This window comes from Vigna angularis, chromosome 6, assembly GCF_016808095.1.
Source record: "Vigna angularis cultivar LongXiaoDou No.4 chromosome 6, ASM1680809v1, whole genome shotgun sequence".
In the NCBI taxonomy this organism is placed as follows: Eukaryota; Viridiplantae; Streptophyta; class Magnoliopsida; order Fabales; family Fabaceae; genus Vigna; species Vigna angularis.
In genome coordinates, this window is record NC_068975.1 from 8,370,183 (window position 1) to 8,442,271 (window position 72,089).

At 38.3% G+C, this 72,089-nt stretch overlaps 3 protein-coding genes, 1 long non-coding RNA gene and 1 pseudogene across 4 annotated transcripts; 2 read left to right on the plus strand and 3 right to left on the minus strand.

Annotated features, from left to right (window-relative positions):
- Positions 1–232: 232 nt before the first annotated feature.
- LOC108341406 (uncharacterized) lies at positions 233–706 on the minus strand. Its single transcript, XM_017579093.1, has one exon. The coding sequence runs from the start codon at positions 704–706 to the stop codon at positions 233–235; it is 474 nt and encodes a 157-aa protein (XP_017434582.1).
- A 27,358-nt stretch (positions 707–28,064) lies between these two features.
- Positions 28,065–29,442, plus strand: LOC128197485 (protein BFR2-like). The gene is given in 5 exon segments (XM_052879540.1): positions 28,065–28,178; positions 28,605–28,786; positions 29,070–29,127; positions 29,130–29,142; positions 29,414–29,442. Coding segments are annotated over 5 exon segments (396 nt in total).
- Positions 29,443–36,390: 6,948 nt separating this feature from the next.
- Positions 36,391–37,632, minus strand: LOC108341405 (uncharacterized). The gene has a single exon (XM_017579092.2). It carries the CDS (start codon positions 37,630–37,632, stop codon positions 36,391–36,393), a length of 1,242 nt encoding a protein of 413 aa, XP_017434581.1.
- A 2,242-nt stretch (positions 37,633–39,874) lies between these two features.
- Positions 39,875–51,230, minus strand: LOC128197342 (uncharacterized). Its single transcript, XR_008249763.1, has 3 exons — positions 50,693–51,230; positions 40,560–40,625; positions 39,875–40,451 (listed from the first exon to the last, which is right to left on the minus strand). It is a non-coding gene; the product is annotated as an uncharacterized LOC128197342 (long non-coding RNA).
- Positions 51,231–71,508: 20,278 nt separating this feature from the next.
- LOC108320384 (ARF guanine-nucleotide exchange factor GNOM-like) overlaps positions 71,509–72,089 on the plus strand; it is a 2,066-nt pseudogene continuing 1,485 nt past the window's right edge.

Below are 72,089 nucleotides of genomic sequence, written 5' to 3' on the forward strand. Positions count from 1 at the left end.
TTGCATCAGGATGTGTCCAAAAGAGGTCACTAACAACTTTAGAATCCTCTACACATCTACTCCAATGTATGTAATTATCCCGATCCAACATCATCATCAATTGTTGCAGCTCAGTTCTTGACCCTCTCATTGAGCATTTATATGTATACCTTGCTGTGTAAACTTGTTTTATTGTAGTTACATTATGCTCATGATTTTATTTCAGAGTTAACAAAATATTTGCTGGTGTTACTTAGGTTTTAGTCATATCAACAAGTACTGCTTGTTCAATAGGATTTAACCTACCGGCATAAGGATGTCCCACTAAAGTTTTTGCTAAATCGTGGTTATGGTATCCACATATCACTTGTAATACCCACCCATCGCCATTACGAGATGCTTTGCCCCTTAACTGGAAAGGACACTCACACTTTCGGGTGCCATATGCACTAGGTTGGTCGGGTTTGTATTTTCTATATTTTCCACCTCTTTCACATCCTAGCAACACAAATGTCTTCCTCCCAGGTTGACCGGTAGCTTTATCGGATCTTATAATCACCACAACAAATCCTAGATCATTTACAATCACTTTTACCCATTCAATTAAGTTTTCATGAGAAGAAAAAATTTCATTTGTTATGAAATTATTCGTCAAATCTTCCTCAGCAACCTCATTTATAAATGATGAAAATTCTGATTGCATAGTACAATTTATTTCAGAATCCATCGCATAATGATATTCGTCCATTTAAATTATAATCAACTATAAAAAAAAAATAATACAATAAATTTAAAATTTATAATTATATTATAAAATCAAAAACTAATACAATAATTATACAATTATAAATTTATGAACAATATAATCTAACTTAAATCAAACACCAAGTTAAATAAACATAAAACTATAGAAAAAATTATTAAAAATTAAATATTTAAAATGCATTTTTTATATTAACAACAAATAATAATTATAAAAATAAAGTTAACTAGTTTTATTCAATTTTTATATAAAACAAACCTACTTAAATAATATTCATCAAACAACATGCAAAATTATGAAAAAATCGTAACAATTATTTTTTAAAAATTACATATTATCTAATTATATTATAAATTCATAAAAATTATACATATACTTAAATATAATTATAGAATAATAAAATATTATATAAAATAACTACAAATTATATAAATAAATGAATGACTGTCAAATATCTTAGGAATTTTTTAAATAAATGCTAATCCTTGCTTGTAACAATTGAGTATTCAAATAGGTAACTCAGTTTTTCCCCATGAAAAATGTATCTTCAGCCGAATACCAAGCATTGTTACTAAATAAGAATGACGAAAAATTTTCATTGTCGGATATGGAAATCCGATATATATATATACATATAATCAAATTTCCATATGCGATAGGTAATTCTAAATTACTTTTATTAATTTTAATAAATTCAGAAAACAAAATCATAAATAATTTTAAAATTAATAAAATAAATAAAACAATAATATAATTAAAATTTTATGTATAACATTAAATATCGGATATTCATATCCGAATTCTCACTATCGGTCTGATTCCTATGCATTTAATTTGTTTCAAAATCATATGTAAAGATAAAAATTAATTTAAATATTAAAAATAAATAAACTAAATAAGGTAAACAACATACATAATATTTAATATAATCTAAGTTAAATATTATAATCTAAGTTCAGTATAAATATTATAATCTAAGTTGTATATCCGAAATTTTATATAATCGGATGTCCACATCTGATGCGTATCAATCGGATCTCCACATCCGACCAACATCATCGGTTACCCGCAGTCCATCAACATCATCGGCTACCCGTAGTGCATGAGTTTATATCGTTTCATTTTCGGTAGCATGCAAACATATTAACGAAACTAAATTACATCTCCATCAATAACAATCCAACCATGAAATCTATCTATGCACACAGATTAAAAATAAATACTAACCTCTTTCTACAGCAAAAATACAGAGAAGAATGAGATAATCCGAAACTGCACCAACACAAAGAGTCAAACAGCCAATACACCACTCCAAACTGCATACTGGAAACAATACTTCTCTTTAGATAATACTCAATCACTCTCAAGAAAAAAAATATTATCAAAGTCCAGTGAAGAGTTGTGAAAGAGCCGTATGGTTTCTTTATAAAGAAAATGGGATGCAAAAAATGTAGGGGTGAGGGGGTGCAGGAATGAAGGGTTCAAGGAGTGCAGAGTGAAGGGGTACAGAAGAGCAGAATGATGTTTCTTAATTGGTGGAAAATAGAGGTGAGTCAATGGTGGCACGGAAATTTTCAATAATCAAAAGATTAAACTTTTAAATCATTTATTAATTAAGGGCATTTTAGGAAATTGGAGGTACAGGATGAAATCCTTGGAGGTGCAAGATGAAACACTCAAAAGAGAATCTGCTGGTGCTGAAATGGGCCAAAGTGAGATTGGGCCAGCGGTATTTTGGATGAGCTGAAGACAAATAAAGATGCGCAAATTGTATGAAGAAGCACTGCAAAGACTAAAGGGTGTTGCTCCCTCCACCACCACTCCCTCCACCTCCCCAAAACTCTATAATTTTTTTTAATTACAAAATTAATCTTTTTTAACTTTATTTTTTTACTTTTTAATTTTATTTATTCAAACTCTAATTTCTATTCATATTTACTGAGAAGTCATTTTCACTACGGAGCCCCACCTCAACTCTTACTCTCACTCCTCCAACTCCCTCATATCCGTTTCGTTTATTTCCTCCATCTCCTTTTGGGTTTCATGGTGCGGTGGTCATTCGGGCAGTGCGGTAGTGAGACAGTGCAGCGGTGCGACAATGAGACAGTGCGACAGCGAGACGGTGCGGCAGTGTGTGTGGTGGCCAGTGCTTCGTGACTTGGGTCTTCTTCGAGAGGTTAGTTCTTCATAAATGTATTCCCTGTGTGTGGTTCATGTTGTACAACATTTTACGACTGTCCAGAAGAAGATCGAGAGCATGGAACCCGCGAAGTCCAGACAAGATCAAGAGCATGGAAAAGCTCGTATTCGCAACGAGATTCTATAAGAGGTACAATTTGTTAGTACTATTCCTAGGTCAATCAGTTTTGCATGGTAGCTAATTTTGAACAGTTGTATTCATAACAGGTACTGGTCAAGGTCTCGATTCACAAGTAAAGCTATATGTGATTCCCTTGACAACAATATTTCTGAAGCTTTCAACAATGTTATTGTGCTTGCGAGAGGAAAACCAATAATCACAATGCTGGAGGAGATAAGACTTTATCTAATGAAACGTTGGGCCACTAATAGAAGCAAGGTCGCATCTATGGATTTATGTATCTGCCCAAAGATAAAGAACATGCTTATGAAAGAATCAAATTTGTCTAGATATTGGATCCCAAGGTAAAATTGTTATTTATAATCCTATCCTATCTGATTTATGGTGATGTCTTTTGTTCATTTATTGGAATGTTCTTTGCTTTTGTCAGTTGGTCTGGAGGAAAGTTGTTTGAGGTTAGGCACACTGCAGCAATGGCAAACAAGTTCGTAGTGGACCTTGACAGTCAACACTGTAGCTGCAGGAAGTGGATGATAAGTGGCATCCCATGTTGTCATGCAATTGCAACAATGAACTACACCAATGAAGATCCACAAAATTTTATACCTTTTTGATTGACAAAATCAACATATGAAGAGACATATGCCTCTATGATTTATCCTGTCAATGGCCAGTTGCTATGGGAAAGAACAAGCTATGATGATGTCCTGCCACCAATTCTTCGAAAGATGCCTGGGAGGCCAAAGAAAAAAAGAAAGTTGGAGGCGTGGGAGTTAACAAAGGATGTCACCCAAATGAGTGTTGGTGGCCATAAAAAGAAATGTAGCATCTGCCGTCAAGTGGAACACAACAAAAAGAATTGCCCTTTACGTCCAGACATCACACAACCAACATGTCCCTCAACCTCACAACAAACATGTCCCCAGTCACAAGAACCACCACAACCTACTCAGGAGTCCATTCCAAGTTCAACACCACCAATCTTGAGGAAGAAGTTACAATATAGAAGAAAAGTTTAGATGTCAATTACAAACACTTTGAATGTATTTTGATGTTATAAAAACCTCCTCAACTATGTAGTATGTTGAAGCAGTTGTCTTTTGATGAACTAATTTACTTATGTATATTCACAACTGATGTGATAAACTTGTATTACTTACTTTGATTGTCATGTGATAAACTTTTATTATGTACTTTCTAGGTCCACTTTAATTATGTAGTTAAGGAAAGTTCACTTATGTTAGTATATTATGGTAGAGATGTTACATGCGTTAATATCAATTTGGGACCAGAAGTTACAATTTTAAATTCAAAAGGGGACCAAATTGAACATTTTAAAATGAAAGCGGATACTAAATTGAACATTTCACATGAACACCTTCACATTACATTGACCTTCTCTGTCACATTACATGAACATTCACCTACACTTCAACATTCACATTGACCTTCTCTTTCACCTCCACATTCATATGAACATAAACATTAACCTAGACCTCAACATAAACATTGACCCACCTACAAAGATCAACCTAAACAGACAAACATTGCCACAGTGTTCACTACAATAACAACACACAGCTCCAAGTAACAATTTTATCATTTTCTGCAACTTTTGGACTAAAATTTCCAGCTCACATTACATGAACATTCACCTATACTTCAACATTCACACTGACCTTCTCTTTCACCTCCACATTGATAATGACCAATTTTACTTCAATATCCAACATCAAATTGATGGAAATTGTCAACTCTTCCTTTACTTTTAGTCTTGTTTAACTCAATTTCTTGTTGTTTGTAAGTGATTACATTATAAGTTGTAATTAGCCCATTTGATGGCTAATCCCCATTCAAAGAAGCTGGGAGAAGCTACTCACCAAAGAGCATTGCCAAAACCCAAGAAAAGAGAGAAGAGGAGCTGAAAAGATGAAGAACCAAGGCTGCTGCAGAGAGTCACGCCGGGTGCCTACTGACCTAGGCGGCGCCGGGCGTGACGAGGCTGACCGAGGTCGCGCCGGGCGCCTGTCTATCGGGCCGTCGGGCGCGACTTTTGCTGATGTGGCAGAAATGGCTTATTTAGTTCTGGAACGCGAAGGGGTTGGTATCTTTGGCAGCCCAGACGCAATTTCCTCCCCTTGGAGCAGCTGAAGGCGATCTTGGAGCTGTGGAAACACTTCTCCTTCCACCTTGGGTCTTCTCCCTTCTTCCATTCCATCAATTTGTAAGATTAAGCTCTCCATGACAATGGAGAGCTAGTTTCATTATTGTTGGGGATTGATGTAATCACGGATCTTTTGTGCTAATTACAGTTGAATTGATTGATTATATGTCTATTCCATTGATTGTTAGTGTTTAATTCCTTCTCTTAAAGCTTGTAATGATGTATTCTACCATTGCATGATTCTAGGGTTTGCTTGATATTGGGAAATATTGTGCAAATCTGGAATTGGATTAAATACCTAAAGGAAATTGTATCTGGGGATAGAACTTGGACCTTTGGTTGTCTTAAATCTCAACTCTTAAAGCGGATGAACTTGTTAAAGTTTCTAAGGAATTAGAGTTTAAGAAGTAAGTCTAGGCTCTTTCTACCAAGGGATTGGGTTGGAGTAATTTAGTTGATTGACATTGGCTAATTAATGGAAAGAAAGTGAATTATATGCACAAAAGTGAAGTAGATGAAATCATACCCCCAACAATACCATTTCATACCATTTCTAATCTTTCACATTTCTAGTGTTTGAGTTATCAAAGATCAACTTTTATCATTCTTGCATTATCTTTACTTTAATTGCACTAAAACCACAAAAACATGGAATCATTCTTTAGTCTAAATTAGTTAGATATTATACGATTGTCTAGGACACGAGTCTCTTGGGAAATGATACCTAGTCTTACCGGTTTTATTACTTGAACGATTCGGTACGCTTGCCGAACCATCAACACACATTCATATGAACATAAACACTGACCTAGACCTCAACATAAACATTGACCCACCTACGAAGATCAACCTAAACAGACAAACATTGCCATAGTGTTCACTACAATAACAACACACATAGCTCCAAGTAACAATTTTATCCTTTTCTGCAACTTTTGGACTAAAATTTCCAGCTCACATATCCTCCTCCTTTGCTTGACAATTTCACCATCTCTTTCGTCATTATTTTCTTCATTACACCATTTGAAAAAGTTATAGTGCGTCCCTCTTGAAGATCCACCCTATTATGCACCAAATAACCCAACAAAATTGGTTCTAACTCAATAATCTATGAACAAATTAATTCCAAAATAAAATGAAAAGGGTATTTAAAAAACCTTGTAATGACGACATCCCCAAAATTGTCTCCCAACATTTTGTGAAGTTCTCGCCACTTTGCTCACAACATAATCACCACATTTGCAACGAGGGATTATCCCACCTCCCCTCCAACCACCATCATTTGCGGATTGCGAATTTCTTTCCCACCTAGTTCTGGAACAAGAAGAACAACCTTGAGAAGAAGTCATTTCTATCTACCCACAACCACTGTGTTAAAAAAGGGAACAACTTGCACAAACCCTAATCACCCCTTTTATTAGACACAAAAACCTCAACTTCAAAGATTTTCAACAGCTCAGTTGACTTTATAGTGCCACGTAACCATGAAAGAATAACAGCTCACTCGCATTTCGCCACAGTGGCACCACCACCGTTAAGTTTCTAACGCCATTCACGAAAAGGACTGAATTGAACATTTTAAACCAAAATATGGGACCTTACTGAACTTTTTCAAAAGGTGGAACCATTTTGAACAAAACCCCCAAAAGTAGGGACCAAATGATGTATTAAACCTTTTTTTTAGTTTATTATAATACAGTTAACTATAGTTTAGTATAATTTAGTTAATTTTGTCCAACCTAATGGAATATCCCTGAAACATAGGATCCGGTTGTTTGGGAGCTATTATTATGGTTCCTAAAATACCTTTCTAGTATTGTATATATGAATTGTATTCTCACCATAATCAAATGTCAAAATATATTTTAGGAAACTATATTATTTCCATGAATTTAATTTGTTATATTCTCTACATCTTGTTATTATTACTAGAATAACAATCTTGTATATATATCCCATGACCCTAAATTATGAGATATTCAAATAATTCCTTTATTGAATTGCATATATTTTGATTTTTTATTTTTTTCAGGGCGACCGACTTAGAATCTCTTTATCAATTACAATGATTGGAAGTGCCAACAAAAACCTTTCCGATGTTCAAAGAAATAAAATAAAAGCAACACCATTCTATTTACTAGAAAGATTAAATGAAAATACAAAAATATCTATCCCTTTACTTGAACAATTATGCCAAATGTGGGATCAACAAGAGAAGGGTTTTAGAATTCAAAACAGAATTGTACATTTTACCCCAGCTGTTGTAAGTTTAATTTTAGGGCTTCTTGCCACGGGTGAACCTTGTACATTTTGATAAAAATTTTCAATCTGAAACCATCCTCTTGTTTCATGGAATTAACCGTATTACCTTTGAGAACCTTTTTTCTGAACTTCAAAATCATAATACTGAAGATGGTCTTGACAATTTTACAAGACTGTACATACACTACAAAAATAATATAATATAATAGGTGTTTATTTCCGATGGTTTTCAAAACCCCTTAAATTTTCTGTATTTTTAAGAAAAAACCCCTTAAATTTACTGCGGTCTAAAATAAACCGCCCCTAAGTTTTAAAAATATTAATTCCCGCAATTCCTAGCTTGAAACCGTCGCTTCTTTGTCTTTTTTTTTTCTTCACTTCTATCTTTGATCCGTGAAACCCCTCATCTTATTCTTCTTCACTTCCTGCTATTCTTCACTCCCTCTTCTCTTCTCGCAATTTTATATTCGACCTCCCACCACGCCGCACGCCGCAGAACAAGAGCTCGTGTAGAACGTTTTATTTTTGACCTGATAAAGCTTCTCTGAATAAGCGTTGCAAGAGTATCAAATATGAGAAGTTCATCAAAGGGGAGGTGGAAGCTTGGCTGAATGTTCATCTCCAAAGTTTGGCTTCATTTTTTTGTCTGTTGTCGTACATCACAGTAGAATGGCGAGGAACGAGAATAAATTTAGGTTTTCATTATTGAAAAAAGTGAGAAAGAATTTAGGGTTTTACTCTTAACTTTTTGGTAATTGATTTGGGGATTTTTAGGATTATCCCTACAAAACGCGATTTGGAATCAAACAAACACACTGAGATAGATGAGCGGTTTATTGTGATGGAAATTGTGAAGAAATGACTGTGGAGGACTGCTTTAGAAGAGAAGTAAACACCATCAACTTCAAAGACAATGCTATGGAGCGCTTCCTTCACGTTTTGGAGGTTCTCATCTCTCTCTATCTCTCTGTTACTCTTTTTTTAGGGTTTCTTTTTTTTCTTCTTCTTTCTCCACAGTCACATATCTCTTCTCTTCTTGTAAATTGGATTTCAAGAATTAGGTTGGAAGAAGATGAAAAGGCGACGGTGAATTGAAGAAGTATGAAGAAGGAGAAAGAGAAATAAGTTGTGTTTAATTTTCTTTTCTTGCTACGGGCTGGTTTTCTTTCCATTCAAATAATTGGACTTTAACCTTATTTTTTTTGTCAATATATGCTTTTGTGGTGCTATCTCTGTTAAGGCTTGCAATTGTGAAAGCTGGATGAAAGGGAAACCTTAATGTTGCCACTGAGGTATATGATTGTTATTTGGTGTTGTTGAACATTGTCACATTATTTTACAGAAACTTAAAAGTGACCTTCTCTTCACATGGTTGAGGTACGGAAGGCAAAAGGAGACACATTGGAGTTCCATAAGGTGTTCTTTCTGTCCCCTTCTTTGCTCAATTGCTTTACATAGTCTCTGCTTGCCACTTCATAAATAATTGTTCTTGGGTCAATTTTAATGATAATTTAAAAGGATTACTCTATAATTTTAAACTTCTCTCTACAAAGGAATAATTTAAAAGGAAAAATTTTAAAAAATTGTTGCATACACTCATCCCACTGAAAGTTACCAACTAATTAAAATCCAAAGTCATATGAAGCAGTAAATTCCCTATAAAATAGACTATGTTGTCAGTTGATGTTACACAATAGTCACTATTAGGAATGAAAAGCGTAAGGGTGCTTCTTTGTTTCAAAGGCCAGATGCATTTGAGACACAGCTGACAGTAGATTTACCAGGATCTACAAATGTGGTGTGAGTACTAAACAAAAAGGGTGACTTGGTGCTACAAAGTTCCAACCATGGTTGGGTTTAAGGAATGAGGTAATGTAATATTGACTAAAAGTTGAACATTCATTCTTGATTAATTATATTTCTATTGAATCTCTTTTCAGCTTGTAAGTAGTATACAACATTTTGATTACCATATTTGAAGTTGTCCTGATTTTTGTGTTACTTAAGATTGAAACTGCAAAATAATTCTAGAGGGCTTGATTGATCCCTCTCACAATCTTCTATTTATAAGAATAAATTGATACACAAGTACATGATAAATAGGGTAACCCTAGACACAATATAATCATGATAAATAGGGTAATCCTAGACATAATATAATCATACTTAAGATTGAAATTGTAAAATAATTCTAGAGGGCTTGATTGATCCCTCTCACAATCTTCTATTTATAAGAATAAATTGATACACAAATACATGATAAATAGGGTAACCCTAGACACAATATAATCATGATAAATAGGGTAATCCTAGACATAATATAATCATGATAAATAGGGTAACCCTTGACACACTATAATGATGATAAAATAGGATAAATATCCTAACACTCCCCCTCAAGCTGGAGCATACAAATTGTATGTACCAAGCTTGGAACAAATAAACTCAATCCGAGGACCCCTTAATGACTTGGTCAATACATCTGCGAGTTGATCGTTTGACCCAATAAACTCAGTACATATTTCTTTGGTCAACAACTTTTCACGAACAAAATGACAATCAATTTCTATATGTTTAGTCCTCTCGTGAAACACTGGATTTGATGCAATGTGGAGAGCAGCTTGATTGTCGCAATACATCTTCATAGTATGGATGTCACAAAATTTAACCTCTTGAAGGAATTGTTTCACCCATATAAGTTCACATGTTAGTGATGCCATTGCCCTATACTCGGCTTCCGCGGTTGATCGAGCTACTACATTCTGTTTCTTACTTTTCCATGAAATAATGTTTCCTCCCAGAAAAACACAATATCCTGTTGTAGACCGTCTATCAATAGGTGAACCTGCCCAATCTGCATCACAATACCCAGAGACATGAATGCTTCCTTTATCTTCATATAACAATCCTTGCCCGGGAGCCTTCTTTACATACCTTAGAATGCGAATGAGAGCATTCCAATGGTCAATACATGGAGCCTACATGAACTGACTAACCACTCCAACTGCAAAGGATAGATCTGGCCTTGTAATAGTGAGATAAATCAGTTTGCCAACCAGCCTCCTATACCTCTCTGGATCGGAGAATAATTCACCTTCTTCTGTCCTTAATTTCTGGTTTGGGTCCATAGGACTGTCTACCGGTCTACAATCAATCATGCCTGTTTCTTGTAATATATCAAGAGCATACTTCCTTTGGGAGATTACAACTCCATCTTTTGATTGTGCTACTTCAATGCCTAAGAAATATTTGAGACTTCCAAGATCCTTGGTTTGAAAATGTCTACACAAGTACTCTTTTAGTTGAGATATTCCAACAGCATCATTTCCTGTAATGACAATATCATCAACATATACTATTAAGTAAACACATTTCCCGAGAGAAGAATGACAATAAAAAACTGAATGGTCTGCTTCACTGCGTTTTAGCCCAAATTTTTGAACAATGGAGCTAAACTTTCCAAACCAAGCACGTGGGGATTGCTTGAGGCCATATAGAGATCGATGCAATTTGCATACCATACCAGACTCCCCCTGAGCAACAAACCCTGGAGGTTGCTCCATATAAACTTCTTCCTCAAGATCACCATGTAGGAAGGCATTCTTGATATCCAATTGATGAAGTGGCCAGTGACGAATGGCTGCCATGGCAAAGAAGAGACGAATAGTAGTCATCTTGGCTACAGGAGAGAAAGTGTCACAATAATCAAGACCATAAACCTGAGTGTAACCTTTTGCAACAAGCCGAGCTTTGAGACGATCAATTTCACCATCAGGGCCAACTTTAACTGCATACACCCATCGACAACCAACCGCCTTTTTTCCTGGGGGAAGGGGCACCAGCTCCCAAGTATTACTGTGGTCAAGAGCCTGCATTTCTGCAATCATAGCTTGTCGCCATCCAGGATGATCAAGTGCTTCTTTCACATTCTTGGGTATAACAACAGAGGACACTGAGGATAAAAGAGAAAAATAGGAGGGCGACAATCGATGATAGCTTAGAAAATTATAAATGGGATGAGGGTTCCGAGTGGAACGAGTACCTTTTCTGAGGGCAATAGGCCATGCTGAATCATTTGCACCAGGAGGCGTGGGAGGAGGTGACGAGGGAGAAGAATCTGAAGTAGGAGATTCACCATTGTCTTGGGGAGGTGGACTATCCATTGGGGCCCTGTGTGGGATGATCTCAGTATGTGGAGAAACAGGTGTAGAAGGATTGTGATCATGACTGGGAATGACAGAGACAGTGGAGCTATTTGACTCAACCATTGGAATAGGAAGGACCTGCTGGAGGATAGAAACATCCTGAACAGATGGAGAGAAGTAAGGAGTCTGTTCAAAGAATGTGACATTGGCAGACATGTAATACTTCTTAGTTTCAGGAGAGTAACACCGATATCCTTTTTGAAGTCGAGAATAGCCTAAGAAGACACATTTGAGAGCGCGAGCGGAGAGTTTGTCTAGACCTAGAGACATGTCATGAACAAAACATACACAGCCAAACACTCGGGGAGATGTATGAAAGAGAGGATCATTAGGAAACAAAATGGAGAAAGGGACTTTATTATCAAGAGAGGAGGAGGGCATCCTATTAATAAGATAACATGCAGTTAAGATGGCATCCCCCCAGTGATGGACAGGAATATGGGCACCAAGCAAAAGGGTACGAGCAGTTTCAACCAAGTGTCTATTTTTTCGTTCTGCTATACCATTTTGCTGTGGTGTATGAGGACAAGTAGACTGATGTAAGATACCATGGGAACTCAAGATGGCAGAAAAGGAGGATGAAAAATACTCTTTGGCATTATCACTTCTTAATATTTTGATTACTTGACCAAATTGATTCTTGATTTCATTCAAAAAGGATGTAAAGATAGCTAACAATTCAGAACGATTTTTCATAAGATAAACCCAAGTACATCTTGAATATTCATCAATAAAGGTAACAAAATATCTATAACCAAAGGAGGAGATACGACTAGGTCCCCATATATCAGAATGGATGATGGAAAAACTAGAATTACATATTGATTGAGACCTTTTAGGAAAGGAAGATCTAACATGTTTTCCTAATTGACATGACTCACATTCTAAGGTTTGGAGACCACTAAGTTCAGGACACATCTTTTTTAATTTGGACAAATGAGGATGGCCAAGTCGATCATGTAGCACTTTAGGATTAAGAGCAGCAACACAAGACACCCTTGGACGAGATCCAAAATGGTATAATCTGCCAACTTCATATCCTTCTCCAATCTGTCTCCCCGAACCACGCTCCTGTATAACAAAAGATTTATGATCAAAGGTTATTGAACAATTTAACATTTTAGTCAACTGGCTTAAGGAAATTAAATTAAAAGGACAATTAGGGACAAAAAGGACTGAGTTGAGATTGAGGGAGGGAGACATAGAAACATGACCGACTCCTTTGGAAGAAGTTTTAGATCCATTTGCAAGGGTTATGAAATGAGGTTTTTCTCGAAAGGAAATAGATGAGAACAAAGAGGTATTACCAGAAATGTGATCAGAAGCACCTGAGTCAATTACCCATGAATTTTGACATTCCATAGATTGAGAAACGCAGGCTGTTGATGTATTGGGAGATTGAGATGGTTGTGCCAAGCTGTTAGACTTTAACCTTAAATACTCTTGATATTCATCCTCAGAAAACATAGAAGTAGAGGTTTCAGTTTTCAAAGTGGAAGTTTCAGTCTTCGAAATATTGGCGGTTTTGGAAGGGAAACCATGTAAGGAGTAGCAATTCTCTTGAGTATGACCCATCCTTTTACAATATGTGCATTGAGTACGTCCCCGACCTCCTCGTCCTCCTCCTCTAGTGCCACGTCCTCCTCTTCCTCGTGTGGCAACCATGACAGATGGTTCCACTAGTTCATGCGCTTCTTGAGTTTGAGATACCGGGACACGCAGAAGGCGAGTGGTCAATGTTTCCATAGAGGGGACCTCATGACTAGTTAGAAGTTGATCTCTGAGATGATCAAAATCGGGATGTAGGGCACGAAGGATCAACACCATGTAGAATTTGTCTAGTTTCTTTTTTTATATCCTCTAATGGATCTACTTCCAAAAACATCCTAAGTTCTTCGACAGCAGATTGGGCTTCAGTCATGAAGGACACCATATCATGGTCTGCCATTTTAAGAGATGCAAGTTTATTCGTAGTGTCATAGAGACGTTGAATATCGTTGGCATAAATGCTTTGGGCTTTCTTCCAAAAGGAGTGACAAGTTTTGAAAGCCCTCAAAGATACAAAAAGTTTGGGTTCCACTGATTGCCATAACAGGGCACACAACTGGAAATCTGCTTGTTTCCACTGATCAGCTTTTTAAGTAGGCACATGGCTTCCATCTCGCTCAAGGTGGTCATAATGCCCTTGGCCAAGGAACCACATTTCAACGGCAGCAGACCATGATAGATAATTTTTTCCATTAAGCTTCTCGGAAGTAATTGATGGACTTCCAGAGAAGGAAAGAGTACTGCCAGACGCCATTTCTGAAGAAGACGAATAGTACTAACGAAGAACAAGAAAACCCTAAGGGTTTAGACGAAGGAAACTTTGACAGTGATGGACGACGGTGGCCGGCAATGGCGGGCGGTGGCCGGCGGTGACGGTGGCCGGACGGTGGCCGGACGGTGGCCGGCGACGGCCGACGGTGGCCGACGGTTGACGGTGGCCGGCGGCGGGCAGCGGCGGGCAGCGGCGGGCGACAAAGAACTGTGGCGCCAGACAAATATATATTACGAGACAGAAACCAGAGCGGGATCGACCCGCTCTGATACCAACTTAAGATTGAAACTGTAAAATAATTCTAGAGGGCTTGATTGATCCCTCTCACAATCTTCTATTTATAAGAATAAATTGATACACAAATACATGATAAATAGGGTAACCCTAGACACAATATAATCATGATAAATAGGGTAATCCTAGACATAATATAATCATGATAAATAGGGTAACCCTTGACACACTATAATGATGATAAAATAGGATAAATATCCTAACAATCATGATAAATAGGGTAACCCTTGACACACTATAATGATGATAAAATAGGATAAATATCCTAACATTTTTTGTGTAATGACTGTATAGTTTGGTTTAGTGCTAATTTAGGTGTCTTGATTAGGGTTGACATGGCCCCCTACCTGTTTATTCTTCATTGACACCTGTGATTGCAGTTAATTAATTAATATTGTTTAAGTAGATATGTAACGTGCTATTTTTGTAAAAATAAATTTAGGTGCGAAAATGGGTGCCAAAAAATCTCGAAAAAGAGAAAAAAGTGAGAGTGATTCAAATGATTACAATAGGAAAATGATACTCGAACAACCTAATTTGACAACATTTCGACACAGCGTACGTGTCAGCATGTGAGCGGTCCATGTTTTGATGGGAAAAAGCTGCTGAAATCTGAGAAAACCTACTTCAATTGTGACGTGGCGAGGATGGGCACGGGCAGAGTAGAAGTTGCGTTTCAAATTTGAATCTCATTTTCGAACTTCGTAGAGAGAGAAACGGCGCGAACATTGGGGACGGATGCTCTGACCTAGACAGAGAGACGAGAGAGTTGGAGAAAGGGTTCACAAGCGAGAGAGAGACGGAGTGCTTGCCGAAGTGCCGCCATTCACTGTTGAAGGTCGTGTCGGAGAGTCGAACGCCTCCAGCCCGTTCCGTTTCAGAGGGCGCCGTAGGTCCGACGTCGACCGGTCGAAGCGAACACGGCATCGTGTTCCGTCCGTTCCGGCCCAGCAACTTAGGGAGGCGTTGAAGGTGTCGCTTCGTCCCAGGTGGTTCTGTCCCTGTCCCGGAGTGCCGCCGGAGTGCCGTCGGACCTTTCTTCTAAAGATATTGCCGTCATGAAGAGGCGGATTGCAAATGTTCTTGAACCTGGGGAAACGGTATGTATGTATTATTTCATTCTTAATTTTCTGATTTTTTATTTCTTTGTTCTACTGAAGTATCATTGTAAAATACAATATTTATTTTCCAATTCACTCCAAAGTAGTTGTAGATCATCCATTTGTTTAGGCAATCATTGGTTTTTTATGTGGCCAAGGAGTTGTGGAATTTCTTGCTAAGGGTAGTTCATATCCTTAAAAAATATTATCCAGTTAAAAATATTTTACTCTCAAATCTGAACGTGTAAGGAATGTGTAATTTTGACATTGTGCTTTTCAAGTTGGAACAAATAAATACAGAAAATAAGAGAACCTGAATCTGCTGTTGACTCCATAGTTGCGTATGCAAATTTACTTTTAACTTGAGTTGAGTATGGCAACCCTAAACCGTTATCAGAGAAAGCCTGTTAATTGCCATTTTTTCAAAATAAAGGATTAATGGTGTTCATAAAGATAAAAATATAAGAAACAATATTTAAAGTTATATTTGGCTTGTATCTAACTGCAATTATTAATTTTATATCATGTTCATTTACATGTTCTCTTTATATCTTGTAAATCTTTATACTTGACTAGGCTGGAATTATATATCATATATCTACTTCGTTAAGAGGTTTTTGAGGTTCATTAGTTGGGCAGTATTAACCGATATTCTTCCAATAGGTTTTGCAAGCCTTGAGAAGGCTAAAAGGTAACAGTGACAGAAAGGCAAAAATGTCTGCTGAGATTAAGGCTGTATTTGACCAGCTAATTGAGGATGCTATGAAGCTGATGGAGAATGGTGAATACAGTTGAGTTAATCCCTCCGGGCTTTGTAGATATTATGCATTGTGTAGACATGTAATCATTTAGATAGGCTGATGAGACTCTATGTCATGCGACTTGTTTTGATTCACTGTTTCTTTAGTTGGTATGCCTACATTATGCTTAACTTTGGCTCCTTGACCTTTTTCGCAGATGTTTATCATGAAAAGCGAGAGGTTTTTGATCGTGAAGCGGGTTAGTGTTATACACTATGCTTTATTCTACTTATATTATGTTTTGTTGTTTCATTATGTTTACATTGTTAACAACATGATGTAATATGCTGTTTGATTCACTACAAGAAAAATGGCAATTATATATAGATTATTATATACGGATTTTCATCCGTATATAATAGGAATGTTATATATGGATGTTATATACGGATTTGTGGAATAGCCGTACATACGGAAAAATCCGTATATAATGGGGTAAAATGTTATATACGGATTATCCGTATATAATATCGGTGGGTAAAATTGGCGCGTGGAAGCGGGAACTTTTCCAGGGATAGATCCGTATGTAAGACCGTATGTAAGTTGACAAAATATTTACCCGCTGATTTTATATACGGATATGGAGATAATTAATAATTAAAAAATAAAACTAAATAATATAGAACGTGACTCTTGTATCACTTTTCTCCCTCCCTCCCTCGAGCCAAGTTTTATCCCTTCTCGAGCCCTAGCTATTCGTCCTTCTCCACTACTACCTATGCCTCCTTCTCGTCATTAATCTTCCTTACTCACTGCAACCTTCTCCCTCGTTGAGGCTTATTCTTCCTCATGGAGCGTTCTTCTCTATGCTACTGCAACCTTCTCCCTCGTTGAACCTCTCTCGAAGCCTAACTTGAAGTCTCCTCTGTCGAACGCAGTGAAAGGCTCTTCTATCGAACACACTAAAGGGCTTGGAAGCGTTTTCCCTAAATGTGGTTGTGCGTCGTTGCCTGCGGAAACAATCTCCTTCACCAAACACTGTAGGACGACCTCCGTGGTTAGTTGAAACCTTCATCTGGTAAGTAATCCAAATTTGCTTCATTTTCATAGTATCTATAATGTTACATTGACCCATTATTGTTCTTGTTTGTTTGGAGGTTGGAAATCCCAAATTTTGAAACCCTAGGTTGGTTTGTTCCCGTTGGAAGAGATAAGGTGGAGCTCCAATTGCCTTCTGCACCTGGTAGGTATTAATTCATTAGACTTGGGTTTGTGTTTAATTGATATAATTGAAAATGGGTATTGTCTTCTCATGATGACCGTCTATTTCCAACTCTAGATTATTTAGCACTCCTTATAACTTACCCTTTGATTTCTTCTCCTGCATAATATATTTTTATATGCTGTCGAATATGTATTTGTGAACTGTGACACCCCACCAACAGTGAGGAGCATTAATTCCTAAGAAAAATTTTGTATTTTCTTTTCTCTTTTGCTAACCTGTGAATTTAAAGCTTCCATTCTCCTAGCTAGCTAGTGCCTACCTCTAAGACAACACTATTGTTTCCTTTCACAATTTCATGAACACCGCAAGACATGGTGCCTTTCGTAAGTTTTGGTCTTGTCAGCAAATTATTACTGAATTGAAAATGATATAAGTATGAGGGTAGCACGATATGTTAGAGATATTTTTATCACAGTAAGCTTTGTGATTAATAAATAAACTGTTTTTAAAGGCATTAATGATACTCAACTCAATTTGGTTAATACATATAAATGGAGTAATGAATATGTTATGCTGGAATCTGAGTGATCACCAATTAGTCTAGCATGTGATGTGAATCATTCCCCGAAACTGCGCATAAGATGCCTCATGTGGAAGAACATTTCCGAAATATTTTCCCTTCTTACTAAGATTAAGTGAAAGTGTTTCATTTACTCTCGGAAACTGTTGCCAAAACTTCCTTTTACTTCATACACAATATTCTGTTTAGAAAGTGTGTTGTTGTGGAGGGAGAGGAAGGTCCTGTAGAAGGGCACTTTGATAGTTAATATTTGGTTTAGAAAGTGTAATGTGAATAGTACGTAGAAATGCATATGCAAGTGGCTGAAACTCTGTTTATAAAGGAAAGTGGTAGCATAAGAAGTAATCCATTTGAGATGTTATGATCGTTATTAGATCTGAAATTACGTTGCACCCACTTCTTCTTTCACGGAAATGGTTTTCATGGCTCCCATTCCAAGCTGCTGCAGCGTTCTCTTCTTCTTCACTTATCCAGCCAACAACTATGCTTCTTTCCTTGTGCTTCTTTTCAATATCAGCTGGACGTGATGCTCTTGGATGTAGCTACAATTGTTCATTGCCGAGACATCATTCTTCCTCTCGGTTTGCTTCTCTTGTTTGCCGAGACATCATTCTTCCTCTCGGTTTTCTTCTTCTTCTTTGCTTGGACCGTGAGATTTGCCAAGCCATCACCGTTCACTGCTTCCACATACCAGCTCTTCTTCATTTTGTTGCTTCACGCACATCCTTCTCCAAGACCAAGACCGTGGAACACCTTTCTCAACTGGACTAGCTGCTGCACCATGCCTCAAAACCGTGAGCTTTGAGTGGAAAATCATGTTAAAAATTCTGCATCAAGCCAAAGTGAAAACCATGAGCTCCTCTCTTCTTTCAATTACATTGCAGCTACTGTTTTGCTGTTTTCCTTTCCAAAGCCAAGCACACTTCTTACATCTTGTGTGCTATGTGATACGGCTGTCGCGGCCGATCAAATTTGATACACGAAATTAATGTAGTACAGGACTAGGAAGTGACTCCTAGGTCGTCTCTCAAGGACCAATTTGTGTCGGTTCAGTTTCAGATTTTTTTACGAAAGGGGGGTTTAAAGGTTGTTGTGCAGAAAAATTAAATACTGAAAGTAGTAAAATTAATTGACTGTAAAAACAAGATTAAGCAGTAAAATTCTGAAAACGGTAAAAACGAAATTGTAACAGAATTAAAATTGCAAATCTGAAATTCATGAACTGAAAATAATTGCATTTAAAATCTTAAACGTGAAAACGGATGTAGTGCGTAAATGAAAATCAAATCCAACAACATCACCAAAATTCAATACATGCAAGTGAAAATTAAACCAAATACAAAACCTCCCCCAAAGGGGAGGAGAAAACCCAGCCAGCCAGAACGTAACTCCTAATTCCTACTCCTAAAATCTAATCACTAAAATCTCTCCTCATTTCTCTGCTTTGTTGCTGCCAATTTATAGCAAAACTCAGGAATCTAGCCTCCCGTGACTTCTCCATTTGTTCTCTGTCTGTTTGTGTAGCTGGAAGACTTTCTTCACCTTCTCCTAGCCATGCCATGCCATGGGGCCCTCCATTTGTTGTCTTCTTCTTCAATCCTTGGAGCCGTGGGCTCCTTTCTCAATTCTTCTACTTCCATCAGGCCGTGATTGTGGCTGCTGTATGTGCAGCCTTCGTGACTTCCTCCATGCTCCCAAGCTGCTGGACCATTCTCACCAAAGCTCTGCTCACCGTGAGCTCCACTCTCTTAGCCATAAGCTGGACAAGGCCGTGAAGTGTGTACTGGACGTGGATCAGCTGCCTTCTGCCGTGAAGCTTCTTCTTCAAACTCAGCTGGATGTGCTGGACTGTGAAGGTCTTCTCTACTGGACCAGCTGCTTCCAAGCTGCTTCTTCACGTCCCATTCCATCCCCCTTTGCTCATGGCTGCTGGATGCTTCTTCATAATGATGAACTCAACCTCAGCTGTTGTGTTCTTGTGTGGGGCTGCACTTCTCCTTTCTCTTTGCTGCACCGTGATCTTTCTCCTTGACCAAACCTTCACTCGCTGCCTCTCCTCTTTGCAAGACCTGAAGCTGCTGGATTTGTAAGCTCCATCAACGTGAAAGGGTGGCCATTCTTTTCTTCCTTCCAAAATTAAATCAACACAGTCGTGACCTCCTCTTCTTTGGTAGACCAGCTGATGCACTCCTTCTTGCTTCCAGCAGGCCATGTGATCTTCTACTCCATAGAAGCCTTTCCCTTGGACATGAGCTGCTGCTGGGTTTGGACGCTCCAAGCTGGATGCGTGAATGCTTCATGCTTGTTGGACCAGCTGGACCGTGAAGTTCTCCTTAAATAACACTACTTCAAATAAAATCCTGCACTTCTTTAGAACTTCCCATATGTGGCCGTGAACTTTCATGGGGTGGTAGCTCCCTTTATTTAATCAAGTTTTAACACTTCAAAATGAATTTTCCAATGCTAACAAGTGGTGGCCCCTTGCAAGTTTCTGAATGTATGCTCTCAACAGAATTTTGCTAAAATAAAATCTCTATGGGCCGTGTGTTTTCTTCATGTATGGTCACTTACAAATGTTTATTTAATTTGTCAAAAGCATAAAAGGAGGTCATGTGTTTTTTTATGAAGAACCAAAAGCTTACCATGAGCTCACGTGAACTCTTCCCAATTACTTGACAAAACAGTGGCCACTACTTGGAACTTGGTGGTCCCTTCCTTGTCTCCCATTCAATTTCACTTGCAAAGAGAAAGAAGACTTTAGTGATTTCTAATGTGAAGTGGCGGCTCCCACCTACTTGTAAATGTTTGCAATATAAGTTGTTCATGACCGTGGTCTTCACTTCCCTTGGTAATAATGGAATAAAATTCAGCATTTGGAATAGCATGTGTGGACTTTCAACCAAGTGGTAGCCCCCCTCATTCCATTCCATTTATTCACGGCTTTACTACATTCTCTCAAACCAAACCAAAATTCTCCAATCCTAGGTGGCTCTCTTACTTTTTGTTTCCATCCAAAGTATGTGATGTTTGCTGAAATACTTCTCCATGGCCGTGGCATTTACTTAGAAGGTGGCTTCCTCCAACAACAAAAATCACACTTGTTATCTTTCAAGAGAATTCTGAAACCGTGAGCTGCACTTGCAATGTGGTGGCTTCCTTTCATTATGTGCTTCCTCCAAAACGTATTTCTTAAGAGTGTTGGGAGGTCTTAGAATTGTCCAATTATCAATTCCTAGTCACCACAAGTACCAAACAACAAGCAAATGCAAACAGATTAGAAGTCACTCAAACAGTGTGCACTAAACTGACATAAGAGAGTAAAACAAATACTGGGAACAAAACATAACGAATTTGAACAAATTAAAAACTATACATGAAAATAGACATCCAGACGAAACTATGAAAAAAAATTGCATGGAAAACGGATAAGAATTGAACTCAAACGAAGACACACAAGTTGACACAAAATTCACGCAACACTGAGCGAAAATTGAAGTGGCTGATATACATTGGCTCAATTGCCATTTTTCATTTAACCTTCAAATGTCCCAAATTTATTTCCAAAATTTTCCTTGAAATTACTAATGCGAATAATTAACTCAAATAATTCAAATTAATAAAAATTAGAATTTCTGGTCAAATTAAGCACAATTAGCAAAAACGGAAAAATACTGGACATTTAAGCACAATTCCCCGATTAATTCTAGCACAATAAACTAAGTGAAGTGAATAAAATAATGATTCATCACTATGTGAACGCTGCTTACTGCATAGGGGCTGCTGGTTGCGTCAGCTACTCAAGACCATGACATTTCTCCATTCTCTTCTAACGTCCATCCCATTTTCACGCTACTGGATGCTTCTAAACTCCCATCATTCTCTTTCTCCATTCAGCTGTGACATCCTCACGCGTCCAGCCCCTAAGATGTAAGCTGCTGCCATGCCTTTCCAAAGCTAAACACACCTCCTTTTCTTTTCCTTTGCTGGTACCGTGAAGGTGGCTGTTTGATGATGGTGTTGGTGGTGCTGCCATGGAGCGTTGCTGGATGTAGAGATAGCTGGATTTCCGTGAGTGTCTATGCTTCTAGCACCTTGTGTTGCTGCTGGTGTTGTAAAAACTGTGAGCCACTTCCCTTGGATGTGAGTTAGACGTGCTCCTTCCTTCACTGCTGGACCGAGAAGTGTTTCTTCCAAAATGTCCAGCCCCAATAAAATGTGCCTCTTCTTCAAATTGAATGAGTGCTGGTGGGGACATGGTGTCTCATTATTTTGAGAAAGTCCGTGTGCTTTGTGTGGAGTGGGAGAAAATTCTGCAGACTTCATTTGGCACTCCTCCATGTGGCCGTGAGATGGTTGCCTTTCCTTTAGCATTTTGTAAAAATTTATTCAATGACAAAGAAGAAGGGGGCCATGTGTTCCTTTGCATGGACGTGATTTGCTTCTTGAAATGTGGTGGCCCCTTCTTTGCTTTCAACTTAAATGTTTGCTATTTGAAAATGAATTTTTTATGGGGACTTAGTATACAAAACCGTGGGCTGCACTTTGGAAGTGGTCCCTCTCTTTTTTATGCTAAATGCTTCTTTAGTATGAGAATGTGCTTTGAACGTGGTCCCCTAATTCCATTCAGCATTCACGCTCATTCTTCAAAAACCAAAGAAACATTCTCCAATCTTCATGCTATATAAAACAAAACCGTATGGCCGTAACTTCTCAAAGAATGTGGTCCCCTCCTTCAATTCCAATTGATTTGTCCTTTTGTGCTAGCCAATCATGAGCCGTGTCTTCTACTGCTGCATTCTTCCTTTTTATTTCCAAAACTTCAGACATTCCCCTGTATACTCTTCCTTGATTCCAGCCACGGTTTCTTCCTTTTTCTTTGTTGGATAGGTGACTCCAACTACTTCCAACCGTGACACATCCAGCTTGTTGCTGGAACAACCGAGAGTTTCTTCCACCCACTTTCCATTCATACGCTTGCTTCACTTCTTGCTGGATGGTGCAACCCTCACACTTACTGCTCACGGGAATCTCTCCTCTACTCCTACCGCTGCTGCACCTTGGCGGGCCGTGAGCTCCTCTGGACATGCTGTGCTCTCTTCTTTGCTGGGTAGGTGAAGATTCTTCAAAGCTAGCTGGATGTTGGAGCTGGACCTTGAGCTTCCATAGCTTGCAGCTTTGAAGACTCCTCTCAACTGCTGGATCCCTTGACTGGATGTGCTCGGAAATTTGCAGCTGCTGCATGCGAGTTGTATCCTCCAAGAACCGTGAGCTCCACTTCTTAATAATATCAAAAATCTGCATCCCAAGCTTCTCAATAAGCCGTGAACTTTCTTAGGTGGTGTATGAGGAACTGCTATTTATTTAGCCCTTCTTAAACCATTATATACAGATTTATCCGTATATAATTTTTATATACGGATTTATCCGTATATAAGTTATATAGGGATATATCCGTATATAATTTCCGTATATAAATTATATACGGATATATCCGTATATAATTTTCGTATATAAGTTATATACGGATTTATCCGTATATAACTTATATACGGATATATCTGTATATAATTTCCGTATATAAGTTATATACAAATTTATCTGTATATAAATCTAGCTACAACGGTATTATATACGGATTTTTGCCCGTATATAATCCGTATATAAACACGTATTATATACGGATTTTGGGACTTATATACGGATTTTTGCTGTATGTAATACACTTTTTTCTTGTAGTGATTTTATAATTTATTTGATTTAACTACTTGGTTTTACTATTATAATACTGTTCAACTTATGTTGTTATTATGGTCATGATGCAAGATAGAACTTATTGTTCTATTATCATTATCATACATGGTGTTTATTTATTCTTAGTGTTTGGAGAAACTATCTTTGGGCCTCCATATTAGTTAAGTGTTGGATTTTGGGGCAGGTTGTTTCTATTCAGTGTTGTCTTAATTTTGATAACATGTAATCCTTGAAAATTGTTTAGGTATATGATGTTGTTGTTGGAGACATTGCAATTGTAACTAACCGTACAAGGATTGTGGATTTTTCTCAGCCTTTTGCATCATCTAGCCTTGTCATAGTGGCTCCTAACAACAAATCAGGATCAAGTGCTTGGGTGTTCCTCAAACCATTTACAGCAGATATGTGGTGTGCTACGACGGTGTCATTTTTTGTGATTGGAATTGTTATATGGATTCTTGAACACCGAGTCAATAGTGACTTTTGTGGTCCTCCTAAGAAGCAAATTGTAATTATGTTAATGTACGCCTTTGTAGCGTCATATGATAACCTTTTACGGCCAGTTTATTGAATTTGGTGCAGTAATAGGTGCCCCAATGTTCATCTTTTGTTTAAGATTCTAAATCCATTTAACGAGTTATTGATGATTTGAATTAATGCAGTATAGACTAGGAAGGTCGTCTCTCAAGGACCAATATTGCGGTTCAGTCATAGATGACACACGTAAAAAAGGGGGGGTTTTTTTTGGATTGTTTTGCAAGGAAAATTAAATTAATTAAAAGTTGAAAGTTAAAAACAATTGACAAAATTATGAAAATTAAAAGCTGAAAGCAGAAAACCGAACGGTTCTAACCAGTGTTAAAACCGAACGGTGATATAAAAGACCGAACGGTCCAAAGCACAGAACGAAAGGTTGAAGTATAAATTGCACAGAAATAAAAACCGAGTTGTAATAACATTGAGACCGAGCGGTCTCCGAAAATGGATTTGAGCGAACACTAAATACCGAGCGTCCTAACCGCACGGTTCTTATAACAAGGCCGATCGGTTAAGGTAGTAAATCAGAAATGAGCACAATAAAGCTGAACGGTAAAAGCAGCTTAAACAGTTAATGAAAAGGATGAACGGTATTAGGTGACCGAACGGTATGAAGATAACAAGCAATGGAAAATGATATTGAAAACTAAACCAAACACAAAAACGAACGTTAATGACCGAACGGTACAAGAATATTCATTCATCAAGCTAAAGGTACCAAGACCAGAGCTAAACCAGAAAATAAAGAATCAACCGAACGGTTAAAGCAGCAAGGTAAAGACCGAACGTCCATACTGTGACCGAACGGTAGATGTAAGTATTAATGAAGGAGTCATTCGATCTCTAACAGACCGAACGGTATGAAAATTAAGAACGAACGGTCGATAAACAACAAGCACGAACACAGAGACAAGCCGAACGTCACAGAGAAAATAAAAATCAGATGAAAGATGGACGAACAATCTCTAACAGTGACGTTAAAGACCGAACGGTTTGACAGGCAGAAACAGTAAACGTGCAAAATTCAAAACCAGCAGAAACGCAATTGCAGGAACAGTAAACTCGCACAATAAAGCTATCAGTACAAACGAACGTAAAAATTAAATTGCAAACAATCAACAACAGTATAAATTAAATGGCAGACACACAACAACACAGATCAGATTTCAGCAGAAATTTAATCGCATCAGTAGAATAAAATTGACAATTCAGTAACAGGAAATTAAATGACATTGTTCATTCAAATTAAAATTCATTACAATACAGAAAATTAAATTCGAACCGTACACCTCAAAATGGTAAACGTCTACTGTGCCAATCACCAACAGCTCCTACTGCCGTGACTTCTCCTCGGCTGGAACTCCCTTATGCACCTCACAGCACCTCACGACACCTCTACTCTCATACAACAATCTCACTACATTACATTATCTGGAGTTCAAAACTAATCTACTGAACTTGGAGGAGAAGAACCGAGAGCCTCCTCCCAAGCGTAACCCTCTCACTCACGGCCTCTCACTCTTTTAAAGCCAAATTCTCAAGTCTCGTTCTGGTGCTGCCTCGTGCGTTTCCAGCCAGGTTGCCATGCTGTTGTCTCCCATTAGCAACCTTTAATGAATTTCTTCCATCACTCTTTTGCTTCTCTGTCAGATAAAGCCATGTGGGGCCCTCCATTTTGTTTACACTTCTGCATGTTCTGCACACCATCGTTGCCCATGCTGGAATAAACAAGGTCTATGTCAGCTTTCCACTTCTCTCCCATCTCAACATGTGCATCCAATTCGGCTGGACTTGAAGACGGTGTGTGTTGTCGTTGCTGCTGTTTGATGCAGCTGGACATGAATGCTTCCAACGTTGCAGCTCCCAAGCTTCTCATGGGCGTGCTGCTGGAACTGCTAGATGGATGGGGTGTGAATGAACAGAAAATGGAAAGTTAATACATAATATTCATATTCAAGCACAATGAATTTAATTTAAACTCTCTTTAAGAAATGCAAGATATTTTAACTAGACAGGAGGTGACCAACATGACAGTAATCCCCAAATCAAAATAACACAGAATTCAATTTATAATAACACTACACCAACACAAAAACTGAAATTACATTACACCAACACAATCAACTAAAACAACAAATTGGAAATCATAACAAACATTGTCAGCATTTGTTAAACCACGACAAAAAAGAGAACAAAAAAATAATAGTCATTTACTAATTCATATAATTCGTGCCACATAAAACAACATTTTCTAACACTCATGGTACAGGGACAGAATTGGCACCTTAGGCAAAATAAGTGGATACCTGTGTGCCAGTTTTTGCACAACAAGGCCAACTACGTCCATCACTTTCATTTTGGGGTGTCTTGTTTGTTTTCCCTCATTTTATCTACTTCTAAGTAATTTGGGAACAATTTCTTAACATTTTTTTAACATATTCGTGCCACATAAAACAACATTTTCTAACACTAATGGCACAGGAACAGAACTGGTACCTTAGGCAAAATAAGTGGGTACCTGGGTGCCAATTTTTGCACACCAAGGCCAACTACGTCCATCACTCTCATTTTGGGGTGTCTTCTTTGTTTTTCCTCATTTTATCTACTTCTAAGTAATCTGGGAACAATTTCTTAACATTTTTTTAACATATTCGTGCCACATAAAACAACATTTTCTAACACTAATGGCACAGGAACAGAACTGGTACCTTAAGCAAAATAAGTGGGTACCTGGGTGCTAGTTTTTGCACACCAAGGCCAACTACGTCCATCACTCTCATTTTGGGGTGTCTTCTTTGTTTTCCCTCATTTTATCTACTTTTAAGTAATCTGGGAACAATTTCTTAACATTTTTTTAACATATTCGTGCCACATAAAACAACATTTTCTAACACTCATGGTACAGGAACAAAACTGGTACCTTAGGCAAAATAAGTGGGTACCTAGGAGCCAGTTTTTGCACACCAAGGCCAACTACGTCCATCACTCTCATTTTGGGGTGTCTTCTTTGTTTTCCCTCATTTTATCTACTTCTAAGTAATCTGGGAACAATTTCTTAACATTTTTGTAACATATTCGTGCCACATAAAACAATATTTTCTAACACTCAGGGTACAGGAACAGAACTGGTACCTTAGGCAAAATAAGTGGGTACCTGGGTGCCAGTTTTTGCACACCAAGGCCAACTACATCCATCACTCTCATTTTGGTGTGGCTTGTTTGTTTTCCCTCATTTCAACTACTTCTAAGTAGTTTCGAAACAAATCTTAACATTTTATTAACAAATTCGTCTCGCATAAAAATACATTCTCTAGGACCCTTGGTTCACCAACATTACTGCTACCAAAGCCGAATGAAGTGGGTTATTGGGTTGAAGTTTTTTGACAGCAAGGCCAACGCAATCCATGACTACCAATCGAACAGAATTACAGCAACAATGTAAGATTAACCAAAGAACTTGTATAAAAATGAGAAAGAGAACAACATCCACTTGGGAGACGTTTCATACATAACCAAATGAAATCCAAAAACAACATCATCCATGTATTCAACATTCATTGCACTGACAAATCACAAAAGAAACCAACCTTCAGTGAAGACCACGTGTGGCGGTTGGAACAGAGACGATTGCCTAAGGTGTGGGTGGGACTGACAACCCGAAAAACCCCTCTTTTTGGTCCACCGAACAGCCCAAACTTCGGCGAGACTCCGGCGAACCTCCCGCGGCACTCCGGCGGCACTCCGGGACATGGACGGAACCACTTGGGACGAAGCGACACCTTCAACGCCTCCCTAGGTCGCTGGGCCGGAACGGAGGAAACACGATGCCGTGTTCGCGTCGAGCGCTCCACGTCGGAGCTGCGGCGCCGTCAAACGAAACGGGCTGGAGGCGTTCGATCTCTCCGACACGGCCTTCAACAGTGAACGGCGGCACTCCGGCAAGGACTCGGTCTCTCTCTCTCGCTCGTGAACCCTTTCTCCAACTCTCTCGTCTCTCTGTCTAGGTCACACCATCCATCCCCAATGTTCGCGCCGCTTCTCTCTCTACGAAGTTCGAATATCATTTCAAATTTGAAACGCACACCCTAAACTGCCCATGCCCGTCCCTCGCCACGTCACAGTTGAAGCAGGTTTTCTCAGAATGCAGCAGCTTTTTCCCTTTAAAACGTGGACCGCTCAAACGCTGACACGTGTGCCGTGTTCAAATGTTGTCAAATTTGGTTGTTCGAGTATCATTTTCCATTACAATAATGTGGAGTATGAAGAGTTATGAATTGCTGCAAAATTTTAAATTTATTAATATGTTATATAACCTTGATTATTTTCTTATGAATTTTGATTTAAGGTTTGTTTTCCTAATGTAGGTGGAGCATGATTTTGATGACGATGGTGAGGAGGATGATTTTGATGTCGACAGCGGAGAGGAGGAGGATGGGCAGAAGCTAACAGATGATGAGGATGATGGGACAAGAGAGCATAGTGAATGGAACAATGATGAGATGGAACAACTTGAGAAAGAATATAGACATCTTCATCATCAGGAGTTGTGAGATTCCATTTAACATTTGATATACATTTAGTTTATAAAAATATACTTAATCTTTATTTCTATACTGTACTTGTTTTGGGTATACTGTACTTGTTTTGCTAGGGCTATTTTTGTTAAATGAGCATAAATTATATTGTGAAAAAAAATCAAATACATTTTGTTGTATCAAATATAATTCAGATGAATTATTTGAGTCATTGTGAACCTGTTTTATTATTTTCCTTCATCTTTAAGATCGTGTGGATTCTGAGATATCTCAAATTTAACTTTCTACCTTTAGAGATACTTTAAAGAACTTGAAGCATCATAAGGATGAAGATCTTCTCAAGGGTCAAGCTTTGAAAAGCCAAAAGGTGTAGTTTAATTGTTTGAATTGTACCTGGACTAATTTTTTTGTTTTGTCTTAGTATGTGCATGTTACTGTCTTCGGTTATTTTTTCTCCATTTATTTACTATTATGTTTCTCTTTTTGCTTTGCATTGTATTAAGTTGAAGGATGTTTCTTAGTTCTTAATTCGTTCTTAGATGTCCTAGATTTTGTCAATCACCTTTCCTTCAGTATTATTTGTGTCTTCTTTTGTAACAATAAAAGTAGTAACAAACAAAAATTTGTTTCATCTTAAGGCCCTCTGATACAAAGTTCTCGAGCTTAGGTTCTTACTTCATTATAAGACATTCTTTTTAAGAAATGGTAAATTACTGTCTTTTAGGAAAATGGACTTTATTCAAGGATTTTTTTTATCTCCTTTTTTTACGTGTCTATAATATGGACCATGCTTCACTTTCATTTTAGTAATAAGTGGTATGCACTTGAAGTATATAGAACTTATCTAATTTTTATACTTTCGTACTTGAGCTCTTTATTTTGGTTTTCTTATTTCTACATGAAATATATTTGTGCACTTGATCTACGTGATTCTATTCTTTAATAGCTGTTTACTTTTTCATGCTTACTTTTGAAATTTCTAGGGTTATATAGTTAAAATTTTTGATATTTATTTATTCTGTTTTTACCGTGATGTAGTATGTTGACCCAAATTCAATACCTGGTGATTTGTTGTCATTTCTTACGTCACAATCATAACCTGCAAGACACAGTAATGAAGTATCATCTATAAGCAATCCTTTTCTCTACCTATGAGATCCGCACTTCCCCAGATCCTACAATTAAATCCTCAACACATTTTCATCAATTTCTTGACAAGAATGGATATCTTTCCCTGCCCTCTCCGCAAGCATTTTCGGGCTATTTTGCACATGAATATCCTGCAGATATGAAGTACAACCTTGTGCAAAATGGAAATGAATTTGCCAGGAAGTAGAGAGGATCAAACCTGCAGCTGTAGTTTTTGGGAACCAGAGGCTGAGGCTTCATTCAAAGGTTTGATTTGACCTGAAGCATTTATCATGCATTGATCATTGAACGGAAACATCTTGTGATTTTCTTCAATGTGCTACAGAGAAGTGTAAATATAAAATTTTATTTTTTTTTAAAAAATGATTTTCCGGCGGTTTTGGAAAACCTCGGGTAATTACCGGCGGTTTTCCAGAAACCCCTGGAAATAGGGGTGGTTCCACAGAACCCGGTTACTTCCTGCAGTTCCAGAAACCCCTGGAAATAAACCGCTGGTAATTTTATGATGCTGGTTTTTCTAGTGGTTTTTAAAACTGCGAAAATAGTATTTTTTGGGTGTTAAAACCCCTCGTAACGTAAAAAATAACCCCTAATAAAATTGCATATTTTTGTAGTGAGAGTGTTGGGTCTTGTACACTTTTATTTTCCAAACACATACAAAGGGGTACGTTTTCAATTATTTAAGTTAGTAGATGATTTGACAGTCCTTCATGAGTACAATGGGCTACTGCTGTTTATGATATGTTAGTTGAGAGTCTTGATCATTTTACAAGTCAGACGAGTATTGTACAAACACACCTCATTGGATGTGTTGTAGTATTGCAGGTAGGTTATGCATTATTGAGATAGTTATTAATTTGGTTAATTTTGTTATTTTGACATTGTTGAATGATTGATTCTATTGTATTGTAATTGCAGATTTGGGCATTGGAACATATAACAGTTTATCCTTTGTCGGCCATTAACTCTAATGGATTCCCCCGTTATTTGAAATGGGATGGAGTTGACATTGATTTGGACTCTATTCAACATTGTTTTCATAATGATTTGGTAAGATTTATATATATAGTTATTATTTATTGAAAATAATGAATGCATGAATTGATTTTTTTTTCATGATTGATAGGTTAGACAAAATTTAACAATAACCGAGGCAAAATCTCGTATTTGATGTAGTTCAAGGTGCCTTTTGTAACATTCTAAAATACAGTAATTACCATAATCAGAATTAATTACATTTAATCAGTAAAACAGTGCAGTCTTTACATTACTAAACGAGGGTCAAAAAGCCGAACGGCTTAAAATACAGAAATAAGCGAACGCAACAGAAACAGGAGTTCAGGGACGTACGGTCTTACAAAACCTTGACCGAACGTCCATAATAAAACTAACAGACTAATAAATGAAAAACACGCGAGCGCTCTAAGGCTCGGCTTTAACTTCTATTTCCACCAGATTCGCGTCTTCCAAATTTTCTTCTTCTAGCATCTCTTCAAGTGACGCACCTCTATCTGCTCACATCCACACGGATGATCATTGCAATGACAGGACGAACGTACATAGACAATCGACAACACAAGAAAAAACGAAAGGGTAAGCTTAAATAATTTAATTTATACATCAACATATACACCAACATTTCAATTCTCATAAGCACATAACTCAACATATAACATCATCCGAAATATATATATATATATATATATATATATATATATATATATATATATATATATTCTAGACCGACCGTCTGGAGTGTATGAATCTGTGTAGTTACAAGCGTCCTTGCACCCGAGTGATGTAGTAACTGGTATACACCAAACAGCTACCACTCGAGGTCAGTTCGTTCTTACGTCGCCCATGTTAACTTATGGATTAAGGACCTCCTGCCGTTCCCACACATGACATACTTCCTCTACATGAGGATAGTACTCACGGAACATCAGGATGGACAGCGAGTCTTAACTTATCCACAGTCATACTTTACCAAATTTAATATTCAAATATATATAAGAGTCGTTCCTCCCTGGAATGCTCGTTCAAATTCCATAATCGTATAATCATTCAATATAGTGTTCACACTTCAACATCTTATAATTTATCATCATCTCTATCTTTAGTTTTAAAAGTATAAAATAACGAACGCTCATACTTCTGAATAACGAAGACGAACGCTAAAGACTAGATTTAGAAGACTCGTTGTCAAACCGAATAAGTCAACAAGTACTTATATGACGAACGTGACTGCTACTCGAATCAGTTGAATGAACCGACTCTTAGAGATATAAAATAAATGTTCAGAATAATTTAGGTACAAAGACTCTAGACCAAATTCAAATGGATAAAGATACAACAAGACAATTATTTAATTATACTGAGAACAATTCGTTTAAAGGGATCGACTGCCAGTCAATGACCGAACGCGATGATATACAATTACTAATAATTTAGACGAACGCTATTTATGTCTGTTCCGAAATCAAAGGTACGGACGAGTGTTCGGTATAAGACCGAACACTACTTAGGACGAACGCTAGGTATAAGACCAATAATTAATTAGAGCGAACGCTTGGTATAAGACCGAGTGCTAATTAGGACAAACGCTCAGTGTAAGACCGAGCGCTACAAATTTATAAGTATAAGGGATAATACATTATAACTTAATTTTAAATTACAAGATTACCACTAGGCTGAGCCGAACGCTCAACATAGTATTTCACGGGACGCTCGTTCTCGATCGGAACTCTTTCCAAATGAAAGAATTCCTTTTTAAGCAATTGATTAGAAACCGAACGGTATAAGACCGTACGATGACGAACGTATTTTATCATAGTAAGGATTATTATATTCAGATTTTTCATCTATTCTAACTCAACATTTCTCATACGATTCATAATCTTATAATTTCATATTCATCATTTAATTCACATACTTTATAGAATTCATATTAGAACTCATACTATACAATAATCATCCATTTTCCAATTCATACGTATCAACCAACACATACCATATTCATTCATGCATAACAGCGATCGTTCAGGCATACTCAAACAGCATACATCTCATACATTCAGTTCATATCATGTTTGCACACAACATCCAAGTATAAATTAAATTAATAAGCTTCCCTTACCTGGATAGCAGTGTACGTCCAAATGTAAGGGTTTAGTTCGTCTTCTTACAGCGTTCTATCCTCAAATTCACTCAACAACTTTCACTTAATCTAAAACACCAAAAATCAGAAACAACTCAGACCTATAACCCATGCATGCAACCAGAACTTGGGTTCGCATGAAACTAAATGGACGAACGGTTAGAGACGAGAACTTACCAACTCAGATCCCAATTCTGTTCGATCCAGAATGACGCTCACGTCTCAGGGAACGTTTCTACGGTTCTGAAACGTGATCAGAGAAGAAGGTGATGAGTTACAGTAGAGAGAAGGTGAACTGGTTCTAGAGAGAATGTGGAGAAAAATGGAGAAATCAGTTTTGAGGAAGAAGGTGAGTGCATGCAGAGAATGGGAAGGAGTGTTTCAGAAAATTCAGTTCTCTTCCCCAAGTCAATCGGACGTTCTCTCATACGCGGACACCTGTCTTCCACTACTGTTTTCAGAATGTTCCAACATGACACATGGCAGACGTGCAGTAGAGAATGTGAGTGCGTTTTTAATGATACTGAGCAATGACGTGGGTGCATTAATTGAGATTTGACATATATTTACAGCTCTAATTATCTAGGGTCTCACATTCCCCCTAACTACAAAAATTTTCATCCTCGAAAATTAGTACTTACCCGGAAATAAGTGAGGATACAAGTCTCTCATAGCATCCTCCACTTCCCCCGTTGAATCACCAGTCTTAGCATCCCACACCATCTTCACCAAACGAACATCTTTTCCCTTGTAGTACTTGGTATCTTCTACACAGATTGGTTGCAACTCAAGTGTTCGGTCTGGACGAAGTTGAACGTCTTCCAACTCCAGTACGTGAGATGGGTTCGCTATGTACTTCCGAAGTTGGGAAACGTGGAAGACGGGGTGAAGGTTCGATAGCTGAGGCGGCAATGCAAGCTCGTACGCTACTGGTCTGATTTTCCTCAAGATTTGATACGGTCCAATGAATTTGGGAGACAGCTTCTTTGGACGAACGGCTCGGCCTACTCCAGTAATTGGGTTGAGTCGAAGAAACACATGATCTCCTACAGCGAACTCCAAAGGTCTTCTTCTCTTATCCGCATAAGATTTCTGCCTGCTCAGAGACGTCTTCAACCTCTCCTAGATCAGCTTCACTTTCTCGGTCGTTTGCTGGATAAGTTCAGGTCCAGTTAGCACGTGCTCTCCTTCTTGAAACCAACAAAGTGGCGTTCGGCATTTTCTCCCATAAAGAGCTTCAAACGGCGCCATTCCAATGCTAGCCTGAAAGCTGTTGTTATACGTAAATTCCACTAGCGGTAAGATTTCATCCCAGGCGCCTAAGTGGTCTAGGATGCACGTCCTTAGTAAATCTTCAAGCGTCTGGATTGTCCTCTCAGATTGGCCGTCCGTCTAGGGGTGATAGGCTGAACTCATCTGCAGCTTGCTTCCCAATTCGCCTTGTAAGGATTGCCAAAACCGAGATGTGAATCTCGTGTCTCGGTCAGAAATGATGCTTGAAGGGACTCCATGTAAACGAACGATCTCCTGGATATACAACTTAGCCAAGTTGGTCATTGACATCTTCAAGTTAACTGCGAGGAAGTGGGCGCTCTTCGTTAGTCTATCCATGATCACCCAGATTGAATCATGATTTCTAACCGTGCGTGGTAGATGGGTTACGAAATCCATGGATATGCTGTCCCATTTCCATTCGGGAATTTCCAACTGCTGAAGTAATCCGCCAGGTCTTTGATGCTCCGCCTTCGCTCGTTGGCAGGTTAGACATGATGCCACAAAACGAGCGACATCACTCTTCATTCCAGGCCACCAAAAGGATTTTCGGAGGTCTTGATACATCTTAGTCATGCCAGGGTGCATGCTAAGACGACTGTGATGACCTTCCTCCAGAATAATTCTCTTCAGGTCTCCATCATTTGGGATGCACGTCCGGCCCTTATAACGTAAGAAACCGTCCGTTCCAGTGTTAAACTCTTTGGCCTGATCCGTACCGAGGGCATCAAATATCTTCACTAACTCTTCATCCTCTCGTTGCTTCTTTCTGATCCGCTCAAACACGTCGCTGGATATTCTAAGGTTAGAACACTTGATACTGTTCGGCTCCAACTCGAATTGTAACCTTAGATCTCTAAAGCTTTCCACCAAACTCAGTTCACGCACCATCATGGACGACACATGTACCACCCTTCATCTCAGAGCGTCCACTACCACATTCGCCTTTCCTGGATGGTAGAGTAGTTCGAAATCATAATCCTTTAAGAACTCAAGCCACCTCCTTTGTCTCATATTCAACTCCTTCTGATCAAAGAGATACTTGAGACTCTTGTGATCACTGAAGACTTGGAACGTGGATCAGTACAAGAAATGCCTCTAAATCTTCAGTGCAAAAACGACCGCTGCCAACTCCAGGTCGTGCGTTGGGTAATTCCTCTCGTGAATCTTCAACTAACGGGATGTGTACGCCACCGCTCGCTTTTCTTGCATCAGAACACAACCCAGACCTTGGTGAGACGCATCACAATACACTTCGAAAGGCTTGGTCGTGTTTGGAATGACCAACACTAGAGCGCTCGTCAATTTCACTTTTAACTCTTGGAAACTGGCTTCACAACGATCGGTCCAAGCGAACGGCTGATCTTTACGAGTCAACTGAGTTAGCGGCGCTACTATCTTAGCAAAGCCTTCAATGAAACGTCTGTAGTAGCCCGCCAGTCCAACGAAACTACGCACCTCAGTGACCGAACGCGGACTCTCCCATTCCAGTACCGCTCGCACTTTCGCTGGATCTACCGAGATGCCTCCAGCCGATACCACATGTCCCAAAAACTGAATCTCCTTCATCCAGAATTCACACTTAGACAACTTGGCATATAACTCCTTCTCCCGTAACACTCCAAGTACAAGTCTAAGATGTTCCTCATGTTCGTCTTCGGTCTTGGAATAGATGAGAATATCATCTATGAAGACGACTACAAACTTATCCAAATAAGGCCTGAAGATGCGATTCATATACTCCATGAACACGGCTGGAGCGTTCGTTACTCCAAATGGCATCACCACGTATTCATAATGCCCATAGCGAGATCTGAACGTTGTCTTCTGGATGTCATCTTCCTTAACTCTGATATGATGATATCCGGATCTCAAATCAATTTTTGAGAATACAGCAGCCCCATGCAATTGATCCAGCAAGTCATCTATCCTTGGCAATGGGTATTTGTTCTTGATGGTCAGCTTATTCAATTGTCTGTAGTCTATACATAACCGCGAGCTGCCATCCTTCTTCCTTACTAAAAGCACGGGCGCTCCTCAGGGTGATACGCCCGGCCTAATAAATTGCTTCTCCATCAACTCTTCAATCTGCTCCTTGAGTTCAGCTAACTCCGTAGGAGACATCCGATAAGGCTGAACCGAGATAGGAGCCGCTGTCGTCACCAAATCAATGGTGAATTCAACTTCACGATGAGGGGGAAGTCCAGGTATCTCTTCCGGAAAGACATCAGGAAATTCGTCCAGTACCGATCGTCCTTCACTGTTCTTGTCTTTGGACGATCGTTCCTCATTCGCATTCCCAACCTCCCTGTCTTCGTGCATCATGATGAGAAAACAGCTGGCGTCCTCCATAATATCTTCTTTCAGCTGACCGAGCGTCACTGACAGTACTTCCTCTTCTTCACCAGGAAAGATTAATTCCTTCGCTCCACAATCTATAAGAATGTGATTGGTAGCCAGCCAATCCATTCCTAGAATTACTTCTAAATCCTTCAAAGGCAAACAGATTAAATTCACCTTATAACTACGCCCCTCAACCACAATAGGACATCTAATGCATACGGTAGACGTCCTAATCTCTCCAGACGCTGGGGTTGACACCACCAGGTCGAACTGCATATCTCTCTCAACTACTCCCAATTTCTCAACACACGCCTTCGAGATGAAGGTGTGAGTCGCCCCCGAATCAAACAGCACACGACAAGATATTCCATATAGCAAGCATTCACCGGTTATAAGGTTACCTGAGCTTGCTGCTTCTGCTCCAGTTATAGCATAGACGCGCCCCACTGCTTGTGCTCTACCACTTCTCAGTTGGTTCCTTCCAGCATTAGGTGGCCTTATCACTGCACGTCCACTCATGTTGCACTCGTTATCCGAGTGCCCGTTCCTTCCACAACGATTGCAGTGCTTTCCTCCCACCAGCTGAGGGCATGAAGAACGATAATGTGGCCCTCCACACCGGAAACAAACAACGTTTCCTTGTCCAGACTGTCCGACAGGAACCACTGCTTGTGACCCGCTTGCATTAGAAGGTTGGTTTGGACGAGCGTAAGGTGGTCTCCTCTGAACAATACCTCCCCTGGACGCGATCGGTCCCCTATTCACTTGTTGTTGTTTCTTCTGTCGTTCCGCTTCTGCCATATTCTTCTCCAATACCTTGGCTCGCTCAACCATAGTAGGGAAAGACCGAATACACAAGCTAGAGATTAATACCTTCAGATCACTCCTCAGCCCATTTTCAAATTTTCTGCATTGCCACTCCTCACTGGTCGCCATGGTATTGAACCTCAACAGGTGTTTAAATGTGTTGGTATAGTCCGACACAAACTTTGCTCCTTACGCCAGTTGAAGGAACTCAACTTCCTTAGCTTAACGAACGTTATCTGGGAAGTACTCCTCATAAAACTTATTTCTGAAAACCGCCCAGGTGATGGGACTCTGAGCGTCTGTTAAGATGGCTTTCATGCTCGTCCACCAGTGGCTAGCTTTACCAGTCAGCAAGTATTCTGTAAATGCCAACCGGCTATCATCCGGACACCTCTTAGCATTGTAGATACGCTCCATATCTCTCAGCCACTGATCCGCCTCATCAGGAAGGCATTTTCCACTGAATTTAGCCGGATGGTGTTGGAGGAAACTCTCCAAGCTCCATTCAGCAGCAGGCTGGGCAGCGTTGGAAGAGGACGCCCCCGGAGTGTGCCTAGTTGCTACTAAAATTTCCATCAGCTGTCTTTGAGTCGTTTCGGAGTTGGCACGAGAGGCCTCCAAACTCTGCATAGCGCTCTGATTCTACTGCATCAGGGTGGCGTTCTGCTCCATTAGAGTATTATTCTGCTGTTGTAACCTATCTATCACCGTTTCCAACAGCCTAGTGTTGTTGGACGTATCAGGCTCATTAGGTTGTGGGGGAGGAGGAAGTCTAGGAGCCATTTGTTCTCTGGAAACAGAGAAAAACGAGCGTTAGTCATGTTCAAAGAGTTTGAAAAATAACTCATTAAACACATATCAAGCACACAACAAAAACACAGTGCACTCATAACCTACAGTATCCTTTAAGAGAACAAAACTGCTCTGATACCACTAATGTAACATTCCAAAATACAGTAATTACCATAATCAGAATTAATTACATTTAATCAGTAAAACAGTGCAGTCTTTACATTACTAAACGAGGGTCAAAAAGCCGAACGACTTAAAATACAAAAATAAGCGAACGCAACAGAAACAGGAGTTCAGGGACGAACGATCTTACAAAACCTTGACCGAACGTCCATAATAAAACTAACAGACTAATAAATGAAAAACACGCGAGCGCTCTAAGGCTCGGCTTTAACTTCTATTTCCACCAGATTCACGTCTTCCAAATTTTCTTCTTCTAGCTTCTCTTCAAGTGACGCACCTCCATCTGCTCACATCCACACGGATGATCATTGCAATGACAGGACGAACGTGCATATGCAATCGACAACACAAGGAAAAACGAAAGGGTAAGCTTAAGTAATTTAATTTATACATCAACATATACACCAACATTTCAATTCTCATAAGCACATAACTCAACATATAACATCATTCGAAATATATATATATATATATATATATATATTCTAGACCGACCGTCCGGAGTGTATGAATCTGTGTAGTTACAAGCGTCCTTGCACCCGAGTGATGTAGTAATTGGGATACACCAAATAGCTGCCACTCGAGGTCAGTCCGTTCTTACGTCGCCCATGTTAACTTATGGACTAAGGACCTCCTGCCGTTCCCACACATGACATACTTCCTCTACATGAGGATAGTACTCACGGAACATCAGGATTGACAGCGAGTCTTAACTTATCCACAGTCATACTTTACCAAATTTAATATTCAAATATATATAAGAGTCGTTCCTCCCTAGAACGCTCGTTCAAATTCCATAATCGTATAATCATTCAATATAGTGTTCACACTTCAACATCTTATAATTTATCATCATCTCTATCTTTAGTTTTAAAAGTATAAAATAACGAACGCTCATACTTCTGAATAACAAAGACGAACGCTAAAGACTAGATTTTGAAGACTCGTTGTCAAACCGAATAAGTCAACAGTACTTATATGACGAACGTGACTGCTACTCGAATCAGTTGAATGAACCGACTCTTAGAGATATAACATAAATGTTCAGAATAATTTAGGTACAAAGACTGTAGACCAAATTCAAATGGATAAAGATACAACAAGACAATTATTTAATTATACTGAGAACAATTCGTTTAAAGGGATCGACTGCCAGTCAATGACCGAACGCGATGATATACAATTACTAATAATTTAGACGAACGCTATTTATGTCTGTTCCGAAATCAAAGGTACGGACGAGCGTTCGGTATAAGACTGAACACTACTTAGGACGAACGCTAGGTATAAGACCAATAATTAATTAGAGCGAACGCTTGGTATAAGACCGAGTGCTAATTAGGACAAACGCTCAGTGTAAGACCGAGCGCTACAAATTTATAAGTATAAGGGATAATGCATTATAACTTAATTTTAAATTACAAGATTACCACTAGGCTGAGCCGAACGCTCAACATAGTATTTCACGGGACGCTCGTTCTCGATCGGAACTCTTTCCAAATGAAAGAATTCCTTTTTAAGCAATTGATTAGAAACCGAACGGTATAAGACCGTACGATGACGAACGTATTTTATCATAGTAAGGATTATCATATTCAGATTTTTCATCTATTCTAACTCAACATTTCTCATACGATTCATAATCTTATAATTTCATATTCATCATTTAATTCACATACTTTATAGAATTCATATTAGAACTCATACTATACAATAATCATCCATTTTCCAATTCATACGTATCAACCAACACATACCATATTCATTCATGCATAACAGCGATCGTTCAGGCATACTAAAACAACATACATCTCATACATTCAGTTCATATCATGTTTGCACACAACATCCAAGTATAAATTAAATTAATAAGTTTCCCTTACCTGGATAGCAGTGTACGTCCAAATGTAAGGGTTTAGTTCGTCTTCTTACAGCGTTCTATCCTCAGATTCACTCAACAACTTTCACTTAATCTAAAACACCAAAAATCAGAAACAACTCAGACCTATAACCCATGCATGCAACCAGAACTTGGGTTCGCATGAAACTAAATGGACGAACGGTTAGAGACGAGAACTTACCAGCTCAGATCCGAATTCTGTTCGGTCTAGAATGACGCTCACGTCTCAGGGAACGTTTCTACGGTTCTGAAACGTGATCGGAGAAGAAGGTGATGAGTTACAGTAGAGAGAAGGTGAACTGGTTCTAGAGAGAAGGTGGAGAAAAATGGAGAAATCAGTTTTGAGGAAGAAGGTGAGTGCATGCAGAGAATGGGAAGGAGTGTTTCAGAAAATTCAGTTCTCTTCCCCAAGTCAATCGGACGTTCTCTCATACGCAGACACCTGTCTTCCACTACTGTTTTCAGAATGTTCCAACGTGACACATGGCAGACGTGCAGCAGAGAATGTGAGTGCGTTTTTAATGATACTGAGCAATGACGTGGGTGCATTAATTGAGATTTTACATATATTTACAACTCTAATTATCTAGGGTCTCACACCTTTCCTCCTGAACCGACCTCTACACCAAATCATTCTAATAGGGAAAGAGGTTTTAATATTCACTACAAAAAATATTAAAATTACCGACGGATTTTTACCGACGGATCAATATCCGTCGATATATCTTAATTTCCGATGGAATTACCGACGGTATTTTTATGTGCATTACCGTCGGTAAAAAGAGCGGGATTTTTCCCGCCCATTATTTCGTGGATGACATTACCGACAACGTTTTTACCGACGGTATTTTGGCCGTCGGTAAGCCGTCGGTAAATGCTAATTACCGACGGATTTTATCCATTACCAACGAATTATGACCGTCGGTAATTTCAATCATTCTTGTAGTGATTGAAGATTTAGAAAATATAATAAAGGAGTTGAAATCTTATAAGGTAGATTCAGACAACAAAATAAAGGAGTTGGAATTTGATAAGGTAGTCTCAAACAATAAAATAAAGGAGTTGGAGGATAGAGTACAACGCTTGGAAGAATTTTGTAAGCAAAGAGTTCATTAAGAACAAGATGACTCTTTCCAAGATGGTGAACCAACTCTCTCACCAATTGAAGACCATGTAGTAAGGAATGTTAATAGTGAAGAAGAAAATGTGGACCATCAAATAAATTTTAAGATGACTATCAAGAAATAAATGTTAATATTGGAGAATAAAATGCAGACTTTGATCATCAAAGAAATTTTCAAGATGATTATCAAGGAATAAATGATAATAATGCACAGGAAGACATCATCCAACATGCTCAACAAACTCTTGTGATAAAAATATGGAGGAGGGTGAAGAAGGTCTCTATGATGTAGATATGAATGTATCAAATATCTACACTCGTCTAAAGAATAACCCAAGAAAAAAGATTCCTAAAGAAGATCCTGAGATGATGTATTATGGAAAAAGCAAAAAGACTTAATCAGGTAAACATACATTAGGTTGTACTACACATTATTTAGATTAATGATTGTCAAATGATAAAAATATTTAAAAATCAACTTTTTTCAGTCATGTAAAAGCAATATATTTTTTTCTTTTGTTAGAAGTCTTCTCTCTATAATCTAATGTTTTGCATGGTATGTTTTCAAAGGAATTTTAATGCTAGTGTCTTTTAAGATATAAGGTGAAATTGGGGCGAGTTGGAGCTCGAAAGCAACATACCACACCAGCACACCGTGGTACAACGAGGAAAATCTTTAAGGTTAGCATTTATTTGGAAAATCCTTATAATTAGTGATTTTAGCAATGAATAGACCATCTCTGGTAAAGGTGAGGTTACATTGAATAGGAGCACAATAAAATTTATATGTTGAAATGGTCCTAGGATTATTATAGGAAAAGGAAAGGGTTAGAAGTGTAACAGATTAGTTGGTTCTGTTATTCTTTTCTATTATCTGGTTTACTGTAATTCCAGTAAATAGGTTTTTTTGCAAAGGAGGAAATTTTTGAATTGAATTTACTGGTCATATTCCAATGTAAAAAGAAGAAAGCACCTATGGAAGTATACTTGAATATCTTGGAGCTAAGGTGATTCTTAAACCTTTACTGGTCTGTTGGTGAAGGAAAGACAGTTAGGCAGTCAAAAGTAGATGTTAGTGTGAAGGTAATGTTGCTGCTATGTTGGAGTCTTTAAACCTTTAATGGTCTGTGTTTAATTTTTTTTGGGGAGTGAGGTTGGCTTTCATTTATGCTTTGATGTGTTGCGAATAGTCATAAGGGTAATGGATCGCAATTCAAAGCCATGATAGTAATGTTGTAGAATTTTTTTTTTCTAAGAATTATTGTGACCCAGTTTTTCTATGAAACAAGACAAACTCTATGACCCAGTTTTCCTTTTATTATCCCTTTTCCTCTTCTGTTTCTTTTTCTACCACTTTTTTCTTTCTCTTAATCTTATCTTAATTAACATCAACTACTTTCTAATCTCATACAGTATTTAGTAGTTTTCGATTCAAAGCAAGGAACCAAGAGTGTTTCTCCTGATCTTTCTGGTTCTCAATTTATATTTTTTAGATTATGCTTTAGTGACTTTTGTTTGCCAATTCGCTGCAGGATATGGTAAAAAACAATGATCAATAAGCATTCACTCATGCCAACTAGGCAATCCGCAACTGGCCCAGAACAAGGTCTATCTTCTTTTATGTGTAGCAGTTTAACTTTCGAGTATTTACCAATTCCGTAACATTTAAGAATTAGTACAAACGACCACTGCGAAAGATCTTCATTCTTTTGTGGATCAAGCATTGTAGTTATAGTAGACAACAATGGAAACAAGGACCACTATTGACAGATTTATAGAACATTAATAAGTTGTTTCTCCTTACTAATTTGAGTTTGCTTTTTCCTGCTTTGTGCTTTCATTTCTGGTTATTTACTTATTTTGGGTCAGTGCATTTAGTCCTTAGGGACCACGTGTCTGTTGCATGGTAGCCAAGACTTGACAGAAGCATTTTTCATTCAAGTTTCAGTCGATATGTAGAAGCTCCATGTCTGGTTTTCAAAATGGTTTCTTAAAATAGAAGTGGAGATTACAACCTATTCTCTTTAGCACATGGTTAAAATAAACTACAGTATAATGTACCAATGAAAAGATGAAACATAGATAAGTATATGCACGGTTATGAGGTGTATAACAATTATATTAGCAGTGATGGAACTGAAAAGTTGTTACTGACTACAGTGAAGGATTATTTCGTAAAGCAAAATTTAATTTATTTTTGTTTCTCTTTTCCTTAAACAATGGTCAGATACTACTTTTACTTTATACATAGCTCTAAAGCGGTGGGTCAACGAGAGTATCTTAGTAATTGACCGTGTTCTTAGAACAAGATTTTATTATTCCCTCACAGATTCTTTATTCTTCATAGGGTGGTGAAACATGGGAACTATCTTGTTTATTGCAAGCATAAATTTGTAAAATATAAATAGAAAAAAAAAGGAGGGTAAGAGATAAGAGTGTATTGATTGGAAGATATTTCTCTAGAATTGGGGATTGTTCATTTCTCTAGAATTTTCTTTTAGTTATAGTCTAGTAGCATAGTTAAATTCTGCAGTTTTAATTTTAAATAACTAGAAAGATATAGTTGTAGATTAGTTCAGTGAATTTGAGTTTGTTTAAATAAAGATTAGAGTTGGTTAGAAGTAGGAAGTTTATTTTTAGATTGTTCTATTTTATTACAGTACTTTTAGGCTATTGTAAGGGCATTTTTAGATTTTGGTTTTATAATTCTAGAGAGTAGATAATTTTGGGAATGTTTTCTAATGTTAAATTTAGGTTTGTTATCATAGTTTTGATAATGTTTTGGTAGTTTTAGCATTAGGATATAGGTTTAGGACAGTTTTAAAATTTTCGGCATACTAGAATATCATAAGTGAGTCCCATTTTGTTTCCTTATTCTACCAACAAACAAATGTCCATACTTAATGAATTCTGGAATTCTTCCCGCGATTGTCCATAATGGTAACTGTGCCACTGCTTCTTTCCTCCCAAGTGAAACTATTGCAATTGCTGAATGTGGCTTGTAAGTTTCCATCCTACATTATTTTGCTCCCTGTATTATCACCTTCAGGTTGTTCACAACAACTTCAGCCTGCTGCTGTTCCAAAAACCCTTGCTTGATTTCATGTCGTATGGAGTTCCATTAAAAATCCTCTTATTAGGTGTCTTGTAAGAAGATTAAAAAACCTCTTATTTGGTGGCTTGTAAGAAGATTAAAATGCTAGTATATATTTGACATTTTGGCCTGATTCTACTAATTTAAAAGTAAATGTACTTAACATTAGTGTATTGTTAAATGTACTTAACATTAAAATGCTAGTATATATTTCATGGTCTCATCATTGAAAGATTCTGATTACCGCAGGTGTCTCATATGTCTGCAACAAGTGAATCAAGAGTACTACCTTGTTAAGAATAAGCTTAAAACACTGGTCAGGGTATTAAATAGATGAAAAACTTAAAAAACTTTTTTATTTACATGCTGGATTTGTAATTAATATTTATTTTATGGATTCTTGATGCAGCTTGAGCAACAGATTGTGGCAGTTGGTGGGTCAATCCCTACGGAATATACTTCCCCTCTTGAGGCCTAATCATCACAACTACCTAGATTACATACTGGACCCTTCATATGTGCAATGCTCATACAGAATGAAATAGTAGTATGCTTGTTAATCTTCCAACTTCACAACACTGACACGAAGTACATTATATTAATTCATTGTTTAGCACTTTACCAATGAAAATGGATGAAAAATTTATTTCTCACATAGTTATCCCATTTTATTTTTATGTATTTATTGCTTGATCATTTAATTCAGTCCCCGTAATTGAAACACAGCTTCGATTTCTAAACAACATTAAATTTCAGTTTTAACAAAAATTAAATTTAATAAAATCATAGATCCTTAGTAATTCCAAAGCTAAGAAATATCGAAATCTTAGTCACAAATAAAAACCGTATCAAACATAATTTTGACCTGTATTAATCACTACTAAGTCAATTGTTTTTGATATATTTTAATAATGAAAAATTGGAACTGCGGCAGATTGAGTTCTCACTTTGACTGCTTTAAGTGTTTCGAGTAAATGTGCTTATGTTTTTATCTATTTTTAAATAAAAAACAATCGATTTAGTTGTAATTAATACATCTCATATTATTGGTTAATACAGTGCATAAGAAAAAAATAGTAATTGTAAACAAGATTTTGCTTTGTTATAAATAGTTTGTCCTAAGAAAGAAGTGATTTTAGTTGGTACAACAATATTGTTGATGTTTTATCGGTAACACCTTTAAATACTATAAATATGTTTTCGTTTTTTATTTATTAGAACTGATGATGAAGTGGTCATTATACAAGATGATATTAATCATACCAACAAGAAAGACCGTAAGACTTTCTAAGAAAAGATACTGAGGTGTTTTAAGCAATTTCTTCTACGAAAAATAATTTTTTAACACCCTAAATTTTTTTAAATTCATTTCACAATATTCTTTCTTACTTTTTACTTTCTTTTTTCTTAAAAAAATACAAAAATTTACACTTGTATGACTATTTTACCCTGTGTTGTAAAAGTGTGTTATAATAGTATTAATATTTCATCTAGGTAGTGTCATACATTCCAACTTAACTACAACTTAACTACTTCTTAGACACTTAAAAAGAAGAAATATCACCGGGTCTGCATCCATCCTCTTCCCTATAATCTGGATTCTCCATCAAAACTACAAAACCTTCAAGAATTGGCGATAGAGGAAGGTATCTGAAGAATAGTAAACAAAAGAGTAGGTGTTTAAAAACTTGAAGGCTTTAAAGACATAGGTGCATTACTTTTCCGTTGCCAGCTCTATTATGTCGCCAGAAGCCAGGAAAACAGGGGTGGAGTGGGTCAATAACCAATTAAATTTTGGACAAAAACAAAATCAAGTTCCCAAATCAAATTGATTCAACCTGGAAAATGAACAACTCAATACACTACAAAAAAGTAGGGCATTACCGAAGGCCATAAGCCCTCGGAAATTGCCAAAAGCCGTCGATAATGGATGTTTACCGAAGGCCTATCGACGGCCAAAAATCCTTCGATAAATCCCTTGTCGCTAACCATTACCGAGGGCTTCTGCCCTTCGGTAATTACCGAGGGCCAAAAGCCTTCGGTAATTACCGAGGGCCAAAAGCCTTCGGTAATTACCGAGGGCCAAAAGCCTTCGGTAATTACCGAATAGCTGAAAAAAAAAAGTATAATGGAGGGTACTCAGTCAAGGGTCTGGTAATCGTTTACACCAACCCTGTAAACGATTACCCGAGAGAAAATTGGAATTTGTACAGAAAGTCCAACACAGGTACTCAGTCAGGTGAACAGGGGTCACCATTGAAAAAAAAGTGACTTTTAGGCACTTTTGCACTTGTCTTAGGCTGTTCCTTGTGTTTCAGTGGTGGGAGAGGGAGGTTAGTGATGTGATTATGTCCCAATGATGGAGGAAAGTGATGTTTTGGCACCCCATGATGGAGGAAAGAAACAATGTTTATGAGATGAGCAACTTGAGTGAGTTAACATGCTGTCAACTTTGACCTTTGCTGGCTATTTTACTGATAACTTTTCCCACCGACCTCCAAATGATGTGATTCTTTTTTTATTAGAAACTAGACTCAAACATCTTTCCAATGACTACTATTTTGTAATTTTTGGACATTTGAGTTGGTACAGTTTATTGTTTCAAGTTAGCGTTTCATATATTTTTGCCAACTCTGACCTTTGCTTGTTCTTTTGCTCATAACTTTCTCCACCGAACTCCAAATGAGTTGATTCTTGTTTTGTTGGAATCTATACTCAAAGACCTTTCAAATTATGCCTTAGAAATCAAATTTACACCTTCTTTGACACTGTAATCGATTACAAGGACACTGTAAACGATTACCCGAGAGAAAATTGGATTTTGTACAGAAAGTCCAACACAGGTACTCAGTCAGGTGAACAGGGGTCACCATTGTTAAAAGAAGTGAGTTTTAAGCACTTTTGATCTTGTCTTAGGCTGGTCCTGGTGTTTTAGTGGAGGAAAGTGATGTTTTGGCACCCCATGATGGAGGAAAGAAACAATGTTTATGAGATGAGCAACTTGGGTGAGATAACATGTTGTCAACTTTGACCTTTGCTGGCTAGGTAATTCTTTGCTTTTGACAAGTTTCCTAGCTTCATTCCACTAGTTTAGACATGTTAGGATGTTCACATACCTTAGAATGAGTCTACATTAGGTGAAATGACAATTTGTCACCTTATAAGTACACTTTTTAGGTACTAAATACTCAAACTTTGAGTTTTAGGTGAAGAGAAGCCACTTGCAGCGTGAATGAAGTGAAGATAATTCCACCAGCAGCTGCAGCTACCTACATGGTCTAGTTTGCAGCAGTCTAGCCACGTAGAGAAGCTTCACTCACGGCCTTTGAAGGAGGGGAAACATGTCCAGCAGCTGTAGCTACCATCACATCCAGTTGGGAAGAAGAAGGAAGCTCACGGTTTCTTTGAGAAGCATGGCAGCAGCTCACGTTCAAAAGAAAGGCTTCTATGGAGTGGAAGAGCTAAGAGAGAAAAGGAGATGAGTTCAGGGCTGAATGGAGTTGGACGTGTGAAAGAAGAGGAATAGGGAAGGAAAGTCCAGCCACCACACATTGTTGGCAAAGCTCCAGCTGCAACTCATTACTTTCAAAGTGAAGAATTTTGCAAGTTGGACAACACAAGGGCCACCACTTAAAATCTGGTGCAGTGCAGATTTTTGATGTGACTGGTTTAATGTGTGGTATGGTGTTGTGACGTTTTGGTGAGGCTTCCAAGGTCCAAAATTCTTGCTCCAAGGGGGTAGCATACTAGGTAATGGAAGGGTTGCTGAATTGGACAAAGAAGTAGCTCTAAAAGTAGCAATTTGGCTTGATTTTCAGTAGCATTTCACTAACTTGGAACCACTTTTTTAGGTCCAAACAACTTAAACTTTGAGTTTTACCTAATTCTTTGCTTTTGACTAATTTCCTAGGTTCATTAAACTACTTTAGACTTGTTAGGATGTTGACATTACTTAAAATGAGTCTATATTAGGTGAATTGACAATTTCTCACCTTATAAGTACACTTTTTATAATCTAAATACTCAAACTTTGAGTTTTAGGTTATTCTTTGTTTTTCACCACTTCAACAACTTTGTTTGGTGAATTTAAACTTGTTAAAACTCAAATTTAACTCAAAACCAAACTGCTACTTAAAATCACCTTTCTACTTCCTAAAATTGACTCAAAATTGATGGTTTTGGAAGTGATTTTGTGCCTAAGCCATTCTGACACTTTGCTAATCATTTTAACAGTTTTAAATCATCAAAATACACTTGTTTGAATTCTAATTAGGCATAAAACAGAACTGCAACTCAGATTCACTTGCAAGTTCCAAAAATGGCTCAAATATGATGGTTTGACATACTAAATTGCATACAGGTCATTCTAACTTCATATCAATGCTTCTAACAGCTTTAATACATCAATTTGGACTTGTTTAAACTTCCAAACATCACAGAATCATAGCAGAACGAAAAAGGACCTGTAATAACTCAATTTTTGAAAATGTTGATCAACCACAACACTAAATTTGAGGTTTAGGGAATTCTTTGCTTTTGACCACTTTCCTAGCATTATTTCACTACTTTACAGTTGTTAGGATGTGTATAATAGACACGCTTAGGTTACTTTAGATTAATTCCCAATTTCTCACCTATTTAGTACACTTTTTTAGGTTTTAAGTAGTCCAATTTTGCTTTTGTTGTTATTTTTTAATTGAGACTTCATTTTTATCTTTCTTTTATCTTTTCAAAGTTGTGTAGATAGTTAGTTTACTGTTTTGAGTAGTACTTTAATACATTTTGCATTGTTATCACTTTTAGTGTATTCTAGGTACTACTTTTAGATTCTAGGTTGTAATAATTTGAGTTTTAGGTACTTTTTGTAGTGAGTTCTTAATTAGCTAGGTTTTACCATTATAAACTTGTTAGGATAGTTTCTTTCTAGTTTCTTTTCCTAGTTTAGTGCAGTTTGCAATTGCAGTACACCTTTTTTGAGGTTTAAGTAGTGATTTTTAGAAATTGTCTTAGGAATCACTTCTACACTCTTATCTTTGTCATTTTTAGTCCATTACAACTTGTGTAGGTAGTTTTAGGTATCTTTTACAGATTTAACATCTTCATGCTTAACACATTTACCCTATTCTACTGTATTTTAGGTGCCCAATGGTCAAATTTTGATTGTATTTGTATTTTTGAATTGTCACCTCAATTCTAACTTTGTTTTATGTTTTAAACTTGTCTACATAGTTAGTTTACTGTTTTAATTAGTACTTTAATACACTTTGCATTCTTAGGACTTTTAATGTATTCTAGGAGGGAAACACAAGATAGGAACAATGAGGCTGCACAATTGAAGATGGAAGTTGTAATCACTAAACCTGTTTTAAAGTTCACTTAATAGTGCAGCCACTGGTTAATGACAACCACAAAAGAAACAATTATAAGACTTCATTCAGTTTTATCCCACTTCCCAAAACAGCCCCATTTCATTTAATCAAACCCCTGTTAATCTTGATTTATCATGAATCGAACCCCTCACTTAGCTAATACACATGTTCATTACTTAACATAGAGTACGACAGAGTAACAATAATGTAGTTACTGCGTTATCATGTTCCTTTACAGCCTAACCACATTCAATTTAACTTATTCCAGTCCATACAATCATTCCTATTTAACATGTTCATTACTTAACCTATTGAGGACATATTTTTCTTATACTCTTGATTTACCAATTTCGTCTATGCTTACAGCAATACAAAAACAAATCCCAAAACTTATTCCAAGCTGGAATCAAAATCAAGAGGAATCAAAACTAACAGGACTTTAGTACCAGAACAATTTCTAGTACACAAAATGCCATATAGGAATTCAAAAGAAAACATGGAACGTACTAACCTGCCCAGTCTCAACCCAAAACCCAAGTATAAGCCAAACAATTGAAATTATCACATGATACATATAAGGTACTAAAGCAGAAATATCCACAGTGCAAACAACTTACGCATATTGGTAAGAACAGGGAAACACCCAATTACATGGACACATTGCACAGAAGTAGGGAAGAACAAGGCAATCAATTTATTCATGTACCGTTCTAAAAAAGAGAACTTACCTCGCACTCCAGAACACCCAATTCAATGGAAGCCAAGCAACACCGGGAGCTCTCAACCGAACAGCCAACCTTGGGCTTCACTGCAAGGACCTCCTCACGCTAATGACCACGAATCACCACCCTACCCGTCGCACAACCCTTACACGCACAACCAAGAACCACCACCCCACCCGCAACACCCACAACGGCACGACGAACCCTAGGCACACAATGCCACCGAACAGAAGAGATAGGTAGAGGGATATGAAGAGAATTAACGATAGCAAGCCAAAAGGAAGGCAAAGGGAGTACAACCAAATTTTCAGTAGTTCTCAACAGAGGGGAGGGAGGGTTCTGTTTGATGAAATTGGGGACGAGCTGCACGAATAACTCCAATTACTGAGTTTAATTGGTGGACGCTCTTACCGAAGGCCACAGAGCCCTCGCTAAGGTCTTCTTGACCTTCGGTAACGTTATTTCATTAAGGCCGTCGGTGATTCACTTTTTGACCCTCGGTAAATCACATTTACCGACGGCCGCAAAGCCTTCGGAAATACACCCTCGGTAATTCAGGATTTTCTTGTAGTGATAACAATTAAAAATGGATCAAATATTCAACCTTTATTCATAAAAAATATGAACAATTAAGATCATTCAAACTTACAATTCTGTTTCCTAGCACAACATATTAATTCTTACATATATTCAAAGACAAAGAACTTCCTCAACTATTTAATGCACCTACGATTTTTCCTATCTAATCTTGTTCAAAGGGTTTTCAAAGAAACACTTTTCAGACGCTTCCTAGGTTGAGTTTTTAAACGCTTGCACATGTCAGATTTTTGAATATCCATCTCTTCATCACCTAAAACATCACCAGCTTTTTTATTGTAAATTTTCCCAACAACATCATGTATTATGTTAGAAGCCTTCTCTGGATTGGACTTTCCAACACCGTAAAGTAGTATCTGATTATCTTTCTATGAAATTCTGCTCCCAAAAGCATCACCTACATATAATCTTGCTTTGAATTTGAGTTCCCAACATCATCAGCTGATATATCATCATCTTTCTCTGATTTTGACTTCTTAAATGGAGTAAACTTCTCTACCACTTTCTCAAGCTTGGCAATCGAAACCTCTTGGTCAACAATTATAGCACGCAAAGCTTCATTTTCTGCAACAATATCAGCCATAAATTGCCTATGCAAGTTCTCGTTCACTCTAGCATTATGATGACCATCTAAAGCTTCTTTAACTATTTCAATAGACATCTCTTCTTTGGTTACATATACCCCAATAATGACCTATACAAAACAAAATAAGAACACAAATCATATTAAAATCTATAAAAATTACATAACAAGTAATTACTAGAAGGTATTTTAATCTCACTTCAATGGATAAAAAGGTTTTTTTAACATCTGCTTCACCAACTTTAACATGTATCCAATGAAGGATTCTAGGTAAACAACTTTTTATTTTAGCCAACTTCTTATGACCAAATAACACATGTTCCATTGCTTAGATCTGTCACTACAAAAATTTAGATTTTTACCAAGGGTTATTTTTTCCGTTTCCAGCGGTTTTAACCCCTGAAAAGTACGTTACCTGCAGTTAGAAAAACTGCTGGGAAAAGCTGCATTGCTAAGTAATTACCGAAGATTTTTTGAAAAACCGCCGAAATTAGCGAGGGTTTTGAAAAACCACCGAAAATAACGGGGGTTTTGAGAAAGCCGCCAGAACTAGCAGGGGTTTTGGAAATTTTTTCAAAAAACCGCCAAAAATGTGTACATATTCTTTTTTTAGTTTTTGACTGTAATAAAATGAGATTATAATAAAATTAGTTTTATTAACCAAACATAGAATAAAATAATATAAACTAAAACTGAATACTATATATAAAATAAACTATATTGTTCAAATTGTTCGACATCTTAACATGTTCATACAACTAACTAATTATTGATATATTAAAAAGAAAATATTCAATACTAAATTAAAATATTAAAAATATGACTAAGATGTTCATTACATTACTAAAAAAGAAACAAAGTCTAATTTTTTAGAGGTCTCTTAAGTTGTCCACTCTCCTCAAACTCCTCTTAAGCTAATTGCCTCGGTTCCATTTGGTTGGGAAGAAAACCTAGAAAAACTTCTTCCTAATTTCTCATATGTATCAGTTCATCCTGTGTTTCCCAAACCCGAGAAAATATTCATTCATGTAGAGCATCATCTTCAGGTTTTCTTGTTGCATGTAACTTTGGCCACGATGACAAAGACAAAGGAACCTGCAAGTATGACAATGAAAGCATAACTAGTTTAGACCTTGAAGCTTGAAGCTTTTACATTTGATGGAACTAAGATACGAATATTATCTTGAAAATCACCTACTTTTAATGAATAAAATCATCATATACATCTATCCACTTTACCACCCATTTACTCTTACCATATTCCCATTTTCCACACGATTACGATATTATAATACAATATCTTAAATGACTATTGTTTCACTCATTCATGTAGAAATATAGTGCATCTATACTATAAAGGATACAATACTCAAATGAAAAATTTGCTTCTGTTTCGGGTATTTTGGGACTAAGTTACTAGCAACCTATCCACCACTCACCTTTGACCTGTATTTATAGTTTTTACTACGGGCCCGAAATTACTGAAAAGTTAATCACGGCTCAAGTTTCAGCCAAATAGCTTCTAACAGCTGCTTACCTTAATCTTAACCTTTATTTTAGTTGATTTCTGGAATGGTCGGCCGACCTTTAATTGTTAGGTCGGCCGACCCACTAAGGCGAGTTGGTTATTCAGATGATAGGCTGAATTTTAAGTGTTGCACGAACCTGGGCGCCCGCCCATCCCTGTGGGACGTGACCGCCCGATCCCCATGTACGGTACATAAGCCCCCCAAGCCCTATCACACTAAGTGTGCGTTGGGTTCAAGCAGGGCGTCCGTCCTGATTGTGGGGTGCGGAGGGCCGCTGAGTTGGTATTGGGCCTGGTCTGCTGGGCTTTGGAGCGCGATTTCGTAATCGAATTTTGGGCGGGAAAATACGTTTCGTGCATGTAGAGGCGGTATTCGAAACGGCTTTTCATTTGGGGTGTTGATCGTGCTGGCTTTCAACGGCGCAGATGCTTCAACGGTTACGGGATTTTTTCCTATAAATAGGAGAGGTGGCGCTGTCATTTTCACTTTCTCCGCTTTCGGTTTTCTTATCCTTGCTGCATTCTTTTTCCCTCAAGTAATAAATGGCGGTCGTCCATATTGATTCTTCATTCGAGTCGTCAGGCGGAAATGGCAGGAGTTCGACGGGGGTTGATGGCGGTCGTGATGATTCCTTGAGCTCGGTGTCGTCCTCGTTCTTGGAAGAGGTCCAATCCCCCGAAGGAGGAGCCGGTTCTTTTGGGAGTGAGGATCAGATCATTTACGTGATCCCGATCTTCCTGCTTCAAGGGGGCGTCAAAATCGAAGGTTCTCCTTTTGAGCCGGACGACGATCCTACCGACGTGGTTGAATAGGACTGGGCGCCTTACGGCCCAAGTTTGTTCGCCTCATCTTATGGGAACAGAGGGTTATTGGATTGGAGGCTCCAACGTCTCCACATCACCCGTGATGACGAGGATGCTAAGTTGATCTGGGCGGGAGTTACCGTACGGAATGAGCGGGTGTACCACGGGAAGGGGTCGAGCCCGGATGACTTCTTTTATATGTATGCCAACGTGTTGTCCCAACTCTGTGTCCGGGTGCCTTTTACTAAGTTCCAGATGGTCGTCCTTAGGGAAATAAATGTAGCCCCGGCGCAGCTGCATCCTAACTCTTGGGCGGCCATCCAGGACTTCTTAGTGATGTGTCTGGCAGTAGGTGCCACTCCAACCATCCTGGTCTCCTTCCACTATTTTGAGGTCCGACCTCTACCGAGCGGTGGCTGGGTGTCCTTGACCTCCGATCGAGAAAGGACACTCTTTCGTCCATTCTCGGATTCTTATAAGAATTTCAAGACCCAATTCTTCAAAATCATAATCAGTCCAGCCGGTCGCCGTGAGTTTCACGACGCTGAGGGAAACCCTCCGTTCCCCTTCTATTGGACGGAGAAACCTTGCAGGATAAAGGCGTATCCGGTGGGATTGATGAATTCGGCCGACCTAGAGTCTGTGCGGGCCATCAACACCCTCCCTCGCCGCGTTTCCGCCCGACATTTAGTTGAATGCCTTCGTCATGAGGATTGTGAACGAAAGACGTTCGGTATGGTATTTTTATGTTGAGTTCGTACTTGTTTAGTATATTAGCATTAACGTGGTTGAAGTTTTTTGTTTCTTTCAGATCTCATGACTGCACTTGCCCCCCATCAATCCAACTTCATGGCCTCTCGGAAAGGTGTCGGGGCCAGTTCATCCCCTACCCGGGCAACCCCGGTAGCGCGCCGTTCTCCTGTCGTCAGGAGATCTACTTTTGGCGGCCGCGGCCCTCAAGTCAGTTTGGCCGCAACACCACCTTCGCCTCCTCTGGCTACCGTAGTGCCCCGGGGGGCCGCCCCTACACTCGGGGTCGTGACCGTGGCTTCAGAGGCGGCCACGACGTTTGTTGCCCCCCTGTTGAGAAAAAGAAAGGACCCACCGGCCGAGGGTCGGAAAGACAAGGAGGCGTCTTCGTCCCGGTCTGCCTCCAAAAAGGCAAAGAAGGGAAAAGAGAAGGTTCCCTCGGCACCACTTCCATGTGGCGTATTTAGTCCGGCCTTTAGCATGAGCGACCGGACGCGCTTCCACATTAGCTCCTCTCAGCGAGCACTTATCGAGCCGCTATCTGAGATGGAATTGACCAACACCATGTTGGAGATGTCCACTAGGGCGGCCTCTCTTGCATGGTACTTGAGGGAGTTTGCGGACCGCCGCGGGGCCGATTCTGTCTAGGCGGAACTCATGGCGGAGAAGAAGAGCCACGCCTCGCTCCGGTCGGCTATGGACGAAATGCTGCTAACCCATGACGAGTATGATAAGAAGATTGAGCAGCTGGAAGCAAGTTTGGGGAAGGCCAAGGAGGAGGCGGCCGAGGCGTTTGCCCTTCTGATACGCGCTTGGAAGGATAAAGACCGGCTCACTGAAGAGTGTGGTCAGCTGAAGGTGGCGATCTCTCGCCACCAAATGCCGAGAAAGGGCTTTTGAGTGCCAACCACGCCTTGACGGACGACCTTGCCAAGGCCAAAGAGAAGATCTTCGAACTGGAGGCGGATATTGTCTTCGAGCATGAGGAGGGCTTCAATAAGGCCCTTCGACAGGCGGCCGTTCTGGCGGGCATCGAGGAGCCTTTTGCCTTGGGCTTCAACATTGAAAAAGACGTCTTCGATGGCGTCTTAGTCGACCTCAACGCTCCGGCAGACGACAAAGCGACAGCAACCGAGGAGCCTCCAAAGCATAGGGCGGCCGATGATGTGGTCGTTGAGGACGTGAATGAGGAGGAGGACGACGATGATTTATCGCCTTGTTTTGCTTAGCGTAGGGGTTTTTTATTTTTACTTTTTGATGTATTTATGGACGGCCGTCCAACATCTTGGATTGTCGAGGTGTTGGCCGGGTCTTCCTTTTGCCTATTTTACAGGCATTCTTTTTGTATACCCCTTACATGAATACAAGTTTATTTCTTCATTATGACGGGCGTTCGCTTTTGTACGTTTATTATTTTTGCTTGAATACTTTATGTGTTACCTCGTTCAATTTGGGCTTTGGATTGTTCGGACGACAGTGGTTCTTCAAAAAGAACTCTCTGTTCACCGTCCGGCCAAGTTGACAGTGGTTCCCGGGGGAACTCTCCGTTCATCAACTTGGGCGTCCTGCCATTGTATTAATCATGGAAAACGAACATACAACTTACAATTGTAATTCAACTAAAATAAAATTTTAAATGTGTGGCGTTCCAAGTGTTAGGAATCGGTCGTCCATCTGTGTGCTGTAGGCGGTATGCTCCATTTCCCAGCGCTTCCAGCACCCGGAAGGGTCCTTCCCAATTAGCCGCGAGTTTGCCATGGGTCGCCATTCGACGGGCTTCTCCGGCCTTTCTCCACACCAGATCCCCCTCTTGGAAACTTCTCGGTCGAACCTTGGAGTTATACTTCCTTTCCACCATGCGTTTACATGCCTCTGCCCTCAAGGCTGCCCGGCCACTACCGTCTTGTTCACAGCCTCCACCTGACCGTTCGTCTGCGGATGCTCCACTGAACTGGTGATATGCTTAATCCCCAAGTTTTGGTAAAACTCGGCCAGCTTTTTGTCGATAAATTGTCGGCCGTTGTGGTCGCTAAGGGCTCGGCTTCCACCTACTTGGTGAAGTAATCTATTGCTACGAGGAGAAACTTCTTCTGGGCTCGTCCAACGGGAAACGACACGACGATGTCCATACCCCACCGTGCAAATTGCCACGGTGACGTTATTGTATGTAAGGTATGGGGCGACAGGTGGGTATTGTTGGCGTGCGCTTGGCAGCTCAGGCACTTTTGGACGAATACCTTCGTATCTTCTTCCATGGTCGGCCAATAGTACCCTGCTCTCAGTACCCGTGCTTTCAACGCTCGACGCCCGGTATGGAAACCGCATAATCCATTGTGGAGCTCGTCCATTACATAACTCGCTTCTTCCTTGCTGAGACACTTGAGGAGAGGGGTGGAGAATCCCCTCCGATACAAGTCGTCCCCTATGATAAAATATCGGGCGACCCTTTTGGCATCTGCTGGCCTCAAGGGCCGTCCGGCGTCCTGCTGGGCCATCAACTTGCGAATCTCTGACCGCCAATCTTTGTCGTCCGACGCCACCATACATTCAACAAACGGTTGTAGCAAGACCTATCGTATGATTGTTGTCGATTGTCCCTTTTCCTTCCCCGAGCTTAATTTAGACAACATGTCAACCTTGGAGTTTTCCTCCTTGGGGATGTGTCGGATCTCAATCTTCGCAAAGAGTTTGGTCAGGGCAGTGGCGCGGTGGAAGTACCGAAGCAGTTGCTCTTCCTTAACCTAAAACTCGCCATTCATCTGGCCCACAACCAACTAGGAGTCCGTCCGGCACACGACATTCTGGGTGCCCATGTCCCTAGCCAACTCCAGCCCAGCTACCAGAGCCTCGTACTCTGCTTGGTTGTTGGATGTTCTGAATTTAAAAATGAGGGAGTGCTCCAAGAGGAATCCATTGGGGCCTTCCAAATCTATACAGGCCCCGCTAACTGCTCACCCGGACGCTCCATCAACATATAGGTTCCACTCGTCGTTACCCTGCCAAGGTAATTCTGCGGCGAAGTCGGCTAAGTGTTGGCCCTTGACCGATCCTCTAGGCTCGTAGCGCAAGCCGAACTCCGATAGTTTGACCGCCCAACCCACCATGCGACCCGCGAGGTCGGGTTTCCTCAAGATCTTGGAGATGGGGAAGTCGGTTCTGACGACTACCTGGTGACTTTGGAAATACGGTTGTAGCCTCCTAGACGCGTTGAGGAGGGCTAGGGCAACCTTCTCCACTTGTTGATATCGCCCCTCGACGTCTTGGAGGGTTCGGCTGACGAAGTATATGAGCTTTGGGTCCGGCTGCTCCTGCATCAGGACCGCACTTACTGCCGATTCCGAGACGCCCAAAAATATTTATAGATCACTTCCGGGCGTCGGGCGGTTCATAACCGGCGGGTTCATCAGGATGGACTTCACATCCTAGAATTCTTGCTCGCTTTCGGGATCCAAGACGAGACTTGGTCCTTTCTTCATCTTGCGGAGAACCGGTTTTACCCTCTCGACCAACTTTGGGATGAATCGGGACAAGGCAGTCAACCGGCCCACCAGTCTCTAGATCTCCTTAAGAGTGGCCGGGCTTGGCATTTGTAACATCGCCTCGCATTTGTCCGGATTAGCCTCTATTCCCTTGGAGGTGAGTATGAATCCCAGGAATTTTCCAGCCGAGATCCCAAAGGTGCACTTGGCCGGGTTCAGGCGCATGCCGTATCTCCTGACTTGGCGGAATACCTCCTCCAAGTCCGCCAGGTGACTCCCTCCGTCCGTCGAGCGAACGACCATGTCGTCGACATATACGTCCATGCATCTACCGATCTGCTCCTGAAATATCTTGTCCATCAGGTGCTGGTAAGTGGCCCCAGCGTTCTTCAGACCAAAAGGCATTACTTCGTAACAAAAGTTCGCCTTTTCAGTGATGAAGGCCGTCTTTTCCCGGTCCGGCCCGTACATTGGAATTTGGTTATACCCGGAATAGGCATCCAGGAAGCTCAGCATCCGGTGGCCAGACGCTCTGTCCCCCAAAGCGTCGATGCTAAGCAAGGGGTGGGAGTCCTTGGGACAAGCTTTGTTCAAGTTAGTATAGTCGGTGCACATGCGCCATTTTCCGTTGGCCTTCTTCACCATTACCACGTTCGCTAGCCAAGTAGTGTAAGTGACTTCTCGAATGAAACCGACCTCCCGCAGCTTCTCGACCTCCTCTTCGATGGCCTTCCTCTTTTCCTCACACATCCGCCGTTTTTTCTGGGCCGTCGGGCGGGCTTCCCTGAACAGAGCCAGTTTATGGGACATTATTGAGGGGTGGATTCCTGGCATATCCACCGCCGTCCACGCGAACAAATCATGATTCTTCCAAAGGATGGATCTTAATCCCTTCTCCAGCCTGGGTTCCAAGCCCCGTGCAATGGCGATGGTTTGGGAGGGATCCTTCCCTATAAGAACGGGCTGGGTCTCTCCCAGTGGCTTCAGCCGATCTTCTATGATCGTCCTCGGATCCAAGTTGGCCATAGCCACTTGGGAGCCGGTCGTTCTTCTCTTAATACTCCTCATATGGAGTTTAAGTCCAGCCGCATAACACTCCCTGGCTGTCTTCTGGTCCGCTCGGACGGTACATATGACTCCCTTGTCCGAGGGATATTTCATTGTGAGGTGGGGGGGGAGACGATTGCCCCGAAAGCGTTGAGGCACGATTCTCCTTTTTGTAAGACAACTTCATTTCCTCCACCCTTATCTCGTCCGCCGCCCTTTCTCGTAACTCCTCCATGGTCTTAGGGGCTCTACAACATACACTGTCTTTGAACGGCCCCGACTTGAGGGCGGGGAGGATGTAATGTAGTGAAAGTTCTTGGCTTAAGCCCTTTACTCGCCGCACGGTCTTCTGATACCGATCCATGAACGCTCTTAGCGTTTCCTCCATCCCCTGCTTTGGTGTGACTAGCTCGAACACAGTCATGTCCTGGGTGCTGTTAGCGGCGAATTGCCGATTGAAGAGGCGTTATAAGCCGGCGAAATTCTTAATGGAATTCGGAGGGAGGGAATTGAACCATTCTAGAGCTTCCCCTTCCAATGATAGCGAGAACGCCCGACACCAGATGGCATCGTTTCCCGTTCGGAACGCCATGGCATTAGAGAAGGTTTTAATGTGAGCTTCGGGATCTGTGGTTCCGTCATACATTTTGAATTGTGGCGGGACGAATTGTTCCGATATCCGGACGTCCATGATGGCTTGGACGAACGGGACTAGAAGGGTGGACGTGGGCTCAGGTTTTACCACCATCCTCCTATCCTTCGCGACGCTTTCCGCATGTAGTGATTTCACTTTACTCCCCTCCGCCTCGGACTCTGCGTGAATCGATTTATCCCGTCTGTTATCGTCCGCCGCCAGGTCCTCCATGACCGATTTTCCCTTCTCCTTCACCTGCTCTCCTCCTCCCACCCGTTCGGCCACCTCCCGAGCGATACGGGCCGCACACTCGGCTTTGACAACCACCAGCTCGGCCTCATGGCGCTGCTGCATTTCCTCCATCTTCTGCTGTAATACTCTGATCATTTCCACGGGGTCGTCCATGCTCATGTTTCTCGTGGTCACCATTGGGTTTTGTAAGTAACTCGGCCCCACGGTGGGCACCAAAATGTTTTGGGTATTTTGGGTCTAAGTTACTAGCTGCCTCGAATTCGTCCGCCCTCTGTCGTCCAGTCTCTCGATCCTTCAGTCCTGTCCTCCAATCGTCCGGGGGGAACCTGTCAAAGATTCTCCGATGCCAAAGTCAGCGTATGAACAGAGGCGATTTTCAGTAGAACAGTAATAAATGTGCAATAAATGCAACCTATCTACCACTCACCTTTGACCTGTATTTATAGTTTTTACTATGGGCCCGGGATTAGTGAAAAGTTAATCACAGTCCAAATTTCAGCCCAATAGCTTCTAACAGCTGCTTACCTTAATCTTAACCTTTATTTTGGTTGATTTCTGGAATGGTCGGCCGACCTAAGACCTTTAATTGTTAGGTCGGCCGGCCCACTAAAACGAGTTGATTATTCGGATGATAGCGACCGCCCGGTCCCCATGTACGGTACAATAACAAATTTAATTTAATTAAGTTAAGTAAAGGTAATCAAAGCTATTTGACAAAAAAGTTGTAGGGTTTTTAAAATATTTAAAACATTATTCACTTGATAAATTATCCAATATTTTAATCACACATGAGTGGATTTCTTTGAATTCTGTGTCTACCAGTAGTACTTTATATATTTTATTCTGACTTACTTTTGCAATTAATTATGAACTTTAAAATTTTACTATCAAATTTAACTGGCCTTACATGTGATTTTCTAGTTTATTAAATGTGAAAACTTATAATAGACATTAAGCATTCAACATTTTATTGACACGTTGTGAAAGTAGAAGAAACATAGATGACTTGTGGATATGTTTGTGACCATAAAGCTTTAATTTAAAATGCATTTTTTGGCATAATTATAGAAGTCTTCCAAGGTATTGATTTGATCCATAATACCACCCTATCATCATTTTTTGAGCTATCATTGTGTATCTCCTCCATGCTATACACCTTTGCCTCTCCTTTTTTTCTATTCTCCATGGATGTTATCACTTTTTTTATTATTTCAATTAAATATTTTGTGATACCTTTAATTCTCTGATATCATCCTTCTCAGCAACAAAGAAAGAGAAGTCGTTAAACTGATTGGAAGAAATTTTGGCACCTACTAAAATGAAATCAAATTACTTATTTATAAACCATGATTTATGATTGAAATAATCATGCAGCCAGAAAAGAAAAAACAACACCTGATAATACACCAGTGTGAGATCTCGGAAAATGAAATCATAATCATCATGTCTAATCTGTCATTATTGCACTGCTGAGTCACCTGGCTGCTTCCATAAATGCACCGCGCCACACGTCCAGTGCATTAAAAACGCACTTTGCACTGCATGCACGAGCGTCATGTGTCACGTTAGAAGCTTCGGAAGACAGAAGTGGGAGTGCAGGTGTCAACAGAGGAGACGCTCGTTCGTTTGGGCGTGGGATTTGACAAAACTGAGTTTCGAAAAACGCTCTCTCACCTACACGCACTCTTCTTCTTCCTCAGAACCAAAACCCTTCATTTTCTCTAACTTCTCTCTAGAACCAGTTCACCTTCTCTCTACTGTAACTCACTATCTCCTTCTCCGATCATGATTCAGAACCGTAGAAACGTTCCTGGAGACGTGAGCTTTATTCTGGACCGAACAGAAATTGGATCGGAACTGGTAAGTTCTCATTTCTAAGCGTTCGTCCTTTTGGTTTCATGCGAACCCTAGTTCTGGTTGCATGCATGGGTTATAGGTCTGAGTTGTTTATTATTTCTGGTATTTAGATTGAGTGTAAGTTGTTGAGCGAAACCTAAGGGTAGGACGCTGTTAGAGGTCGCGCTGAATCTTGCTTTTTGGGAGTACACTGCTATCCAGGTAAGGGAAGCTTAATAATTTAGTTTATACGTAGATGATTGTGTGCAAGTATGATAGAAATAGAATGCATGAACTGTATGCTGACTGAATTGTTATGAACGATCGCTGTTGTGATGAATATGATTTTGTTGGTTTAACTGCATGTTGATTTGGATACGTATGGAGTGAAAGATGTATGATTGTTGTATAGTTTAATTTGTTAATATGATGAACTTTATAAAGTATGTGAATTAACGATGGATATGAAATTATAAGATTATGAATCGTATGAGAAATGTTGAGTTAGATGAAGATGAAAATCTGAATATAATGATTCTATCATATGATAAAATACGTTCGTCATCGTACAGTCTTATACCGTTCGGTTTCTCTGAAAATGACTTAGAGTGGAATTCTTTCATTTGGGAAGAATTCTGTCCGAGAACGAGTGTCCTCATTTGAAATACTATGTTTGAGCGTTCGGCTCAGCATAGTGATACCGGATACCTTAACTTAAATAATTTCAAATTATACCCTTACACTTTAAATAGCGCTCGGTCTTATACCAAGCGTTCGTCTTAAGTAGCGCTCGGTCTTACACTGAGCGTTCGTCCTAAATAGCGCTCGATCTTATATCTAGCATTTGTCCTAAGAAGTGTACGGTCTTATACCGAACGCTCGTCCATACCTTTGATTTCAGAACGTACGTAAATAGCGTTCGTCTCAAATTATCAGTAAACGAATATTCGCTTTTGGTCATTGACTGACAGTCGATCCTGTTAAAACAAATTGTCCTCAGGATAACTAAATAATCATCTTTTTGTATCTTTATTCCTTTGAATTTGGTCTAAAGTCTTTGAACCTAAATTATTCTGAAACATTTATGTTATATCGCTAAGAGTTAGTTCACTCAACTGATTCTAGTAAAAGTCACGTTCGTCATGTAAAATGCGTCAGCTTTATTCTTTTTGAAAAGAAGATCTTTCTGTCTCACTCTTGACGTTCGTCCTCGTTATGTAGAGGATTGAACGCTCGTCTTTTTATGCAAGTGGAACATAGAATGTAAATGTAAATAAAAGGAAGTATTAAGGTGTGCGAACACTATAAGAAGTGAAATTATGATTTTGGTATTTGAACGAGCGTTCCATGGAGGAACGACTCATATATATATATATATATATATATATATATATATATATATATATATATATATATATATATATATATATATATATATATATATATATATATATATATATATATATATATTGGATATTAAATTTGGTAAAGTATGACTGTGGATAAGTTAAGACTCGCTGTCCATCCTGATGTTCCCTGAATACTATCTTCATGTAGAGGAAGTATGTCATGTGTGGGAACGGCAGGAGGTCCTTAGTCCATAAGTTAACATGGGCGACGTAAGAACGGACTGACCTCGAGTGACAGCTGTTTGGTGTATCCCAGTTACTACATCACTCGGGTGCAAGGACGCTTGTAACTACACAAATTCATACAGTCCGGACGGTCGGTCTATATATATATATATATATAAATATATGTTGGATGATGATTTATGTTGAGTTTTGGGTTTGAATGATTTGAATTGTTAGTATATGTGTTGACGTATGAATTAAATTACTTAAGCTTACCCTTTCGTTTTTCCTTGTGTTGTCGTCTTGTCTATGTACGTTCGTCCTGTCATTGCAATGATCATCCGTGTGGGTGTGAGCAGATGGAGGTACGTCACTTGAAGAGGTGCTGGAAGAGGAAAATTTGGAAGACGCAAATCTGGTGAATGTGGAAGTTAAAGCCGAGCCTTAGAGCGCTCGCGGGTTTCTATAGTTAGTTTTGTTAATTTTATTTTGAACGTTCGGTCATAGTTTTGTAAGACCGTTCGTCTCTGAACTCTTGTTTGTATCGCGTTCGTTATTTCTGTATGTTAAGCCGTTCGGCTTTTGACGCTCGTTCAGATTTGTAAGACTGCACTGTTTTATTTGCTTAATGTAATTAATTCTGATTATGGTAATTACTATATTTTGGGATGTTACAACCAGCAACTGGAATGCATTTAATATCTTGTCTGTAAAGAGCAAATGACGTTTCGAAATCAATTTGACTCATTTAAATAAATTCAGTCAAAAAATCATATGGACAACTGCTTCAAAACTCTATAAAGAAAATAGAGCAACAGATACTGTACTTAAGGAAAAATGTCATGATGCCCCCAAATAACCTATGCAATTTGAAAAATATTTCAGAATGCAGAAGTGCCTTTTTAAAATATTTCTTGCACCAACTTTAACTTTCCATGAAAGACCAAAATGTCCATAAATCAAGATAGGCACAATATACTGGTCTACTTTCTGCTTGCACCTGATCACCTGAAAACAAAAATTTGTGTTACCAAAGAACATGCAACAAACTAGCCTTAGCTTCTTTCAGAAAAGAAAAAAACAAGACAAAGGGAAAAAACTAAAAAAATCAAATGAAAATGAGAAATGGATTAACCTATGGAGTGAGATTTAAGATGAAAGTTTGAGATGCTGCATGCATTCTTTCTTTCAATTGCAACCAATAATTTCCTAGGGTTAGTTGGTGAAAACTGCAAAAACTAATCATATATGATGTGATTAATGATCAACCTTCAATAATTTTGTATAGGGTGTCCCAGAAAAGCAAATTCCAAATGAGAAAAAGAATGAGAGAAGTAAACACCCTGGAAACCAGTGATCCTTTTCCCTGATGTTTTCTTCTTTCCTCATAAACACAACTGAGCATCCAATTGCAGATGTTTATCTAGACAAGAGAATTCAACAATATGAAGATTGTTATAAGCTACTACTCATAATTCTTTCTAAGATCATTGGTTTAAGTGTGGACTCTGTTCTATGTACTATAATATTTCCCTATATACAATATATTACATAACTACAAGATTATTATCAGTGCTTCATTTACTTTATGTAAGGAAGAAATGAAACAACAATGATCATGTAATAATAATTCCCAAAAGTAATTTCGCTCTCAACTTTCCATGAGGTTTCCTAATAAATCATGCATCAGCTTGCAACATCAAAAGGAATAAACTGATAAACTAAAATCATGACAACATAAAACCTCACTTATAACTCCATGTGCAGCTAGTTCTCGGGGATAGTTCTTTGCCTCCATATAAATACAATGACTTAAAGCATTCTCTGTAGCATTATGGTACTTAATTGCATACTTTGGGCCAACAATGTGGATAACTTTCCTACAGGTAATTTATCAAAGAATAAAACATGGTATACAAATAATACAAATTGTAGACAAGAGATTGCTAAGTAAGAAATTTGATTGGGTCAGTAACAAGGAGTATAACGTAGAATGCATCCATATAATTACTAGTTAAGATGTTTACTCATTTTAACAGGTTGTCACTCGTTAGCATTTATATCTTATGTTGTGTGAAAAGTTTCTATTTTACTCCTTAACTCGTGCTAGTGCCCACCAGTTAGGATTTTCCCTTTTTTCTTTAGTCACTGGTTTAGTAGAGAAATTTAATGCAACAATTAAACATTATTCCCTAACAAAGAAATACAAGAAGTTGACTTACCAAATAGTAAACCAGATTAAGAATGGGATGGTTCAAGACATCAAGATCTCTATTCTTACCAAATACAGAAAATACAAGTTACATGAAAGGTGAAAACAAACATCATGTCAGAAAACAATAACTTCAAATAAATACAGTAGCTTTAAAGGGGAAGAAACTCACCAATGACATCTTATCAGAAAACAAGTGCAACAAATACTAGTAACAGACCCAGCCTACCAAGGTGAAACGTTAGTCAAAAAAAGCAAAAGCTTTAAAGCATATAGTTTTTACCCTTCCTGTTACATATTATTGGAAAATCAAACAGTTGATGAGTTAAAAAAAGGAAGAAAGTAGGTTAACAGAACACACAGAACACATATAATATCATTAAATCCTTAATTCTGACAAACACTGTGCCAACTGAGCTAGAAACTCATTCTAACTTTGTCTAAACTTCAAAGTTGTGGATTCAATAACTGTAACACCCTAAATAATTTAAAGGTATTACTAATAATAGAACTAAATTAATTAGATATCTGATATAAATAACCACACTTTATTTCAAATCAACCAAAGTACGATTCCAAACTTACAAATTTTAGACATTACAAGGTTCATCAATCAACATAGATTCGAAATTAAACTTACAAATTTTAAACAACATATTTTTCCAATACAAATTTATTCTTTTTACAAAAATCTCTGAAAGTTTTTCCCAGCATGTCTCTCATCATCTCTAAGCTTTATCAACCGCATCTGCAACATTATCTGCTCACGTATAACATGAGTTATACGATCATAGCACAAACAAATAAAAGTAAGCTAACCATAACATACAATCATTAAACTTATTTATAATATACAATTCCATCATATATTAACACAATTATCTCAATATCATTAATTCATTTTTCCTTAACTCCTTCAAAATCATCCTTCTCGTTTTCATAAATCTAACGAGTATATTATGCTTACTCATGAAGCCTTATGATCAAACCGCTCTCTGCCTGCTTCCTTAAGCCTTACCCGTATACTCCGTTTTACTTTCTGAAGCCTTATGGTCAGACCGCTCTCTACCTGCTTCTATAAGATTTATGAGCAATATGTTTATGTCAAAGCCTTATGGTCAGACCGCTCTCTGCCTGCTTCCATAAACCTCATGTCTTACATCAAGGTCTCCTGATATAAACCAAATATATTACTCCCGGTAGTCAACATCATTTCATAATTAATAATTTATTATATTTACCTCAACATTTCCAACCTCAATAAATCGTATCTTTTCATCCACCTAACTCAATTTTGTTCATTCTCTGATTATAATTTGATAATAGCCCATTTTAGTATTAATATTAAAATAAAATAAACCTATTATCAGATATCATACTCTTATTAAAGTCTAGTCTTTCCCATAACAAGTATAAACTCCACATAATTTCCACCAATAAAAAATTATAGATCAGCCAAAATACATCAACATGTATTAGGAACTACTTATCTAAATTTTAGGTTAATCTAATGGTTAACTAGGTAGAGATTAAAATTTATACAATTTGAAAACACAATTCAATTGGGTTGTTGACTCTATCAAAATTTGAAGAATTAATTTCTTCAAGTTCAGATATCTAGTTACAAGTTTGAGTAGTCAAAATATAATAATATATTTCTGAATCAAAAAAAAATCAATTTAATTTATCGGTAAGAGGAGGGAGAATCTTGATATAAGTTGGAGATAGAAATAAAGTGATGATCATTCTACCCAAAATTATAATATTATTTCCTCTAAGTAAAATTGTCAAATTAAAGATCCTAACTGTTAAAGTTAATTTCGATGTCTTATAAACTATATAATAAATTTCTAGATTGATTTAACGCTAGACTAATTAGCAATTTAAAGTTTTACTAAGAGATAAAAAAAATAAAAGAAATGATCAAGGTTGTAAATTTCATCATTTGATTAAGTATTTACTCCCAAAATCTTATAATTTTACTTATTCAATATAATAAAATGTATTCATCACAGATTCCATATAACATGAATATATCGGAAATTAAATTAATCATAATAAAATATCATAATGTAAACATTTTGGGGAACTAAGAAGTTGAATCTGACATAGCCGGTTAGACAACTTCTTATCCTTCCAAAAAAATATAATAGAATATAAACATAATAAAACTGCTGGGGAAACAAGAAGTTGAATCTGGCAGAGCCGGTTAGACAACTCCTAATCCTTCCAGAAAATGCAAGAAAATATAAACATAATAAAAGTGCTGGGAAACAAGAAGTTGAATCTGGCAGAGCCGGTTAGACAACTTCTAATCCATCCAAAAATACAAAAAAAAGAAACAACTAATAACATACAAATGGCATAACATAATCAACATCACATTTTACAACTAATACACTTGGATCTCATCACAGAAGCATATTTTCATTCAAAATTCAAGATCATACAGAAAAAAAATGCTTCATATTCAATATTTAAAATCATACAAAAGCAAAACATTACATATTCAAGACTTAAGGTAATACAAAACAAAAGACTCAAGGGTAGCTTCTCTTATCTTTATTCCAGACTTGATCCCTTCCTTAGAAATCGTTCCCCGATAATTTCCAGAATGTCCCCTTTGCAACTAGAAATTCCTCCCACTCTCTTCTCTCAAAATTTTTCTAAGTTTTTGGTGTAAATTTTCAGCCTTCACCCCTTGGCTATTTATAGCAAAACAATTTTACTATTCATTTTTACTATTCATTTTTCTATTCATTTTACTATTACAAAAATAATTTTTTATTCACAATTTGGTGAATTCTGATATCTTATGACTCAAGCCAACATGGAATACTTATCCCTTCCATTTTTTTTTACTATTCACGTTTTACTATTCACTTTTTACTATTCATTTTTACTTTTCATTTTTTTTTTAACTTTCTAAAATTACTCTAATCCTTTATCTTAATTTTTCATACCATAAGTTTTATTATTAATTATATTTTCTACCTTTAAAATTATTACTAAAATATTGATACTATTTGTTACAATATATATATATATATATATATATATATATATATATATATATATATATATATATATATTTATAATCTAGTATCTGAATTACAAACATTTTCAAGGGTCTTACAATAACACCATAATCTGGATCTGCATAAGAAGTGTTTGTAATGGTATGCAGAGATATACACTACAAAAAATAACACATATTGCAGTACATTGAAAGGAAGATAAAAGAGTTCAAACTGTGTGTTCAAAGATGAGTAAATGAAATATCTTGCCTTTATGATATATAGCACAAACAGCTGCAACCGCACTATCTACTACTGAACACACAAACAACACATGCAAAAAAATAAAATGAATCCTTTTAACTAGCATAATATATGATGCTTCAAAGTCATAGAAATGACAGATTAGGTAGATGATAGATAAACTAAAAAAGAATTAGAAGTTTCAAAATGATGAGGATAAATCTTTTCATATTAGCATTATTGCGAATCATGAATACTTCTGCCGATTGAATTCCCAAGATATTAAAGGGGAATACCCTAGAATCTGCACAAACAACAACAATGAATTATTCTGGAAATTATAAGTAATGAATTCTTATTTGTTAATGCTTCAATAGACAAATTAAAATGAACTACCATTGATGAGGCACCACTCTAGAAAACGCGCGGAGCCAAACAAGGGGTTGCTTCAACTACCGGCTATTTCGGTTCACAATAATGCATAGAAAGAGACATGCAATGATTTATGGAAATGAAAATGGCGACTAAGATAGAAACAAATTGAAGATAGAAAAGGATAGAACGGAGGAAACTGTTAGTATTTTAAGTTTGTGAAAGGAGTAGTTGATGTGGTAGAGGAAATGTAGAGATAGTAGAATGTAGAAGTAGTAGTTGGAAGAAGTGTTGTAGTTGTCTTTGTTGTTGTAGTTGTCTTTGTTGTTGTAGTTGTCTTTGTTGTTGTAGATGTTGGCTTCTTACAAATGGTAGATATTGGCTTCTTCTTACATCAAATGGTAGAGTTCATGGGTATTTATAGATCCATAGATTATTCTAGAACATTCTAGGCACAACTTATGTGGAATGTTCTAGATTTTTACCTATGTAGATTATTCTAGATTTTTCTTCCTATCTTAGGTTTTTCTACAACATTCTAGAATTTGTATTGCATTTCAATTCTTCTATCTTAGGAGCTTCTAGATTCTTCTAGAATTTGCATTACACTTTAATAGAAACAAAAACGAAAAAGAAAGAGAAGCTTGTATATCAAATTAGGAATTGCAAAGTGAAACAAAGAAAACGGAAGGGAAGGTTGTGAAGATGAAAAAATCAAGACAAAAAGGTTGGATAAAGCAAGATGCGAAGCCTGCGAAGAGAAAAAGGAGAAGTCGAGGCGAACGTTCTAAAGAAGAAATGGCGAACTAAAACTTGAGGTGCGGCAAAATGAAAATTAGAGTTGCTTTAAAAGTGTCCAAAAATTATTAAAAAATAAAATACAAAATCTAACTGCGGATTTTAAGTATAACCGCGGAAAGTAGTAAGGGTTTATAAAACCCCCAAAAACAAACCTCTAGTAAAATAGGTTATTTTTGTAGTGTGTTACACACAAAATTCAATTTCAAATAACTAAAAATTATAAATTATAACAATAACTTTTGTAACTAACATCAAAATATACCTGTAATGCAAATACCCAACCAACCAGATGATAGTGTGATCTTTTTTGTCTCCTCCCTACACACAATGCAACATCACACAAACTAGAAACCAAATAGTTATAAATAACACCCCCTAATTATACTTTTCGATACACGATAAATCATCTAATAATTCAAATAAACCATAATGAACTTTTCCACCTCTATTTGGAAAGAAAAACTCACTCAACCCTAACAGTAAATATAATCTACTGACATCATCCACTTCATCCCCTTTTATACGCTTTTGAATTTCTTCATAAAAATTATGTACACTTACATCAATTATGTCAAACAATCTCCTAGTATGACAATCAACTTCCTCTTTAAACAACTCAAACATCTGTCCATCAACCCTAACCCCTAAACCTAAGCATACGTCTAACTTGGTGAATGGAATAAAGACATACCTAACTTCAAACCTGCGCCTCCTCTCTGACCATCTACTACACAATTGTGAAAGTAATGTCCTACTCATTTTGACATCCACATCAATGGACAGTAGCCATGCAAAAAGATTTGTTTGTATGCATGTCTTTTGCACATTCGTTAATAATGTGTTGACATGTGCCAAGTATTTTTTCCTGCATGAATGTCGTGCATAATCCTATATATAAAAGTAAACAATTGAACAACTCAAACAGACCACTTCAGAAAATCAAATTTAAACACACAATAAATCATCATGTGCATTCAAACTTGTTTTTCCATAATCACTCTTCCAAGTATCTATATGCTTTGACTGCATGTCCATAAAATAAAAAAGCTACAGTTCAAGCGATAAAAGATTTAAATGGAAGACATAAATACACATGTATCACAACAAAAAGTTTGCCTTTGACCTTCATATGCAATTTCCAATCACAAATAACCCATGTGCTGCTACTCATAGTAAAGCAAAAGAAGTTTGCTTCATCCGTGCAAAAACATAGTGGAATAAATTAATTGGTTGGGGTATAAGAGAGTATGGCCTCTCTCTCAGACGGTCTTGCAATAATATTAGTAGGGTTGGTTTCATTCTACTAACAATGAAAATAAACTCTAAGGGCATCATATATCACACAACTTCAACAGAGACGTATAACAACACTTAGAGGCAACCAAAACAACAAGTATATTTTTATAGTAAGAATTCTTGCGGGGTTTCACAAAATAAAGCATGCATCTTAGCATAAAAGTGTGATAGTTTTGATGACCCAAATGATTGGGTTCCTTTTGTCTGCCAAAGAAAGTACATAAAGAGAAAATTAATGATAGGAGCTGATCACTTCAATCGGGATATTAAGAGGTCTTGAGTTTCTCCAAGGAGCACATCTTTTTCCTAACAAACCTGATTCCCAAAGTGTTGCCTGCTTTTTAAGATACACAGCTGAGTTGGATAAGAATTCCATTG

Excerpts from the sequence above, each read along its gene's own strand:
- LOC108341406 (XM_017579093.1), bottom strand. The coding sequence starts at position 706 with ATGGATTCTGAAATAAATTGTACTATGCAATCAGAATTTTCATCATTT.
- LOC108341405 (XM_017579092.2), bottom strand. The coding sequence starts at position 37,632 with ATGGCGACCAGTGAGGAGTGGCAATGCAGAAAATTTGAAAATGGGCTG.